The sequence below is a fragment of the Vicia villosa genome, linkage group LG2, assembly GCF_029867415.1.
Source record: "Vicia villosa cultivar HV-30 ecotype Madison, WI linkage group LG2, Vvil1.0, whole genome shotgun sequence".
Classification (NCBI taxonomy): Eukaryota; Viridiplantae; Streptophyta; class Magnoliopsida; order Fabales; family Fabaceae; genus Vicia; species Vicia villosa.
In genome coordinates this window covers 53,684,014-53,756,102 of record NC_081181.1, presented here as the reverse complement: position 1 = coordinate 53,756,102, position 72,089 = coordinate 53,684,014, and the positions used below count along the sequence as shown (strand labels likewise).

General features: G+C 34.7%; 4 protein-coding genes across 5 annotated transcripts; 2 read left to right on the top strand and 2 right to left on the bottom strand.

Annotated features, from left to right (window-relative positions):
* The first annotated feature begins 12,633 nt into the window (after nucleotides 1-12,633).
* LOC131649063 (protein argonaute 8-like) lies at nucleotides 12,634-23,136 on the top strand. Its single transcript, XM_058918809.1, has 9 exons — nucleotides 12,634-12,746; nucleotides 12,836-12,869; nucleotides 12,948-13,063; nucleotides 13,344-13,480; nucleotides 13,575-13,672; nucleotides 13,769-13,866; nucleotides 14,020-14,185; nucleotides 14,302-14,415; nucleotides 22,858-23,136. Exons 1-9 carry the CDS (start codon nucleotides 12,634-12,636, stop codon nucleotides 23,134-23,136), a joined length of 1,155 nt encoding a protein of 384 aa, XP_058774792.1.
* A 15,711-nt stretch (nucleotides 23,137-38,847) lies between these two features.
* On the top strand, nucleotides 38,848-42,285 carry LOC131650647 (F-box protein At1g70590). Its single transcript, XM_058920353.1, has 4 exons — nucleotides 38,848-39,469; nucleotides 39,634-39,767; nucleotides 39,965-40,147; nucleotides 41,859-42,285. Exons 1-4 carry the CDS (start codon nucleotides 38,929-38,931, stop codon nucleotides 42,021-42,023), a joined length of 1,023 nt encoding a protein of 340 aa, XP_058776336.1. The 5' UTR covers nucleotides 38,848-38,928; the 3' UTR covers nucleotides 42,024-42,285.
* Nucleotides 42,286-56,095: 13,810 nt separating this feature from the next.
* On the bottom strand, nucleotides 56,096-58,562 carry LOC131650646 (uncharacterized). The gene has a single exon (XM_058920352.1). It carries the CDS (start codon nucleotides 58,521-58,523, stop codon nucleotides 56,556-56,558), a length of 1,968 nt encoding a protein of 655 aa, XP_058776335.1. The 5' UTR covers nucleotides 58,524-58,562; the 3' UTR covers nucleotides 56,096-56,555.
* A 7,533-nt stretch (nucleotides 58,563-66,095) lies between these two features.
* Nucleotides 66,096-70,974, bottom strand: LOC131650645 (amine oxidase [copper-containing] zeta, peroxisomal-like). 2 transcript variants are annotated; one of them, XM_058920351.1, is made up of 12 exons: nucleotides 70,016-70,274; nucleotides 69,752-69,861; nucleotides 69,305-69,613; nucleotides 69,094-69,206; nucleotides 68,683-69,013; nucleotides 68,206-68,421; nucleotides 67,867-68,103; nucleotides 67,558-67,743; nucleotides 67,339-67,479; nucleotides 66,973-67,241; nucleotides 66,797-66,878; nucleotides 66,096-66,517 (listed from the first exon to the last, which is right to left on the bottom strand). In XM_058920351.1, exons 2-12 carry the CDS (start codon nucleotides 69,848-69,850, stop codon nucleotides 66,404-66,406), a joined length of 2,097 nt encoding a protein of 698 aa, XP_058776334.1. In that variant the 5' UTR covers nucleotides 69,851-69,861; nucleotides 70,016-70,274; the 3' UTR covers nucleotides 66,096-66,403. The 2 variants fall into 2 exon arrangements, with proteins under 2 accessions (XP_058776334.1, XP_058776333.1); XM_058920350.1 differs by lacking the exon at nucleotides 70,016-70,274 and adding an exon at nucleotides 70,637-70,974 and having other exon boundaries at nucleotides 66,097-66,517.
* Between the last annotated feature and the right edge of the window lie 1,115 nt (nucleotides 70,975-72,089).

Here is a 72,089-nt window from a genome sequence, read left to right as displayed (position 1 = left end):
ATCGTAATAGAAAAACATATTTCTCCTACTTATACGCTAACATTATATACCGTGATCTAGTGTACAAAAAAAAATCTCTTTTTGCAAAAGTGTTTTATCCACGTGCAAATAATTTTCATGAACCTACCAATTGATAGGTCAATTTTTTAATTTTAATATCTTATTCTAATATAAAAACAATAATCGATAAAACTTAGTATTAACAAAAAGGGTCAATATTTTTATTTAATTTATAACTTTTAATCATGAAAAAGTCGTTACATGAGTGGGCCCACACACATGCACGCATTGCATTGCGAGTTTTTTTTTTTTGCTGAACAATCATAACTTTCCCCGCGCTGGTGTTGTATTGTTTTGATAGAGTTTATATTGAACAATACAAGCATGACTTTCAATCTGAACTTCATGTATCTTTTCTTGATTTTAACTTTGACTCTAATGTAATTTCGTAAGATCAATCTGTTCACATTTTGGTAATTCTGTTTTTGCAGTTTTTCATTTAACTTCATTGTGATTTTCTTGATGTGTATTTTGAGTCTAACGTAGTTTTGTAAGATTGATATGTTTCGGTTATGCGTCGTTGATCATTTTTTGTCAATTCTATTTTTGTTGTTGTTGATTTAACTTCAATTTGCTTTTCTTGATGATAATTTCGAGTTTTAGTAATTTTGTAAGATCAATTTGTTCACATTTTGGTAATTCTGTTTTTGCAATTCTTCATTTAACTTCATTGTGATTTTCTTGATGTGTGCTTTGAGCCTAGCGTAGTTTTGTAAGATTGATCTGTTTCGGTTATGCGTCGTCGATCATTTTTTGTCAATTCTATTTTTGGTGTTGTTGATTTAACTTCAATTTGCTTTTCTTGATGATAATTTCGAGTCTAAGTAATTTCGTAAGATCAATCTGTTCATATTTTGGTAATTCTGTTTTTGCAGTTCTTCATTTAACTTCATTGCGATTTTCTTGATGTGTATTTTGAGTCTAACGTAGTTTTGTAAGATTGATCTGTTTCGGTTATGCGTGGTCGATCATTTTTTGTCAATTCTATTTTTGCTGTTGTTGATTTAACTTCAATTTTCTTTTCTTGATGATAATTTTGAGTCTAAGTAATTTCGTAAGATCGATTTGTTTTGGTTATATATGTTGTCGATAATTTTTTTTTGTTAATTTTGGTTATCTGATTTTGGTTATATGTTTTTGCTGTCATGTCAGGACATGGATACACAAGAAAATAAAAAGCTGACACCCATGGCTAGGAGTGAATTAGGGTCAACCACAATTAAACTGAATTTGTTGATCAATCACTTTAAAATGAATTTAACAAACCCGGTGACATTACTAAATATTTCACACAATACAGTGTATGTGTATATACTTTTCTTCGTAAGTATTAATATTTCTTCTACTCTATTAATATTTATGATCGTGTATGTGTATTATATTTTTGTAGGTTGATATTTCTTATCCTGGTCAAGGGTATAGAAGTATATTGAACAACCTGGGAAAGGATACTCGTAGAGACATACTGAATAAACTTTACCGAACTCATTTGTTTTGATCAGTTGAATGATAAAGATTTTGCATACGATGGTTCAAAAGCATTACTCACTCTTAGCTCTCTATCTCAGAAAGACGAGCTTGAGTTTGATGTTGTTCTCAAAGATGTAGCATCAAACAGGTTAAAATATGTGAATGTTGGTTTTTGAATGTGAGTTTTTCTTGGTCAGTGTTGTTTATGATATTTAAGTTTTTCATTCTATAGGAATAATTGTAACCAGATTACTGCTGTAAGTAGATCGACGAGATATAAAGTTACAATCAAATTTGTCTCCAGTTTCCGTCTGCACTCTAATAGTGAGAATTCTAGATAAGCAATCATGGGGCTTGATATTATACTGAGGCATCATGCTGGCATGTGCATTGTCTAACTTTATTTAATTATGTAATATCTATCGCAGAGGTGGTTTTCGTCTAGGCCGCAATTACTTCCCCAATGATGATAGACGTCTCGATCGTATGAAAGATGACATGTTTCGTGCCTTAGGGAAATTTGCAAGCTTTAGAACAACACAAACCGACCTTTATCTCAATATAGGTAGGTTGTGCAAAAGCTGGCACATAAACATATACATCCCTAAATATATGTTTGTTATTATGATGTTGATTCCTTACTTATAATATTTGTTTAGATATGTCAACAACGATTGTCTTTCCTCCGACAGTTCTCGGTTTCTTGGCTTTTAATCAAAATACTACTGCTAGTGGTCTCTCTATTGACTGGAAAAAGGTAACCAAGTGATATGAACCCTTCTTAATTTTTCATTTAATTGTTTGTTGTTATTGTTATATCAAGACCTGGTCCTTTGTATATTTTAATGTATAGGCTACAGAGAGACTCTACAAAATTTAAGAATACAAGCCACTCACTCAAACAGAGAGTATGTGATTACTAGGCTTAGTGATCTCTTATGTGAAGATAAAATGTAAGTTTTTTATATAACAATATAGATTACTTTTGATGATATGGTATCCATTTATTAAGATAAAATAATAACACAACACACTCCTTCTCCTTAATAGGGACTTTTGTTTTCTAGTTTTTACTTTAATTATTAATGGAGAGGTGTGTTCTGTAGGTTTAGTATGAAGAAGAAAATGGACGGGATTGGAGAAGTCTATTTTAAAGAGATAAGTGTTTTTAAATATTTCACCGAGAGGAAGGCGATCTCGCTGACGTATTCTGATAAATATCCGTGTGTTAATGTTCGAAAGCCCAACAGACCAGTTTATCTACCAATTGAGGTAGATTAGTGGTTTTATATTTTGTTGTGTCTACCTGTATAGAAATAATTAATTTGAAACTCTAATTTCACTTTTTTTTTCTCCTGAAAATCTGACTAACATGGCTTTTTTCTAGCTTTGCATGCTTTCTCTTAAACGGTACATCGAAGATCTTCAGTGTTACCAACAAGCATCTTTTGTTATGCATTCGAGACTCTCGCCACAACGACGAAAGGCTGCTTTGTCTCATGTAAGTATAATTACTATATATATTGAATATTGGTTGTTATCTTTTTTTTTATAAGCGGTGAATTTTGTATTAAAATCAAGCACTAGGGTGCTTAACCCAAATACAACCCAGAAAACAATTTGAAATATAGACGAACCAACTTAAAACCTACATGAAGAGAGATAAAAGACTAGCAAACCACATATTCTTATCGATATTCAAAGAACCTAGTTGCCTAGCTTCAAAACTAGACAAAACTTGAACCATATCTGCCTTCCACATTGTTAAAACCCCTCCTGATCTGCCACAAGCCTTCTTCGAAAAATATAATAAAATTTGAACATACAGAAAATTGAGTTTTTTTCGGAAAAACAAAAAATCGAGTTTCTTCAACAAAAAATTAAATATCGATTTTTTATTTGAAAAAAACGAAAAAATAGAGCTTTTTTGGAAAAACAAAAAATCGAGCTTTTCGGATGCAATCAAGCTTCTAATTGAACACAATTTTGCCGAATTCCTGCTCCCTCTTATGTTATAGGATAAACCATTCATTTAGAACCTGATTTGTAAGCTTCCTTCTGCTGAGTCGATATGTGCACCTTTTTACCCTAGGACTCTAAACGTCTAATATCAGCTATATAATGTTTATCATCATTGCTTCCTCGGATGGCCAATTTTGAACTTTTTTTCCAGATTTTTGATGCCACCAAAACTTGCTTCTTCTTCCAAAACCTATGCTAAGTTAAATGTGTGTATTATTTGATTTTATTTTTACAGAAGTGAAGGGGAGAGGTTTGCATGCACCACAGTTATGTATATTTCATCATTGCTTAAAGAATCACAATTAAAACTCTTTTTATTAAGTTAACTTCATTTATATAATTTACCAATTTATATTTATTTCAGTTGATGTTTGGAGATTTTCAATGTTTCTCTCCCAATAATGGGAAATGGAGTTTCCGTAGCAAGGTATTCAACTCAGTTTTATTTTTTATTATTTTAATACTACCACTTGTTTCTGATGTTAAATAATGTTACAGACATTTGTGCAAATTGATAAAATATCAAATTGCGCTGTGGTTGATTTTATTGCCTGCGCTATTGATCCTATGCGACATTTTGTGACTAACTCATTGAGTTGGAAGATATAAAGGAATTGTAAGTTCACTTACAATTTGTTTAATTACATTCTTAAAAAATGTAACTCATTCTCACTTGTGGAAAAACAAAAAATCGAGTTATTCCGAAAAACCGAAAGAAAACAATTTTTTTGGAAAAACTGAAAATCGAGTTTATTTTAGAAAAAAGAAAAAAAATTGAGTACTTTCTGAAAAATGGAAAAACCGAGTATTTTCTGAAAACGCGAAATCGAGTTTTTTTCCGAAAAATCGAGTTTTTTTCAGAAAAACAAAAAAGCTAGGTTTTTCGAAAAAACAAAAAAAAATCAAGTTTTTTCTGAAACACGAAAAAACTCGAATTTTTTCAGAAAAACAAAAAAAGTCGAGTTTTTTTCGGAAAATCGAAAAATCGTGTGTTTTTCGGAAAAACGAAAAGTCCAATTTTTTTTTGGAAAAACGAAAAGTCGAGTTTTTTTTTGGAAAAACAAAAAAATCGAGTTTTTTCGAAATAAATGAAAAAATCTAGGTTTTACGAAAATTTTAGTTTTTTCGGAAAAACGAAATAATTGAGGTTTTTAGAAAAAACAAAAAATCGAGTTTTTCCGGAAAAACCAAAATATTGAGTTTTTTCTGAAAACAAAAAAGTCGAGTTTTTTCGAAAAATCGAGATTTTTTTGGAAAAACGAAACATTGTGGTTTTTTGGAAAAATGAAATATCGAGTTTTTTTGGAAAAACAAAAAATAGGGTTTTTTCTGAAAAAAAGAATCTAGGTTTTACTAAAAATCGAGTTTTTTCGGAAAAATAAAGAAATCAAGATTTTTCGAAAAAACCAAAAAGCGAGTTTTTTTCGGAAAAATGAAATATCAAGTTTTTTTGGAAAAACGAAAAAATCGAGTTTTTCGGAAAAAACGAAGCATCTTGGTTTTTCGAAAAATCTCTTGTTTTCTGTATTGCCGAATCTATGTCTTGCTCAACTTCATGTATCTTTTCTTGATTTTAACTTTGATTCTAATGTAATTTCGTAAGATCAATCTTTTCACATTTTGGTAATTCTGTTTTTGCAGTTTTTCATTTAACTTCACTGTGATTTTCTTGATGTGTATTTTGAGTCTAACGTAGTTTTGTAAGATTGATATGTTTCGGTTATGCGTCGTTGATCATTTTTTGTCAATTCTATTTTTGTTGTTGTTGATTTAACTTCAATTTGCTTTTCTTGATGATAATTTCGAGTCTTAGTAATTTCGTAAGATCAATTTGTTCATATTTTGGTAATTCTGTTTTTGCAATTCTTCATTTAACTTCATTGTGATTTTCTTGATGTGTGCTTTGAGCCTAACGTAGTTTTGTAAGATTGATCTGTTTCGGTTATGCGTCGTCGATCATTTTTTTGTCAATTCTATTTTTTGTGTTGTTGATTTAACTTCAATTTGCTTTTCTTGATGATAATTTCGAGTCTAAGTAATTTCGTAAGATCAATCTGTTCATATTTTGGTAATTTTGTTTTTGCAGTTCTTCATTTAACTTCATTGCGATTTTCTTGATGTGTATTTTGAGTCAAACGTAGTTTTGTAAGATTGATCTGTTTCGGTTATGCGTGGTTGATCATTTTTTGTCAATTCTATTTTTGCTGTTGTTGATTTAACTTCAATTTGCTTTTCTTGATGATAATTTCGAGTCTAAGTAATTTCGTAAGATCGATTTGTTTTTTTGGTTATCTGATTTTGGTTATATGTTTTTGCTGTCATGTCAGGACATGGATACACAAGAAAATAAAAAGCTGACACCCATGGCTAGGAGTGAATTAGGGTCAACCACAATTAAACTGAATTTGTTGATCAATCACTTTAAAATGAATTTAACAAACCCGGTGACATTACTAAATATTTCACACAATACAGTGTATGTGTATATACTTTTCTTCGTAAGTATTAATATTTCTTCTACTCTATTAATATTTCTGATCGTGTATGTGTATTATATTTTTGTAGGTTGATATTTCTTATCCTGGTCAAGGGTATAGAAGTATATTGAACAACCTGGGAAAGGATACTCGTAGAGACATACTGAATAAACTTTACCGAACTCATTTGTTTTGATCAGTTGAATGATAAAGATTTTGCATACGATGGTTCAAAAGCATTACTCACTCTTGGCTCTCTATCTCAGAAAGACGAGCTTGAGTTTGATGTTGTTCTCAAAGATGTAGCATCAAACAGGTTAAAATATGTGAATGTTGGTTTTTGAATGTGAGTTTTTCTTGGTCAGTGTTGTTTATGATATTTAAGTTTTTCATTCTATAGGAATAATTGTAACCAGATTACTGCTGTAAGTAGATCGACGAGATATAAAGTTACAATCAAATTTGTCTCCAGTTTCCGTCTGCACTCTAATAGTGAGAATTCTAGATAAGCAATCATGGGGCTTGATATTATACTGAGGCATCATGCTGGCATGTGCGTTGTCTAACTTTATTTAATTATGTAATATCTATCGCAGAGGTGGTTTTCGTCTAGGCCGCAATTACTTCCCCAATGATGATAGACGTCTCGATCGTATGAAAGATGACATGTTTCGTGCCTTAGGGATAATATGGAGATGAATTTGAAAAGATTCATTTTAAGTCCCACATTTGAGGGAACACAAATATTAGTAGTGTATATATATTCCAATTTGAACAATTGTTGTTGGGCCCAAGGGCACCTACAATTTTATAAAGGAGTGAGGACACACCAATGTGCCGCCGTCCGGCTCGGTCCGGTCTACATGAATCTCTCTACTCACCTTCATCTAAGGTACGGATCCATCTTTCGTGAACCAAATCTTTGGGATAATTCTCCAAAGGATTAACGTATACACTTATACCAGAAGAAAGATTTAGCTCAAAAATCTGAGGAGCACCAATTAACTGGGAACATAAGAGAAGAAGTAAGATTTATCATATGTGATGATTTTAGAAGAGTACGGATAGAGTCCAAAGTTAGAGAGACTTAAATTAGGTTTAAGTAATACATTATTCATTAAGCATTAAATTACATAAAACTGATTATCTTTAATGAAAATTTAATCAAGAAGAAATGTGAAAGAAAACAAAAAAATTAGAATACATCCCTTCACATTTTACTACCGATCTAACTGTATAATACAACAAACACGTGGGGTGAACCATAAACCAATGTTCTCAAGTTCACTAAACATGGATTTTAATAGAAGAACTATTTCTGAACATTGAAATTTCTTTATTCTCAAATTGAATATCTGATTTTACATAGAGCTCCAAATAAAAATATTGTTATTGCCGTAGTAATATTTCATAAAGCAACAATAGTTTAATAATAAATACTGTTTCTCAAAGATAAAGGCACAAAAAAATATCTGTTCCTAAAATCAGATATATCATCCCAATTTTTTTAACAGAAATGCAAATATGAAAACATCCACCATCTGGCATAGTTTATTTGAAGCATAAATGAGACATATCATACATTAAATGCAAACAAAAACATTACAAGAAAAACAACATTTAAAACAAAAAAAGGAAAATGAAATGCATGGTTTAAAAAACTTGATAAAAGTCTAACTTAAGAACCTGGACGAAGAGATTCTTTTCAGTTTGACCAGGTTGTTGATACTACTCAATCTTCCAAATATTCTCTTTAGAAAGTTCAAGTTTGAACTTCTCATCCTTATGGCGCATAGAAAATCGCACTTTGCTCATTCCAATCCTAAAAACGACACCAACATCCACATTTTTCCAGAAAACGAAGAGTTTTTTCTTTGAGATCGGACAACCAAAATACAGTTTCAGATGATTCAAACTGCATTCAATAGAACTTGACTTCGGATCAATATCTCTTTCCATTTCCCGGAGCTCACGTACAGCAAATAATTTTTACCCTAGGACTCTAAACGTCTAATATCAGCTATATAATGTTTATCATCATTGCTTCCTCGGATGGCCAATTTTGAACTTTTTTTCCAGATTTTTGATGCCACCAAAACTTGCTTCTTCTTCCAAAACCTATGCTAAGTTAAATGTGTGTATTATTTGATTTTATTTTTACAGAAGTGAAGGGGAGAGGTTTGCATGCACCACAGTTATGTATATTTCATCATTGCTTAAAGAATCACAATTAAAACTCTTTTTATTAAGTTAACTTCATTTATATAATTTACCAATTTATATTTATTTCAGTTGATGTTTGGAGATTTTCAATGTTTCTCTCCCAATAATGGGAAATGGAGTTTCCGTAGCAAGGTATTCAACTCAGTTTTATTTTTTATTATTTTAATACTACCACTTGTTTCTGATGTTAAATAATGTTACAGACATTTGTGCAAATTGATAAAATATCAAACTGCGCTGTGGTTGATTTTATTGCCTGCGCTATTGATCCTATGCGACATTTTGTGACTAAACTCATTGAGTTGGAAGATATAAAGGAATTGTAAGTTCACTTACAATTTGTTTAATTACATTCTTAAAAAATGTAACTCATTCTCACTTGTGGAAAAACAAAAAATCGAGTTATTCCGAAATACCGAAAAAAAACAATTTTTTTGGAAAAACTAAAAATCGAGTTTATTTTAGAAAAAAGAAAAAAAAATTGAGTATTTTCTGAAAAACGGAAAAACCGAGTATTTTCTGAAAACGTGAAATCGAGTTTTTTTCCGAAAAATCGAGTTTTTTTCAGAAAAACAAAAAAGCTAGGTTTTTCGAAAAAACAAAAAAAAATCAAGTTTTTTCTGAAACACGGAAAAACTCGAATTTTTTCAGAAAAACGAAAAAAGTCGAGTTTTTTTTCGGAAAATCGAAAAATCGTGTGTTTTTCGGAAAAACGAAAAGTCCAATTTTTTTTGGAAAAACGAAAAAAATTGAGTTTTTTTGGAAAAACGAAAAGTCGAGTTTTTTTTGGAAAAACAAAAAAATCGAGTTTTTTCGAAATAAATGAAAAAATCTAGGTTTTACGAAAATTTTAGTTTTTTCGAAAAAACGAAATAATCGAGGTTTTTAGAAAAAACAAAAAATCGAGTTTTTCCGGAAAAACCAAAATATTGAGTTTTTTCTGAAAACAAAAAAGTCGAGTTTTTTCGAAAAATCGAGATTTTTTTGGAAAAACGAAACATTGTGGTTTTTTGGAAAAATGAAATATCGAGTTTTTTTGGAAAAACAAAAAATAGGGTTTTTTCTGAAAAAAAAGAATCTAGGTTTTACTAAAAATCGAGTTTTTTCGGAAAAACAAAGAAATCAAGATTTTTCGAAAAAACCAAAAAGCGAGTATTTTTCGGAAAAATGAAATATCAAGTTTTTTTGGAAAAACGAAAAAAATCGAGTTTTTCGGAAAAAAACGAAGCATCTTGGTTTTTCGAAAAATCTCTTGTTTTCTGTATTGCCGAATCTATGTCTTGCTCAACTTCATGTATCTTTTCTTGATTTTAACTTGGGTTAAATATGTTTTTGGTCCCTATAAATAAGTCAAAATCCAGTTTTAGTCCCTATAAAATTTTCTTTTAAAGAATGGTCCTCTTAAATTTTTCCGTCCCCATTTTTAGTCCTTGCCGTCTATTTGCTCTAACGGAAGCAGACGTGGCACGCCACGTGTTACGCCACGTCACTAAAAGTCAACACTGTAAAAAATATGTTAGATTGCGGGGGTTTTAAACCTCCCTAAATTTGATTTTTTTTAAAGAACTTTAACTTATTTGCCAAATAATACTAGAAAATATTTATTTCACATTGTATAATATGTCATGAATAATACTATACAAGTGTTAATTTTGGTATTGTTACGATATAAATTCTTTTACATATTCGTTGGTCTGGACTCGACTTGGTGAGCATATTAAGTTCTTAAAATAGATGGAGTACTACAACACTTTGCTTGTAATTGACATGATAGAATTTCATTTAACTTAGTTCTTCAATAATACCCTGTTTCTGTCAAAACACAAACTAGAAACAAACTTTGTCTTCAGGTGAGACATGATTTCATCATGAAGCTTGATAAATTCACACTATGAAACACATGAAGACTATAATGAAATTTATGAGAACGTTGATACCAATACCAGTGGTTTCTCGGAGGAAATAGTTGCTGGTATGAACTTTTTCTCTTGCATTAAGATGATATTTAGATGCTGGTGTATTATAATGTAATAATGTATTATAAATTGTCTTTGTTGCGGCATTTTACGATGATGTATCTAAAAGGGATCATGTTCACCTTGTAAGAGAATTGTTTTTCCACATAAGTTTTTATTTTAAGCTTTGTTGTTGATCAAGACAATTTAGTTTTTGGTATTTAGTTTGTATTTAGTTTTTGGTAAAGAAATTAATGTCTTGCTAATTCAAAAGATCGGAGTTTTAACTATGATCCACATTTCTTTCATTCATCTTATTGAAGATTAAAACATTCTATCTGGGAGGAATTCTTTCTAGGAGTTGGTATCAAGGCACATTATTCTTGCCATTAAATTATTATGTTGTTTTAGCTGTGTTGTTTCAAATTTTCTCCATTTGGTGTTGTCATGTCATGTTTCTATTTGCGTTTCAGATCATTTGTTCATCTAGTTTATCAATAGGTAGCACGTGTTAAAACAAGTTTCTGGCAAGGTAAATGTTAGAATCCAGGTTCATCTGTGCTTGAAATGGTTGATGCATTTGAGAAAGCTTCTGGCAAGGTAATCATTTATCTTTCTGATATACAAGTATATTTATATGCAGTAATGCAGAAAATAATATAAAGCATGAAGGGTTCTCTTGTTTACATTGGTTATTATATCTTCAGAAAATTGCTTTGAAATTGTGTCCAAGAAGGCCAGGAGATGCTACAGAGGTTTATGCATCTACAGAGAAAGCTGAGAAAGAACTCGGTTGGAAGTAAGTACTTGATTTCAGCTTTTTTAAGTCGGAACCAATCATGCTTCATTATACTTCATATCCGATACACAACCTTTGATTTTATACTGTAATTCTTGTTTGGTTATTAATAATTTGGACCTTTTCTTCAGGGCGAAATATGGTGTAGAGGAAATGTGCAGGGACCAATGGAATTGGGCAAAGAACAACCCTCTGGGTTACTCAGGGAAGCCTTGAATCAGCATACACTACACATCTACCAATATTTTCTATACAAATAGGCCTACGATTGTTAAAGAATACTTGATGCTTGTTTAGGCAACTATTGATCTGGAGAATAAAGTTGTCTGCTTTTTCAAAAATAACAAAAGGCTAGACATTCGATCATGAAAGAATAATGATAATCTTGTTTACATACATATGTACAAAAGAAATAATAACATCTAGCTTGAGAGACAAATGAAACTTAAAAAATATTACCTTGAATATGAATATGATGATTTGTTTCCTTTTGAAGTTGAAGATAAATTTGAAAGCATGTATAATTTAATAATAACTAAATGAAATAAATATTTTCTAGTATTATTTGGCAAATAAGTTAAAGTTCTTTAAAAAAAATATCAAATTTAGGGAGGTTTAAAACCCCCGCAATCTAACATATTTTTTTACAGTGTTGACTTTTAGTGACGTGGCGTAACACGTGGCATGCCACGTCTGCTTCCGTTAGAGCAAATAGACGGTAAGGACTAAAAATGGGGACGGAAAAATTTAAGAGGACCATTCTTTGAATGAAAATTTTATAGGGACTAAAACTGGATTGTGACTTATTTATAGGGACCAAAAACATATTTAGCCCTTTTAACTTTGATTCTAATGTAATTTCGTAAGATCAATCTTTTCACATTTTGGTAATTCTGTTTTTGCAGTTTTTCATTTAACTTCATTGTGATTTTCTTGATGTGTATTTTGAGTCTAACGTAGTTTTGTAAGATTGATATGTTTCGGTTATGTGTCGTTGATCATTTTTTGTCAATTCTATTTTTGTTGTTGTTGATTTAACTTCAATTTGCTTTTCTTGATGATAATTTCGAGTCTTAGTAATTTCGTAAGATCAATTTGTTCATATTTTGGTAATTCTGTTTTTGCAATTCTTCATTTAACTTCATTGTGATTTTCTTGATGTGTGCTTTGAGCCTAACGTAGTTTTGTAAGATTGATCTGTTTCGGTTATGCGTCGTCGATCATTTTTTTGTCAATTCTATTTTTTGTGTTGTTGATTTAACTTCAATTTGCTTTTCTTGATGATAATTTCGAGTCTAAGTAATTTCGTAAGATCAATCTGTTCATATTTTGGTAATTTTGTTTTTGCAGTTCTTCATTTAACTTCATTGCGATTTTCTTGATGTGTATTTTGAGTCAAACGTAGTTTTGTAAGATTGATCTGTTTCGGTTATGCGTGGTTGATCATTTTTTGTCAATTCTATTTTTGCTGTTGTTGATTTAACTTCAATTTGCTTTTCTTGATGATAATTTCGAGTCTAAGTAATTTCGTAAGATCGATTTGTTTTTTTGGTTATCTGATTTTGGTTATATGTTTTTGCTGTCATGTCAGGACATGGATACACAAGAAAATAAAAAGCTGACACCCATGGCTAGGAGTGAATTAGGGTCAACCACAATTAAACTGAATTTGTTGATCAATCACTTTAAAATGAATTTAACAAACCCGGTGACATTACTAAATATTTCACACAATACAGTGTATGTGTATATACTTTTCTTCGTAAGTATTAATATTTCTTCTACTCTATTAATATTTCTGATCGTGTATGTGTATTATATTTTTGTAGGTTGATATTTCTTATCCTGGTCAAGGGTATAGAAGTATATTGAACAACCTGGGAAAGGATACTCGTAGAGACATACTGAATAAACTTTACCGAACTCATTTGTTTTGATCAGTTGAATGATAAAGATTTTGCATACGATGGTTCAAAAGCATTACTCACTCTTGGCTCTCTATCTCAGAAAGACGAGCTTGAGTTTGATGTTGTTCTCAAAGATGTAGCATCAAACAGGTTAAAATATGTGAATGTTGGTTTTTGAATGTGAGTTTTTCTTGGTCAGTGTTGTTTATGATATTTAAGTTTTTCATTCTATAGGAATAATTGTAACCAGATTACTGCTGTAAGTAGATCGACGAGATATAAAGTTACAATCAAATTTGTCTCCAGTTTCCGTCTGCACTCTAATAGTGAGAATTCTAGATAAGCAATCATGGGGCTTGATATTATACTGAGGCATCATGCTGGCATGTGCGTTGTCTAACTTTATTTAATTATGTAATATCTATCGCAGAGGTGGTTTTCGTCTAGGCCGCAATTACTTCCCCAATGATGATAGACGTCTCGATCGTATGAAAGATGACATGTTTCGTGCCTTAGGGAAATTTGCAAGCTTTAGAACAACACAAACCGACCTTTATCTCAATATAGGTAGGTTGTGCAAAAGCTGGCACATAAACATATACATCCCTAAATATATGTTTGTTATTATGATGTTGATTCCTTACTTATAATATTTGTTTAGATATGTCAACAACGATTGTCTTTCCTCCGACAGTTCTCGATTTCTTGGCTTTTAATCAAAATACTACTGCTAGTGGTCTCTCTATTGACTGGAAAAAGGTAACCAAGTGATATGAACCCTTCTTAATTTTTCATTTAATTGTTTGTTGTTATTGTTATATCAAGACCTGGTCCTTTGTATATTTTAATGTATAGGCTACAGAGACTCTACAAAATTTAAGAATACAAGCCACTCACTCAAAGAGAGAGTATGTGATTACTAGGCTTAGTGATCTCTTATGTGAAGATAAAATGTAAGTTTTTTATATAACAATATAGATTACTTTTGATGATATGGTATCCATTTATTAAGATAAAATAATAACACAACACACTCCTTCTCCTTAATAGGGACTTTTGTTTTCTAGTTTTTACTTTAATTATTAATGGAGAGGTGTGTTCTGTAGGTTTAGTATGAAGAAGAAAATGGACGGGATTGGAGAAGTCTATTTTAAAGAGATAAGTGTTTTTAAATATTTCACCGAGAGGAAGGCGATCTCGCTGACGTATTCTGATAAATATCCGTGTGTTAATGTTCGAAAGCCCAACATACTAGTTTATCTACCAATTGAGGTAGATTAGTGGTTTTATATTTTGTTGTGTCTACCTGTATAGAAATAATTAATTTGAAACTCTAATTTCACTTTTTTTTCTCTCCTGAAAATCTGACTAACATGGCTTTTTTCTAGCTTTGCATGCTTTCTCTTAAACGGTACATCGAAGATCTTCAGTGTTACCAACAAGCATCTTTTGTTATGCATTCGAGACTCTCGCCACAACGACGAAAGGCTGCTTTGTCTCATGTAAGTATAATTACTATATATATTGAATATTGGTTGTTATCTTTTTTTTTTATAAGCGGTGAATTTTGTATCAAAATCAAGCACTAGGGTGCTTAACCCAAATACAACCCAGAAAACAATTTGAAATATAGACGAACCAACTTAAAACCTACATGAAGAGAGATAAAAGACTAGCAAACCACATATTCTTATCGATATTCAAAGAACCTAGTTGCCTAGCTTCAAAACTAGACAAAACTTGAACCACATCCGCCTTCCACATTGTTAAAACCCCTCCTGATCTGCCACAAGCCTTCTTCGAAAAATATAATAAAATTTGAAAATACAGAAAATTGAGTTTTTTTCGGAAAAACAAAAAATCGAGTTTCTTCAAGAAAAAATTAAATATCGATTTTTTATTTGAAAAAAACGAAAAAAATAGAGCTTTTTTGGAAAAACAAAAAACCGAGCTTTTCGGATGCAATCAAGCTTCTAATTGAACACAATTTTGCCGAATTCCTGCTCCCTCTTATGTTATAGGATAAACCATTCATTTAGAACCTGATTTGTAAGCTTCCTTCTGCTGAGTCGATATGTGCACCTTTTTACCCTAGGACTCTAAACGTCTAATATCAGCTATATAATGTTTATCATCATTGCTTCCTCGGATGGCCAATTTTGAACTTTTTTTCCAGATTTTTGATGCCACCAAAACTTGCTTCTTCTTCCAAAACCTATGCTAAGTTAAATGTGTGTATTATTTGATTTTATTTTTACAGAAGTGAAGGGGAGAGGTTTGCATGCACCACAGTTATGTATATTTCATCATTGCTTAAAGAATCACAATTAAAACTCTTTTTAATAAGTTAACTTCATTTATATAATTTACCGTTTTATTTTTATTTCAGTTGATGTTTAGAGATTTTCAATGTTTCTCTCCCAATAATGGGAAATGGAGTTTCCGTAGCAAGGTATTCAACTCAGTTTTATTTTTTATTATTTTAATACTACCACTTGTTTCTGATGTTAAATAATGTTACAGACATTTGTGCAAATTGATAAAATATCAAACTGCGCTGTGGTTGATTTTTTGCCTGCGCTATTGATCCTCTGCGACATTTTGTGACTAAACTCATTGAGTTGGAAGATATAAAGGAATTGTAAGTTCACTTACAATTTGTTTAATTACATTCTTAAAAAATGTAACTCATTCTCACTTGTGGAAAAACAAAAAATCGAGTTATTCTGAAAAAACGAAAAAAAATATTTTTTTTGGAAAAGCTATAAATCGAGTTTTTTTTCAGAAAAACGAAAAACTCGAGTATTTTCTGAAAACGCGAAAATCGAGTTTTTTTCAAGAAAACAAAAAAATCAAGTTTTTTCTGAAACACGAAAAAACTCAAGTTTTTTTCGGAAAAACAAAATAAACGAGTTTTTCAGAAAAACGAAAAAAAGTCGAATTTTTTTTAGAAAAAGGAAAAAGTCGAGTTTTTTTCGGAAAAACGAAAAATCAAGTGTTTTTCGGAAAAACGAAAAGTCCAATTTTTTTTGGAAAAACGAAAAAAACGAGTTTTATTCGGAAAAATGAAAAGCCGAGTTTTTTTTCAGAAAAACAAAAAAATCGAGTTTTTTCGGAAAAATGAAAAAATCTAGGTTTTTCGATAATTTTAGTTTTTTCGGAAAAACAAAATAATCGAAGTTTTTAGAAAAAACAAAAAATCGAGTTTTTCAGAAAAACCAAAATATCTAGTTTTTTCTGAAAACAAAAAAGTCGAGTTTTTCGGAAAAACGAAAAAAATCGAGATTTTTTTGGAAAAACGAAACATCGTGTTTTTTTGGAAAAATGAAATATCGAGTTTTTTTGGAAAAAAAATCGGGTTTTTTCGGGGGGGAAAAAATATAGGTTTTACTAAAAATAGAGTTTTTTCGAAAAAAAACAAAAAAATCGAGGTTTTTCAAAAAACCAAAAAAGCGAGTTTTTTCGAAAAAATGAAATATCAAGTTTTTTTGGAAAAACTAAAAAATCGAGTATTTTCGGAAAAACGAAACATCTTGGTTTTTCGAAAAATCTATTGTTTTCGGAAAAACGAAAAAAAATCGAGGTTTTTCAAATAAATCAAGTTTTTCGGAAAAAGGAAAAATCACGTTTTTCCGGAAAAAAAACAAAAAATCGAGTTTTTTCGAAAAAATCAAATTTTTTTGGGAAAACCAAAATGTCAAGTTTTTTTTCAGAAAATTGAAAAGTCGAGTTTTTATTGGAAAAACGATAAATCTAGTTTTATCGAAAAAATGAAAAAGTCGAGTTTGTTTTCCAGAAAAACAAAAAATTCAATTTTTTTCATAAGAACGAAAAAAATATTTTAAAATATTTAATTTTTTTTATGAAATTTAAAAAAATAATTAAGAATTTTTTAATTATTTTTTAAATGGATGGATTGGATGGATTTTATTCTTTAATGGATGGATTGGATTGGATTTTTATAAAGAGAGTTTAGTGGATTGGTATTGGATTAATGGATTGGTTTGGTCCATCCATTAACCATCCAATCGATCCATTTTGCCATACACAAAGAGCCAGCTTATAGTAGTTGTTGACCTCCTGTCATTCGTGTACTGCACATGTTTAATGTAATTGGTACAACTCATACTGAGCTGTCAAAGTTTCTGCTATGTATCCTTCCTGAAGGGAATTCAGATCTTTATGGTTGGTTGTTTGATTTATTTACAAGCCCTTCGGTGTTACTAATGCGCCGGGAGTATTCATGGAGTACATGAACCGTATTTTCCATACTTACTTGAATCGGTTCGTGGTGGTATTCATTAATGACATTCTTATTTACTCTAAATCCGAAGAAGAGCATGAAGAGCATATGAGAATTGTGTTGTAAGTTCTGAAAGAGAAGCAGTTGTATGCCAAGTTGTCTAAGTGTGAATTTTGGTTGCATGAAGTTAGTTTCCTTGGTCCTATCATTTCTGGCAGTGGCATTGTTATGGATCCTTCTAAAGCTGGTGTTGTGTTACAATGGGTGACTCCGAAGTCAGCTACTAAGAGTATAAGCTTCTTGGGTTTAGCCGGTTACTATAGACGGTTTATCGAAGGATTTTCTAAGTTGGCACTTCCGTTGACAAGATTGAGTTGCAAAGGGAAGGCTTTTGTGTGGGATATTCAATGTGAAGAAAGTTTCAATGATTTGAAGAAGAGGTTGACGTCGGCTCCGATTTTGACTTTGCCTAATTCAGGAGAGCCTTTTGTTGTGTACTGTGATGCTTGCCTGATGGGGTTAGGTGGTGTGCTTATGCAGAATGGTAAAGTGGTTGCTTATGCGTCTAGGCAGTTGAGGACCCATGAAAAGAATTATCCTATGCATGATCTTAAGTTGGTTGCAATGGTCTTTGTGTTAAAAATTTGGAGACATTATCTTTATGGTTCTAGATTTGAAGTGTTTAGCGATCATAAGAGTTTGAAGTACCTTTTCGATCAGAAAGAGTTGAATATGAGGCAACGAAGGTGGCTTGAATTGTTGAAGGAGTATGATTTCGATTTGAACTATCATCCCGGAAAAGCTAATGTTTTGGCCGATGCTTTAAGCCGAAAGACTTTGCATATGTCGGCTATGATGGTTAAAGAGTTGGAGTTGATTGAGCAGTTCTGAGACTTGAGTTTGGTTTGCGAAGTGACACCGCATAGTGTTATGTTAGGAATGTTAAAGATTAACAATGACTTTCTTGACAATATCAGAGAGGCTCAGAAGTTTGATGTGAAGCTGGTGGATTTGATGGTAGGAACCGATCGACTTAAGAATGATGATTTCAAGTTAGATGCACGTGGTGTGTTGAGATTCCGAGATCGTATTTTCATTCCTAATGATGAAGATATTAAGAAAGCGATTCTTGAAGAGAGTCATAGAAGCAATTTGAGTATTCATCCAGGATCTACAAAGATGTATCAAGACTTGAAGGGTTTGTTTTGGTGGCCTGGTATGAAACGTGATGTGGCGCAGTTTATGTATGCTTGTTTGACTTGTCAGAAGTCAAAGATCGAACATCAGAAGCGTGCAGGATTGATGCAACTGTTAGAAGTTCCATAATGGAAATGGGAGAGCATTTCGATGGACTTTGTAACGGGATTACCTAATACCTTGAGAGGATTTGATTCGATTTGGGTGATTGTTGATAGGCTTACGAAGTCGGCACACTTTATACCTATTAACATCACATTTCTGATTGCGAAGTTAGCATAAATATATGTCAGGGTGATTGTGAAGTTGCATGGTGTACCTTTATGTATTGTGTCGGTGTAACTCGGTGGGAGAACTGACTTTTTTGAAATGTTGCGGATAGCAAGAGTCGCCACCGACTTTTATTTTATCCAATTAGGAAAGGCTAAAAGAACAAGAAAGACCTTTGAAAGATTTTGAGTTCGGGGGATAGGTTATACAAAGGGAAGGTGTAAGCACCCTTTGTATCCATGATTATCTCTGGGCTCTTAATTGCTTAGCTCACTTGTTTGTTTGAATTGTTTGAAAGAGTGTCATGTGTGAATTGAAAAGATTTGAATAAGGACTTTAGCTTGTAAATAAGCGTGACCTTTTTGAATTGATTTGAAAAAGGGGTGTGAAAAGCAATATGAGTTTGAATAGTGAGTAAGCAGTTAAAAACACCTACCCTAAGTTTAATGTCTTTCTGTTCTTTAAGATTTTCGTTTGAAAGGGCTATCCATACCATAAGGAGGGTAGGTAGTCTTTTCATTGGATGTATCGGGTTATCGAGGGTCATCGTTTGCCATAAGTCTATCCATACCATAAGAAGGGCAGGAAGTCTTAGGAAAGGACGAATAGTCATTTTTAGGCAACCAGTAAAGATACCTTGGCATTCGAAGGGACGATCATCATTTATCGAGGCAACATCGAGGGACAAGATCATTTTTAATCGTGGGCAACTCGAAGGGACTATGATCTTTTATGATGATTTTTCATAGGCAGCAAGCTAAGGTATCCCTACGCTCGAAGGGACTTGACTATTATTCAAAGGAAGCATAAGAGGAGTTACCCTAAAGGTGAGTGTGTGAACAGTAAAATGAGTGTGTTGGATTCAAATATTTTATCTTAGAATTAGCGGGCTAACGGTTCAATTAATTGTTGTGTCACTCCCTATTTTACTAACCACGCAGTTAATAGCAGTTATAATGTGCAAAAATTAAAATGCGGAAAGATAAATCCTAAGCTATTACAAGGCTTCGAGGGGGGGGGGAGACACATAGCCAAAAACCCGGGGAAAAGCGAAAAAGTAAAGTGCGGAAAATAAATCCTAATTACTATTACATCAAAAATAGCTTACGACCTATACATGTTCTAGAATTTAAATGGCGGAAATTAAATAATTCAATAAATATACATGCGACATTCAAGTGATTTTGAGATGAGAAGAGAATTGCGAGAAATAGGTTTAGTAAAAGATTTAGGTCAGTAATTAATTGAAACCTAATTACTAATTTTTGTTAAATTAACCTAATTCTATGTTAATTAACCTAATTAAATTAAAGCCTAATTTTAATAAATCAAAACTTATTTTAATCAATTTATCTAACTAAATTAATTATATGTAAAATAGAAATTAACCTAAACGTATTTTACCTAAGATTGAATCCTAATTACTAACTAATTGATTATTAAATCAACTAATTAACCTAACTAATTAAATAGGAAACCTAATTATACTAAATTAAAATTAAGTGGGAAAATTAACTAATCAAAACCTAAGTCTAAGTGGTTGGTTAATTAGTAAATTGGTAAAAAGAAAAATAAAAAAAAAGTTAGTAAGGAAAACAAACAAAATTAACCTAGGAAAAGAAGAGACCAAAGAGCTGCATGCGCTGGGATTCCATATGGACAGCTTCTGAGGGTGTGTTGTGGGGAGCTTTCCTGGGGCGTCGGATTTGGTCGCTGGGGAGATCTAACAGGAGGTGCGTCATGAACCTGCGCTAATTGGCTGTGTTGGATCTGTAGGCAGACATAACAAATAAATCATCAAAAAGAACTGTCTCGCGTGGGGTTCGAACCCCCGTCCTTGTGGTTATAACGCTTTTGCCTTTGCCACTTGTACCAGATTTATTAACTAATAATATAATGCTTACAAAAACATAAATAAAAACAAAACAAGGAAATTAAACGCTGGTCAGAGCGGGTCCCACAGTGGCATGCGTTATCAAATCAGACGTGGAGAGAAAGAGATTTGGATTTTGACCAGCCAATTAGGGAAGGAGAGAGGAAAGGGAAATTTGACTGGCCAATCATGGGTAGCCCACGAGTCAACAACACTATTCACTATCTTCTTCAATTTTTCCCACGAGTTAGCTGCGAATTTTCCTTTAGAATTTGCTGCGACTTTTCTTGCGACATTCCATGGCTGTTCCTACAAAAATTCAAACTCAAAAAGGACACGTTAATCAAGATCAAAGAGCACCCAGATCCCCTAATTAAGGTTCTCTGAGTCCATTGGTGGTGGTGTTTTGATCCAAAACCGCCTGCAAAAGGGGAGACCGAAAGTATCTTCTCTTGAGCCCTAATAATGGTGGTTTACACCATAGCCCTTAAAGCTTCGTCTTGAACGTTCTAACCTGGTCTAAACAACGTCACAGACACGTTAACATCACCATATCACATTAAAACACAACAAAATATGATACACGAAAATTTGAAAGATGAATACAAGAGATGCACATAGTGTACGCGTTTAGCACATGCATGAGCCTTACCAACTACCTGGGCTTACCATTTGGGCACTCAGTAACGTATTGGAATGGATGTGATGCATTGAAAGTTGCTGACAAATTCTTTGTATCGTGCCCTATCTTCTTGAATTTTTGGAAGTCTTATTAGGGTTTCTTTTGCTCAGATTTTTCGCCCTCTAATCATCTGAACATATTTAGTATATATAGGAGCATGAATTAGGTCAAATATTTGACTTGGACTTTAAGTTTTTTGATGACTTGGAAATATGAAAAGATTTGATTGAATTTTGATTGGAAACTTTCTATTTTTGGCTTCAATTTTGATTCAATCTTTCTCACTCAGTCTCACATGATTTATAGGTCAATATTTGATTGAGAAATTTATCAATACCATATCTTTTATATTTATCATTATTTCTTCATTAAATTTTGAATTAAAATGAATATAATTCAAAATAAAAATAAATAATAATGCTAATAATAAAAAAGATGGCGTGGTGGGATCTTAGATACTTCATGAATATATTTAAAACCCAAAACTTTGGCCCATTAAGTGAAAAATTCAAATTTGCTCACTATGACCTTCATGCACTTTCTCAAAATTTGTCAACTTCAATAAGTCATAACTCCCTCAATTTTTATTGTATGGAGGTGTTCTAGTACTTTTTGGAAAGCCCAAGATGTCCTCTACAAGCCACTTTGGAACATTTTTTGCATTTGAGGATTTTATCTTGAAGATATGGCTCCTGAAAAAAAAGCTTTTTGCGAGCTTCTAGAAGGACCTGTAATGTTTTTGCTGATATCTCTCAAATGGTGTATTTCTTGGTCTTGTGCCCAACATCAAAGTTGTAGATAATCCAATTTCCGTGAGAATGAGCTTTGGTTGAGGAATTTCTGATAAAGTATGAGAGACTTATGGCCAGACAAAGTTGGGTTGACTTTTAGTCCAAAACCCTAATTTAGCAACTTCTACTTTGGTGGATTTATGATCTTTCCTTGATGAATCATGATCAAACCTTGATAAAATGATGAATGTAACTTCATATTCTTGATGTTGACCAAAAATCTCGACTTTTGACTGTACTTTGACCATAGTTGACTTTTATGTTGAAATAGTCGTTTATTGATCAATTGAGCAGTTGAAAGGGCATTCTTATGAATCAGAGCTTGAAATATAGTGGGAAAGTTTTGGGGTATGACATTCGGATAGAGATCCTAGGTTTACTTTCGATTTCTGGAAAGGTTTGCAAGAGGCGTTGGGTTCTAAGTTGAGGTTGAGTACGACGTATCATCCACAGACAGATGGTCAGATCGAAAGGACTATTCAGTCATTAGAGGATTTGTTGAGAGCATGTGTTCTTGAGCAGGGAGGTTCATGGGATACTTATCTTCTGTTGATTGAGTTCACTTACAATAACAGTTACCATTCTAGTATTGGGATGGCACCTTTTAAGGCATTGTATGGTCAGAGGTGTAGGACTCTATTGTGTTGGCATGAATCGGGTGAGAGTGTGGTACTTGGGCCTAATATTGTTAGGGAGACTACGGAGAAAGTGAAGCTTATTCAAGATAAGATGAAAGCTTCTCAAAGTAGGCAGAAAAGTTACCATGACAAGAGAAGAAAAGATTTGGAATTCCAAGCTGGTGATCATTTGTTTTTGAGGGTCACACCTGTGATTGGTGTCGGGCGAGCTCTGAAGTCTAAGAAGCTCACTCCTCGCTTTATTGGTTAGTATCAGATATCGGATCGGGTTGGGAAGGTTGTTTATCGTGTGGCGTTACCGTCAAATCTTGCTAATTTGCACGATGTGTTTCATGTGTCACAACTCCGAAAGTATGTTTCAGATCCGTCTCATGTGATTCAGATAGACGATGTGCAAGTGCGTGATAATCTCACAGTGGAGATGATGCCTGTGCGAATTGTGGATCGTGAGATGAAGGTTCTTAGAGGTAAGGAGTTTGCGTTGGTGAAAGTTGTCTGGTTAGGAGCTGCTGGCGAAAGCTCGGCCTGAGAATTGGAGAACAAGATGCGAGACTCCTATCCCAAATTGTTTGAATCAGGTAAATTTCTATTTTCGAGGACGAAAATAATTCAAGTGGGGGAGAGTTGTAACGCCTGATTATTTGATTATTTATTTAATTAAATATTATTATATTAATATTAGTATTTTTGTTATTATCGATCGATAATAATTTTATTTGTGGTGAATTAATCTATTTTACCGGTAGAATATCGTTAAAAATAGTATTTTAATTCATTTTTGAGTTAATGAGCTTATTGGGCCTATTTTGGCTAAGTGAAGATTAGTGAAGGGGGTGTTAACTCTTAGGCCCAATGTTATAGAAAGAATAGGTTTAGTGTTAGTGATAGATTGAGGGAAGGTAGAGAAACCAGAAAAAGAGAAAAATCATTTGGAAGAGAGGAGGCTAGGTCTTGAAGAGGAGAAGCAAGCTTAGAGAGATTCCAATCCAAGTGCTAGGATTTGTAGAGTTTTCTTTAATCCAAACAAGGTAAGGGTGGGATTCTCTTCCTATAATGGGGCTTATGAATAATTGTATGTTAGGGATTAGGGTATAGTTTGTCGTTAATTTTGCTTTCTGTTACCGCTGAAATTGCTGTTGATGTATTGAATTTGAAAAGAGAAATGACGCTAAGAAATTGAATGGGCCTTTGACGACAGGCACCGTCCCCATGTGACAACCAGCACGTCAAGCTTATGACGACCGGCACGGCCCTTGGAGGCCTTTGACGACCGGCAGAGTGCCATATTAATTTTCTTTTCATTTCTACTTCATGACGTGCTGGTTCTATTCCCTTTCCGTCATTTTGTGTTCTTGCTATTTCATATACATATGCTATTTAGTTTCATTGTTCCCTATTATTACTTAAGATATATATAGATATATATATATATATATATATATGATAATTGCGTTTTATACTATTGCTGGGGGTGCTGTTTATTTTGTTTTATGTTCTGTTTTCTTACATGCGCCTTGATAGTCTCCTATTTGTATAACGTTAGTTACTTGATATATATATATATATATATATATATATATATATATATATATATATATATATATATATATATGTGTGTGTGTGTGTGTGTGTGTGTGTGTGTGTGTGTGTGTGTGTGTGTGTGTGTGTGTGTGTAATGGTATAATATGATGGATATTGATCAAAATTTATGAAATGATATATATGATGAAAAAAGTAGGATAAATCAATTGTGAACAGAAGCATGAGTAGAACGAAATGCACTGTACAGTAGGATGTTAGAATTTGGAAATGGAATAGAAATAAAAATGAATTGAAATTAATATAGGGTAATGCTAATTGGTTGATTAATTTATAGTTGAATTAATTGCAATGAGTCTATTTTTTTGGAATATACCTGGACTTGGATCAATTATTCGATTTGTCGGTAGATAACGGTATATTGAGAATTTGACCATAATTGTGGTTTGTTGTGAAAATCTTTGTGATTATTTTGCTAATGGTATCGACAGTTGATTAGGTGAATTGTCGGAATTGTTCCGTTGTTATATGAAGTTGTTGTATTGTGTGTGAAGTGTTAGTACCTTTTGTGTGTGGGGGACGAACGCGTTGATTTACATGTTTTGGATTATTATGTCTTGACAAATACTTGAGTTGTCTTTTGAGTTTGTCACTTTAAATTATGTTAATTGTTGAATTAAGATGCTATGAATCCTTGAACTAGTTGTTGAGTTTCCGTTGCACTTCTATGGAAGTTGATTCATGTTAAAGACTATTATTTGATGTTATCGATTCTTCCGTATTTTGTGAATGCTATGTATCCACTTTATGCGACGAGGTGATTTGTATTTGAGAATGAATATGTGATACCTCAATTGTTTCATTTGTGAATTTTATACTCTGATTTTATTTAAATTTCGTGGGTAGAATTGGGGTGTTACATATACAACTTACATAATATTCAACTTCGTACTTATAAACACAATACAACTTATCAACATTGACCATAGGGTCTACAACAATAGCAACAACTCACCACATTAACAACAAACATCACATTACACAAATCAAGCAACATCATAACACGTTATACTCAACTTCTTAATAACAACTTATTCATTATTAATTCATCACAAGGCATCATTATCAGCTCATACATCTCAATACGTACAAATAATTGCATATAGCATACGACATCATTATCAATTCATACATATCAAACACATACAAAAAGTATAAATCATATTAAACAATCTTATAATGGTTCTCAATCCATTTTTATAGGATAGGAATTTATTTTAGCTTTCCAATGGTCCAAACGGCGCATCAAACAGACTTACGGATCAAAAGATATGAATTTTCAAAGTTTTGGAAAAATCTGCCAACACATTGATATAACGGGTTACATGATTCATGTAACCGGTTACAGCAGGTCCAATAGCGAAATTACACCATTTTTCTTCAATGTAACCGGTTACCTCAACCATGTACCCAGTTACATCACCCAAAATTGCCCAAAAACTGCATTTTCCCCCATTTCTTTACACATGTAACTGGTTACCTCAACCATGTAATCGGTTACATCACTGAAGAAGTGTAAAAATCTTTATTTTCCTTCAGCTACGGGATTTTCCCTTTAAACCCCAAACACTCAATTTGCACATATCAAAACATCATTCCAAATCATAAATTTTCAGGTCTAATATCAGTATCAAATGGCTATTCAAATACTCATATCAATTGCATCAATTACACAATAATTCCAACACCAATTTCAACATTCATCAACAACATCAAAATTGCAATTGACATTCAAACATGGATATAACATTATGAAAATCTAACCTCTACCATACCCATCATCATGCCAACCCTTAGAGAGTAAGAACCCCACCCTTACCTTAGGTTTTGGATGAAGACAACTCTAGCTTCAATGGGATTTTGCCCTAGCTCCTTTTCTTTTCTCTTCTCTCTTTCTTTCTCTTCTTTCTCCAAAATGACTCTTCTCCTTTTCTATTCTTCCAATTCTCTTGTTTTGATATCTCTTACTAACTTCTCATCATAACTAATGGGATTAAATTAACACCTCCCAATTGCTACTACTATCTCTAAGTTAGGCCCAATACTAATAATCTTGTAATCATCAAATAAATCAAAAAACACACCATAAAATAATTAAATAGTCACATAACATAAAAAATATTATTTCCAATAATATTCCACAACTACAATTGATTCATAACTTAAATAATACCAATTCGCAAATCTGTATTTCTCCGACTAATCTGACTAATTAATCCGACCGTAAACTTAACTGCTCAAATCAACATATTAATCCAATTACGCTTATAAAATAATACCGATAAATTCCGACTTCGACTAATTCCAACGAATAAATCCTTGATTAATTTAATTAAATAATTAATTAAATTCAGGGCGTTACACTTTTCAATCGTGGATTTATCATTATCTTGTGTCTTTTCAAGATCACTTTCAATCAAATTCACCTTTTCTATTCTCTTTTTCGGGGATTTTTGTCTTTGGATCCTATAGGTCGGCAACGTTTCAAGTGTGCCTTAGATGTACTTGCTACTTTATTTTGATTTGAAATATCAATCCTAGCTAGGACATTTATAGCTGGTGCATGTGACTTTGTTACTCTTTTCAAATCAGTAAAAGAATTTGGCAATTGATTTGCTAAATCTTGTAAGTGGACTATTTTCGTTACATTTTCTTCTCACGATCTATTATATTGGTCCAAATGTAATAAATGAGGTACATACCATGTTATGTTATTTTCCAGTTTTTATTCTCTCCCCTTAGTGTTGGAAATGTTGTTTCGTCAAAATGACAATCAACAAATCTTGCCTAAAAAATATCACATGTTAAAGGTTCAAGATATCTAATAATAGATGGTGATTCATACCCCACATATATTCCTAACCTCCTTTGAGGTCCCATCTTTGTTCTTTGTGGTGGATATATTGGGAGATATAATGCACAACCAAATATCTTTAAATTATAAATATTTGGTTCCTTACCAATTATAAGTTGATATGGGGTATGTTTTATGATCAGCACTTGGCCTTAGAAGGATGAGAACTGCAGCATGTAAAACTGCATGACCCCAAATAGTAACTGGTAGTTTATTTTTCATTATCAATGGTCTAGAAATATATTGAAGACATTTGATTAATGACTCAGCTAAACCATTTTGTGTATGTACATGAGGAACAAAATGTTCAACAGTAATTTCAATTGACATAAAATAAGTATTAAATGATTAAGATGTAAATGCACATGCATTGTTAAGTCTAATTTTCTTTATAGTATAATCAGAAAATTGAGCTATAAGTTTAACTATTTGTGCAAGAAATTTTGCAAATGCCATATCACGACTTGACAATAAGCATACATATGACCATCTACTAGATACATCAATCAATACCATAAAATACCTGAATGGTCCTGATGATGGATAGATAGATCCACATATATCTCCTTGAATTATTTCAAGAAATGCAGGTGATTCTGACTGAATCTTGCCTAGTGAATGCTTTGTTACCAGTTTGCCAAGAGATCAAGCTTCACATGGTCTATCTTCTTTTGTAAGTTTTGAAGGAGTGAAAAACACTTAGAAAGGGGGGATTGAATAAGGGTTATTTCTTTTTGGGAAATAAAAATAATGAACACAATTATTTTTATCCTGGTTCGTTTGAACTCAAACTACCTCCAGTCCACCCTCACAGGTGATTTACCTCCACTGAGGATTTAATCCACTAATAAAAAATGATTACAATGGTTCTCCACTTATATCAACCTCTAATTCTTCTTGAGTCTACAGATCACAATTTGACCACTCAAGGAATTTTGGTTTACAAAGATATAATCAAATACAAGAGATTAATGTTGCTTCTAATAAAGTTGTAATCACCAAGTGATTTTTCTCTTAAGCTTAAGTTCTAAATCTCACTAAGTATACAAAAGTATGTGAGCTTGAAGATGAAGATTGATTCTTTGTTTTTGAGCTTTTAGCGTGAGAAAGGTTCAGAGTCAGATGATGAGTATATGAAAAATGAACGTATGCTTTTCTAACATTTTTCCTTGCTGACATCTTCCTTTTATAGGCATGAGAATATGACCGTTGAACAGTTCTGCATTTAATGCTTTGCATGTACAGTACAACGTTGCATTTAATGTTTCAGACTTTTGTCAACTACCTCGAGCCTTGCAATAACTGTTACTTCTGACTTTGCTTTTTGTAGCTATACTTCCAACGTTCCTTTTGTCAGACACATAGACTAGTCTATTTAGTCTTTTCATCATTTGCTTTCTTCTAGATTCAGACTTTGCAAGTCTTCTTTGAATCTCAAAGTTTCCAGCATTTGGTGCAGTGTTAGAACTTCAGCTTTTGGAAGTTCTTCAGAGCGTGATACCTTTAGAGCTTCAGAACTTGCTTCTGCTTGTCATGATCTAAAAACTTCAAGACCATCTTCTGGTGTCTTCAAGATCATGTTCTGATGATGTCATCCAGAACTTCTGAGTCAGAGCATTTAAAAGCTAATGTAGTGTGTACTTTTTTATACTTTCCCTGAAATGGAAAACGCAATTTATTGGAGTACCACATTGTCTTATACAAAATTCATTCCTAATGTTATCATCAAAACTAGAAAATATGATCAGAACATTTCATGTTCTAACAAGTTTTAAACTTTTCAATGGATGACCATGTGCACTTTTAACTATTTTACGCATCATTGTTGAACGAGGGTGACCTAAAAGGTCATGCCATAAAGTCACAATTTTGGGATCTTCTTTTACTACTAAATTGCATTCAATTTCATGTATATATGTGTAACGTAATCTAGAAGGCAATTTTGGTAGTTTCTCAAAAGTTTTCTTCTTTCCCAAAACATTAGAAGTAATATTAATGTATTTCATATTGCCTTCAGTTGCAATTTCAGTATCATATCCTTGACAATATATGTCATTAAAACTCAACAAATTTCTTTTTGATTTTGGAGAGTATAAAGCATTATTAATAACAAATGTTATCCCATTAGGTAATATGAACATATCATTACCTGTTCCTTCAATCAAATCTGCAGGACATGAGATCGTATTTATTACACCTTTATTGGGATTTATTTCAGTAAAATATATTTTACTTTTGAGGATTGTGTGTGTAGTTCCACTGTTCGGAATGCAAATGTCTTTGACATGTTCCATGTCTAACCTTCTTAAAATAAAAATAAGATTAAATATAGTAAATTAACAACATATTTAACATTATTATTTCATGAAAACATAAGATACACCTATACAACATACAAATTCCTAAGTTGATACATATTTCAAATATAAAATTAATACAAGCACACCAAACATTATTCAAATACATAATTTTAAATAGTTACCTAATCTGTTTCATCTCCAACAAAATCAACAATCTGAAAATAGATATTATCATTTCTGGGTTCAATCTTATTAAAACTCACTTCTTTTCCCTTTTCCTCTACATATGTCATTTGTCTTTTACACAAATGTTTTGGTATTCTACACACCTTAGACCCGTGGCCTTTCTTTCCACATCTATAGCATTCTTCCTCATCAAAGCTTGCAAACCACAAGACCAGGTTATCTTTGGGTTTGTAGAAGCTGTAAGTACGAAGTGTGCGCCTAAGAGGGGGTGAATTAGGACCTTGAAATTTTATTCGGTTTTAGAAACAAGTTGTTCTTATTTTTCTGGTTTGGTGCAAGAGTTTGGAAATGTGTTACTTTCTTTTCTGGTTATGATTTGTGAAAGCGGTAAATGCGGAAATGTAAAGAACACAATGATGTATACTGGTCCCCCTCACAGTCCGAGAGTACTCCAGTCCCCTTTCAACATGAAAGAGATTTTACTATTGTTTGTGACTTACACGAGACAAACCAAACACCAAGAATAATCCTCTTAGATTTTCACTAAGTACACTAAGAGAACAATCCTCCCTTAATGACTCACTTGTTTCCAACAATCCTGGACAACAAGATTTCAACCACCAAGAATAATCCTCTTGGATTTAATAAATTGATTATGAGAACAATCCTCTCACTAATAAAAAACCCTTGCTTCCAACAATCCTGGATAGCAAGTCAATAATAACCAAATATATTTGAGTAGTAATGTTGATGAACATATATCAATCACTAGGATTGATCTTCTCTTCCAAACAAGCAATTTATGATGAAAATATAGTGCTCAAGTGTTTATGAGAATGATATGAATTTTCTAGAATGTTATGAACATACATGTAGAAAATTCTTTATGAAATATTAAGAACAAAAACACTTGTTTGAAAATTTGAGTGAAAAATATGATGTTAAATTGCAATGGAAGAGGTGATTTTTAATTTGAAATTTCATGTATTTATAAGTGCATAACACCTCTATGAAACATGGTAAGTTTTGAGACATTTTCATGAAGGTTTGCAATAGTTTAAAATAACAATGGTTCATGAAAAAACATAATTTTAAATTCTGTACAGCACTTCTTAAGTCAGTTAAAACGGTCACTTGACTTAACAAGTTTGCAACATTTTTCAAATTTCAAATTAAAAAAATACTGTTTCAAAACGGTGTAAATTGTGGCGGTTTTTGTGCTGTTATGGCTGCTAAAAAGGCCATAATTTACCAAAAACTGCATGTTTGAAAAAATTAAAATATTTAAAGAATTGTCTAATTATTAGAACCAACCTAATGCAACATTTATTGATTTATTCAAGTCAATATATTATATTTGAAAGTGATTTAATATGGTTCAAACATGATAAAAAAATTATATTTAAAAGAGAATTAACATGGTTCAAATATGATTAAAAAAAATATTTGAAAGTGATTTTGAACACAAATGACCAATGCATGCAAGTGATTTTTTGGAGAATAATTTGAGCACTAAAATTATCAATATAATGACATGCTTGTACCTCTATCAATCAAGATCCATGCTTAGTCTTCAACTTTAATCTTGAATAATTTGGTGCTAGCTTTTGCTCATGATAAGACTTGGACACTTGAATTGATACATTGTTCTTGAAGCTTTTTCCATACTTTTTGATATGATTATTTGACATTCATTTTGTCTTCATTAAAACAAAATAGACGGAGTGTCTTGACTTCACATTCTCCCCCTTTTTGATGATGACAAACCATTGAAATTTGAAGTGCTTGGATATCTTGAAAAACTTGAATCTCTTATGTGAATGCTCCCCCTATCTTTGATAACTCCCCCTTGATCAAAACTCTCCCTTGATTCATACAGATTTTGTATATTTCTTTTGGGCTGCAATAGTTAGAGACAAGCATACACACACACACACACACACACACACACACACACATATATATATATATATATATATATATATATATATATATATATATATATATATATATAAATCTTCTCCCCCTTTGTCATTAGCAAAGAGGATGGGAAAAGACTTTTTTTTAAAAATGTAGAGAAATTTACGAAAATAAAAATAATTCTTACCTATGAGTTTTGCCTCATGAATGACTTCATCAAAACATTCATCTTTGGTGAATATGATTTTGAAGCCTTTGTCACAAAGTTGGCTTTTGCTTAGAAGATTTTTCTTTAGTCTTTCAACATCAAGTACATCTTCAAATGGATGTGAAAGTTAGTACTTCAATTTTGCCAATGCCAAGAATTCTTCCTTTAAGGTACTCTCCGTATGAAATAATCCTTGGACTTTTAGAACTAGATTTGAAAGTTAGTTTATGTCTCTCATCAAATGCTTAGAACCACCACTTACCAAAAAACACCATAGATTTTAAGTGGTCCTTAAGCAAACCTACAAAACAAATTAAGTTTGATTTGGTACCCAATGTGCTTTGGATCCATCATAGTTAGTTCCTTTCTTAACCCACACATAATGACCACTTGCCACACTAAAATTTCTAACATAGCAAGCATTAGGTGTATGGCCACTTATACCACAATAAAAACATGTAGGAACAAAATTACTTCTATATCTAGGAACATAAGGTTTCTTTTTAGGAAATATTTTCTTAGGATGGTGATGAAACACTTTAGGCTTGTTAACTTTCTCTTGGGATGTTTGGTCACTAGCCTTAACATAAACAGTTTTGTTAGAACTTGGTTTTGAGAACTTTGAATAACCAAGCCCACTTTTATCATTAGAATATCTTTGTTGACTAAGGACACCCTCTAAACCAATTTGTCATTTTTTCATATCTTTCTAGGACTCTCTTTAATTGGACAATTTGAAAAGAAATAGATTCACAATTATTACATGTAGATTTTTGTTTTTCTTTATCAACATATTGTTTCTTTTCAATCTCGAAATCTTTTTGCATAGTATCAATTTTCTCTTCAAGAGATTTGATTTATTTCTCTTGTGTTGATATGGTTCTATATAGCATTTCGCATTCATTTAATAGTTCGTTTATGGAACCTTGTGCATCATGATCATAAATGGAAAGTTTATTACTAACCTCGTGGTTTTCATCATCTGAATGGTGTGAAGCCATGAATGCTAGATTTGCATATTCTTTGCTTTTGGAATCGGAAGATGAACTTACTTCATTATATTCCCATGCTATATATGATTTCTTTGAGTTTTTATCCTTATTTCTCTTGAAGTATTTATTCTTCTTTTCAAGTGTAGAACATTCAATTTTGACATGTCCTTTTTCTCCACATTCAAAACATTTAACCTTCCTTGTTGGTGCTTCCCCTTTAATGATCTCCTTTTTCCTTTCTTTTCTTAGAAACTTTTCAAATTTCTTGATAAAATCATCATCTTCTTCACTAGTGGACTCTTCTTGATTGCTATCATGATGTTTGATTCTCGTCTTTAAGGCAATGTCTTTTGAATCTTTTACTTGAATTTCATGCGTTTCAAGTCTTCTGAGTTCCATTTCATATTCTTGAAGTTTTCCGAACAATGTTACGGAAGTCATTCTAGATAGATTCTTCTTCTAGGATATCGCCGTTACTTTTGGTTGCCATTCTCTTGTTAAGAATCTAAGCACCTTTAGATTTTGTTCCTCGGTAGAGACTTTCTTTCCAAGAGCACTTAAATGATTTATTAAGTGAACGAATCTTTTTTGTAAATCAAGGATGGATTCTCCGGGCGGCATTCTAAATAACTCATATTCTTGACTCAAATTATTTAATCGAGATCTCTTAACTTCAACGGTTCCTTCATGAGTTTCTACTAATGTATCCCATATTTGTTTAGCCGTTGTACATGCCGAAACACGAAAGAACTCGTCCATACTAAGTGCTCCTTGAAGAAGATTGATAGCCTTTTTGTCAGCAAGAACCTTATTTCTATCGTTATCATCCCATGAAGCTTTAGGCTTATCTGATCCAACACCATTGACGACAGTTACAGGAACAAAAGGACCTTATATGACAGCCTCCCATACTTCATCTTCTTGTGCTTCTAAGTGAGCCTTCATACGAATTTTCCAAAAGTCGAAGTATTGTCCATAGAACAATTGAGGTTTGTTATTGCTACCACCATCTCTAAAAACTGGATTTTGATTTGCAGCAGCAGTGGGTTTGAAAGATTCGCCAGTCGGTCGCAGACCAATGATGGTTGCAATGTCGAACAATATGGGCGTAAGCATGTTTCATGGAAGGTGGAAGCTGTTGGTTGAACCTTCCTAGAAGTAGAGGGAGGAGACCAAAAAGTTGGAACAGTAGGTGGGGCCAACCCTAGAGAGTTTAATCACGTCGAAGATACACTGTTGCTTCCAAGTGTCACCTTTCACTTTCTCAATCTTGTTTAACCAGGCAATAAAGTCCTGTTTAACAATAGGAGCAGAACGAAAAATCCTGATAGTTTTGTAGAGAGGGCTGAGATCAAGGGGTTTCTTAATGAAGACAGGGGGTCTAGTTCGAGAATGAATGGGAAAACATTTCTTTAGTTTCTTAACATCTCTCACTTCATCAAGAACAGGACCTAGAAGGGCGTGACCATTGTTCTTAAGGAGAAAAGAGAGTAAAACCTGCGAGCAGAAGATACTCATTTTGCCTTCATGTGTAAGAGGAGGTTCTAGCACAAATGGCTGTTGAAAGTGTAGGAAAACATTACCCATGACATAAACCAAGGGAGTAGTGTGAGGATGTTGGAGTTGTTCAACGATTTGGTTAGAGCCAGCCATTGAGAGTTACGAAGGTTTGAGAAGGAAAGTAGCAAAAACGTTGAGTGCTTTGTGAAGTTCTAAAATGAAGGCTTAAGGATACAAAGAAAGCGTAAAAAGGAAACTGAAGAAATGAAGAGTGTATTTATACTACTAAAGAACTCAAACGTTTGGAAAGAAAGTGGGAAAAGTGTGGGTACATGGTGAACACGTGCCAGGTGTGGAGCCGGGGGCCACGTTTGTCCTAGGAAGTTGAAGCTAAAAGGTAGGGAAGTGGTTGCATGCTTGCATACGTGACGTCTAAGGGAAAAGTCATGATTAAGATGACGTCAGTACGCATTAAGAAAGAAAGGCTAAAAATGTCTGTTTCTCCCATTTCAGTCGAAAAGGACATTTTGTGGGGCAATTTGTTGGCTGGGATTTTCGACAAAGACTAAAATCCAGCCAAGAGAAAGGAATCCAAAGGGTTCGACTTTGAGAGAGAAGTACCCAAGTTGACCATAGTTCTAGTCGACCAAGAAAGACTCCATCTATAGTCAATTGGGTCTGAAAGCGCCCAAAATTCCAAGACTAAGTAAACAACACAGATCATGACAGTTAGGGTTTTTGGAGGGAAAGGAAATACGAATGAAGAACGTGGGTCTTCAGGGGGGAGTTAGAAAGAAGAACGTGGAGTTCTAGTAGGTCGAAAATCACCATAAAGTAGTTATTTTTCTGTATTATAAATAAAGAACTTTGTACATAGTTTTAGGGGTTCAAACTTGCAAACGCCTATACGCTAAACACTCAGAGTACCCAAGCGGACGAGCGAAATGAGTCCAACAAGGGCTATGTATGTTTGAATCACCTACTATTAATACAAATTTTAATGTTATGCCATTTACATTCAAGCTTTGTCATTTTCTTTACGTGCTTATGTTTAACTTTTCGTTTTGATCTTTCACAACCATTTGCAAAAACATCAATTTCGATGTTGAGAGTGTTTGGCGCCGTGTCAAGCACCTCCTTTCAAACAAAAATATTTGAAAACTCTTTCAAAAACTCTTTGAATCAAATGCGCTGTTCTAAGATTCCCTAGTCGATCTCGCAAAGTAACCTTTAAAAGGAAACTAGCGTTGTTTACCAATTTCCAAGGCAAACACCTATATACGCGAGACCATTTCAGATAAAAGGGTTTCAAACACAATTTGGACACTCTTTCATCATTCACATGGTGAATTGAGCGTTAGAGTTCTAACCTTGCAGGTACACCCTTCCGCTCTGTCGCATAAAAAGATCGCCTCCACCATAGCTTTTGTGACTCCACATATTCTTGGTTCCGATACGGAACAAAAACAAATACCACTATTGTTGTATTTTCTCAAGGATCAACTGAAACACTGTATGAAACATGGGAAAGATAAAATTTTATGCTGAGAAGATGTCCTAATCTTGATTATGATAATCTTTTAGAAATTCACATCTTGTGTAACATACTACAACAATTGGAGGCAACTGCAAATGGCCCATTAATGTCCATGAGTTCTAAAGACACAATAGCTATTATCTAAAAAATGATACTAAATGACCATCAAGGTCAGTATAATAGAAATCCTTCACATAGAAAAATTGAGATTATTGAACTGAATAAAAATTATGTAATTCTAGCTTAGAACAAGTTATTGACTCAAACTGTGAATGAACTAACAAAGCAAATGCCAAAACTTCCACAACAACTCAAAAAGATGCAAAAGGTGCCTAAAGATAGACAAGTTTCTTATTGTTAGTTGTGCAATGAAGATCATCTCACAAGTTATTGTCCTCCGTCAAAGGAAGAAGTGAAGTTTTTGGGAAACCAACAAAGACAAGAGAAATATCAAAACAACAATTTCCAAAAGGGAAACAAACAACATTTGATGCCAAATCATCATTAACAATCAAGGTTAATGACAAGATGTATGACCATCCAACAGACAACAACCGTACTAAAGTTACAACAAAAATGCTCCTATCCAAGACATAACTTCGAAATTGGAGGACACTCTGAATTGGTTTATGTAGTTTTCTATAGCAAACCAAAAGAACATTGATGTTTCAATCAAAAATCTCGAAACTCATATAGTCAAGCAACTGTCTTACCAACAAAAATGAGCATTTAATGCCAACACTAAAACTAACCCAAAGGATAATTGCAGCTAAAAATAGAAAAGTGAGTGGAAACAATGAAAATGTGGAGCTTGAAAAGTTGTTATGAGTCGAGAGAAAATAAGAGAAAGAAGAAGGTGAAAAAGAAACATAAGAAGATAATAAAAGAATTGAGAAAAAAAAGTTGGAGAAAAAAAAGTGAAAAGACAAAAAAAAGTCAAAAAACAAGGGATGCGAAAAGTAATTAGAAGAATCCACCTACTCAAAATTTACGTTATCCACACGCTCCAACCAAGAAAGTGAAGGATAGAAAAACACTTAGAAAGGGGGGTTTGAATAAGTGTGACTTTAAAAACTCTTAAGATAAAAACAATTGCACAATGATTTTTATCATGGTTCGTTGTTAACGAAACTACTCCAGTCCACCCCCTTAGAGTGATTTACCTCACCTGAGGATTTAATCCACTAATCAACCTTGATTACAATGGTTTTCCACTTAGATACCTTCTAAGTCTTCTAGAGTATTCTGATCACACCTTGATCACTCTAGGAACCTTTTACAAATTAATGTAAACAAATTCTTACAAGAGTATTACAATGCTTCTTAATAAGCTATATCACAACTGTGATATTTCTCTTAAGTTCTAAGCTTAAATCTCACTAAGATATTACAACAGTAATGTGAGGTTGAAGATGAAGTTTGATAGCTTTTGAGTTCAGCAGAGTTTTAGCAAGTTTGAAAGTGTTGTTCGCAAATTGGTAACCTTGCTTCTGATCAGAACTTCACTATTTATAGGCGTTTTGAGAAGATGACTGTTGGGAGCATTTAATGCGTTGCGTGATCCGTACAGCATTGCATTTAATGTTTCACTCTTTTGTCAACTACCTCGAGCCTTGCTTTTCCTGCTTTAACTGACTTTGCCTTTAATAGCTTCTAACGTTCCTTTTGTCAGTCAGCGTAGCCTGCCATCTTGTGCTTGCTTCTGATCTAATCTTTGTAGATACAAAGTTTGAATTAATCAGAGTCAAACAGCTTGGTGCAGAGCATCTTCTTGTCTTCTGACTTTGAAGTGCTTCTAGCGTAATACCATAAGAACTTCAGTGCTTATGCTTCTGATCTCAAGTTCTTCTGATGCTTCAATAGACCATGTTCTGATTCTGCTTGACCATCTTCTGATGTCTTGCGAGAGCATGTTCTGATGTTGCATACTGAACCTTCTGAGTCAGTGCTTCTTAGCGCTGAATTGTGCATACTCATCATATATTTCCTGAAATGGAAAATGCATAGGATTAGAGTACCAAATTGTCTTATACAAAATTCATATACATTGTTATCATCAAAACTAAGAATATTGATCAGAACAATTCTTGTTCTAACAGAAAGATGAAAAAATGCAGCATGCAAGGTTTTTAGATATTTTCAAAAGATTACATATCAATATACCATCATCTAAGGCATTAGAGAAAATGCCTACCTATTCTAAATTCATGAAAATTCTGACAAAGAAAAGCAAGTATATTTTTTAGAAACAATTTAGTTGGAAGAAAGCTGTAACACTATCATTCAAAGAATTCTACCTAAGAAGGCAAATGATTCAGGAAGGATTACATTACTTGTCACTATAGACAATATAAATAAGAATTTTACTTCAGAAGGCAAATGATCTGGGAAGGATTATATTGCCCATCACTATAGATAATGTAAATGTGGAAAAAACACATTGATTTAGGCGCAAACCTAAATCTTATACCTTTTATCAATTATAAAAAAGTTAATAATTCCAATATAAAACAGACAAATCAATCAAACGTTCATCTAAAGTAGTTTAAAATATCCTTTAAAGATGATAAATTCCTCTTTCTAATAGATTTTATTATGATGGACATTGAATAGGATAGTTTGAAATATTAGTATTAGTCCAAAAATTATCCCACTTGTTCTTAAAGGATCTTGATCCTCTCCTGCTTGAGGTCTCCTTCCCCATTCAACTGCAATTTACACCCTTAAATTAATCTAATCAGAAGAGAGAGAAAAAGGTATAAGAAAATTTAGCCATTAGATTTAAATTTAATGGCCAGATTTTACATAGGAGAGATGGCATCATAGAGAAGCAAATTGTGATATAGAAAAATCACACGTTCATTTAATTAAGAATAGTTTTTGGAAAAAAAAAATAGTTTGAAAGCGACCGAGAGGATTGACCCAGTGAGAGGGAGTTTGGGTCTCAAGGGTTTGCTCCTCTTGAGGTTCTGAGTTTGAAAGAGCATAGGATCAATTTTCGGAGACTACGTGAAACAGTAACTCTCTCGGGTGAAGTAGTCTGTACGCAAGGAAGAAGACCACTCTGTAAAAGAAAATTAAAATTGACTAAGGAAGTACAGTGGTTGAAAGCTGCTATAATTAATAATATTTGTTTTTATTAATATCTGCAATGAAACGAATAACACTGCTTTCATCCATCTCGAAAGTCTCAACTGTTCCTTCAAACCTTCAACCACTACACAGATGAAGAAATTCCAAACCTGGCCGTGTATCTCCTCTTCCTCCCGCTTCACCTCTCTCCCTCTTCCAAACCTAACCGCTCCCGAATCATCCGCCGCATACTCCTCCCGTTCCGTCCGTCTCTGTTCCCGTCCACCGCCCTCTAAACCTTCTCCATCCACCGCCGAACAAACCGATTTCTCCTCCCTCCCGTACGACGTTCTAACCAAAATCGCAGCCTCCTTCGACCAGCCGAACCTCCAAGCAGCGTCGCTCGTATGTCGGTCATGGTGCGAGGCCTTACAGCCGTTGAGAGAGGCGATGGTGATGCTTATGTGGGGGAAACGGTTCAAACACGGAAAGCGAGGAGTTTGTCGGAATACGGAGAAGGCGCTTGATATGTTCACGAAAGCCGCTGCTCGTGGCTCCGCTCTTGCGATGGTGGATGCTGGTCTTATTTATTGGGAGAGAGGAGAGAAGATTAAGGCTCTTGATTTGTATCTCATGGCTGCTCACCTTGGAAATCCTTCTGCACAGTGTAATTTGGGGATTTCATATCTTCAAGGTTTTCTATTTTCCATTTTGTACCTAATTTTTGCTCTTTCTGTTATTTATATCCAAAATCATCTTGTATCATTTGTGAGTTTTGATCAGTTTTGGTGTATTCTTAGAATGGCAAAGGAAATTTTGATGATAATTCATGTCTGACTAAGGTATATTGCTATGTAGTTGAACCTCCAAACACTGAGCAAGCTTTGAAATGGTTATATAAAGCTTCCAAAGGTGGGAATGTGCGTGCCCAATACCAGCTTGCTCTTTGTCTTCATCGAGATGGTGGAAGTAGAAGCAATATAAGAGAAGCTGTTGGTGCTCTATCTCTATTCATTTTATCTACTGCAATTTTTAATTACAAATAATCAGGGAGGGATTGAGGAATCTGCATGGATATCTATGTTTGAAAATTGACATATTATATTGCATATATATTGTTCTTTTATTATCATAGATTCATAATATTATATTCCGATTTTTGCTTTTAACAAGTTTTCCCTTGGATTAGGTTAAGTGGTATATGAAAGCTGCAGAAGGTGGGTATGTGCGTGCTATGTACAATACATCCTTATGTTACTCTTTAGGGGAAGGCCTGACGCGCAATCATCAATTAGCAAGAAAGTGGATGAAGCGGGCTGCCGATCGTGGTCATAGTAAAGCTCAGTTTGAGCATGGACTTGCTCTTTATTCTGTAAGTATTTATCCCTTTTTGCTATACCTAATACCTCTACTTTTATTATGTGCCAAAATCAATTTGAGCATGGCACCTTTTTTAAATATGTAATCTTTGCCTCTTATTTGTTTTTTAAACTTGTTAATTAGAAATTGTAGGCAGTCATTTGATACATTTTTTTGTATGACTTTTCTCATCTATTTTGGTTCCACTCAATGTTTTTTGTTTACATTGAGCTCTATGTTCCATATCTCTGTTAAGAGATATAGGCATTCACACTGACTCTTGCAAAATATGTTTTTAACTTGTATTGCTTATTTACTTTAGGTGATTTTTCTTTTCAACTTCTGTCATTCCATGTTTTTCTATGTGTTTCTGCATATTTGCTATTGGTTGAATTTATTCAGACAATCTTATCGGGAATCAATTTATATTATTGGAATAGCTGTTGGCAATAACTAAAAGTTATGGTATTTTGGCAATGATTATTAACAACTAAAATGTTCTAATGTGGCCTGTTCATGGTTTGGTTCAGGGAGAAAACTGAACCGAATTGAACTGAACTGCCACAAAAGTTCAGAAAAAGTGAACCAAACTGTTATGGTAAATTGGCAATGATTATTAACAACTAAAATGTTCTAATTAGGCCTGTTCATGGTTTGGTTCAGGGGAAAAACTGAACCGAATTGAACCAAACTACCACAACAGTCCACAAAATCGAACCAAACCGTTAAATATTTGTTGCCCTGAACCGAACTAAATTGTCATAACAGTTCGGTGAGCCGGTTCTGTATTTTCTACCCAAACCAAACCAAACCAAAACCATATCAGAACAGAAGAATGAGCTCACCAACTGTAGAACGAGATCACAACCTACCTCAGTTTTTCTATTTAGATCTATCATTTCATTCCCAAAAAAGAATTCACAACTGTTTTCCTTTTAATTGTTTCTTCTATTCTATATCTAAAACAATTTTCTGCATATTCCTCAAATCTGCCTCCTCTAAAGCTCAATTTAGATATAATTATTAAAGAAGAAAATTTTGCAGTTGATTAATTGTGAAAGAAGAAAAGGATAGATCTAAGAAGGAGAAATTTTAGACAGGTTCCCTAACAATTATATTTGGTGCATGATTATCATTTCCTTTTGTTATGATTTTATTCCAAAATCCACACACAAAACATCCAATTGATACCACAAATAGTTACATAAAGTAAGAAACGAGGTAGATCTGAAAACTAAGAAAATGACCCGTTCTAAAAAGAATACATGAGGTAGTAGTGGACAAAGAACAAAGTCACAAACCCACCTCACAAGACTTCTGTAAATTAATAGAATACAAACCAGATCCAAACTAAAATGAGACAATGAGCTGAAAAATAGTGAGCTGAAGATGGTGGACTCAATTTTATGGTTCGTGAGATTTTAGGACTCCTTGTGTAACGAGATTGGATTTGAAAATGAACTTGAAAGTAAGTCGTGTTTGGACAGTTCGGTTATTGCAGTTTAGGTTCGGTTATTTAGGTTTAGTTCCAATTAGCTAACTGTTTGTAAATCACAGTTTTGGTTCTTGAACCCAAATAATGGATTGGTTCATTTAAGTGCGATTCAGTTCACAGTTCTTGTTGGTTTTCCAGTTTTTTTGAACATCCCTTGTTCTAAATATTCACTATACAATGTTAGATTATACTGTCTCTCTAAATGAGGTATTAAACTATATCTGTACAGGATGGAGACATGATAAAGGCTTTGGTGTACTTGGAACTTGCTAACCGTGCTGGTGAAAAGGGTGCTGCTCATGTCAAGAATGTAATTGTTCACCGCCTTTCTGCTGCTTCACAAAATCATGCCATGCATCTAGCTAATAGTTGGCGGGCTTTGCCATCAAATTGAACTAAATCTTGTATAATTTGTGAGCAAGCAGTAACATTACTTTGGCCATGCATCATACCGGTGAAGTCGAGAAAGATTTCCTAAAACAGAAGGACAGGGAAAGCTGGAGTTGACCAAGCAACTACTTATGTATTATACTGGTCCTGATTATAGTGGTCTTCCCGCATCTAATGTCTTAACTATTTGTGCTTTGTTTAACAAAACAAATCAAAGTGTATCTCTAGATATGTTTCCTTCAAAAAAAAAGGCTAGATTCAGATCACCTTAGAAGAGTGCAGAGTAGAATATAACCATTGGCATGTCCATCGTGTAGCGCTTAAGTATACGATTCACCTGATCCAGACACGCCAATAGGGGGCTTTGAAGATAGTAAGTAAGAGTAGTGGCATTCTCATCAAAAGGATAAGTAAGTTCGCAATCCAGTGATAAAGTGAAAAAAGGTGCTTTTTTCTGCGCATATTCCCTGGTTAGGATATGCATATAATATTATAGGTTACAGTTTATAATCTATAGTAGCTTGGTTCATGATTGAGGTAGATATGTGAATATGCTATAAGTTTTAGATTTCTGTTCTGCAAATATTTTATTCATCTATGAATAGTCTTCTTTGGAGGTGAGGGTTACACATTTATAATATTATTTAAGATATGAATGAAGAAGATTGTAATAAATCCAATATAAAATATATTCAGGCATTCAGCCCTATATGTTTGTACCTATAACGAACAATGAAATCCTTAGTTTGTTTGTTGTTCAGCAGAGACGTAGCTTGGGCCAAGGATATGGTGGTTTCGGTGCTATCGCCTTGCCTCCTCCAGCACTTCTATTCTTATGTTATGCCTTCATATACTTCATTGCAACAAAACCAAAGTTTAGACTATTCTCTTACTGTTTTTTGTGTGGCCAAGTGAACTTATTCGCCTCCATTGTTGAGATTTTCAAACGACAAGAAAGGTCATCTAAGGAAAAGGTGGTTAGGGTTAGGCAGACCGAAATTGTCTGCAGAAATTGTCCAATAGATGAGGCATTACAGGAAATAGAGAATTATAAACAGCCAACAGAAATTGTCCAATAGATGAGGCATTACAGGAAATAGAGAATTATAAACAGCCAACAGTTGCAGTAATTAATTGCAGACGAAATTTGTTGGGCATCTTTAAATCATACCAGGAACACAATAAATCATTCATACTAACAATATAACATCGCAACCGTGTCATAGGACAAAAATTAAAGACAATGTTGTTCTATGGCTTGGATCTATATATAGGGAGTTGTTTTACTATGACTAATTCACTTATGCCTTCTCCAATTGCATGATAATTTAGGGGTATGAGAAGACTTGAATATAATCTGCAAAAAGAGTTGAGTTATATTTTGAATCAAGAAAAACTCATGTGGCATCAAAGATCTAGAACTAAATGGCTTGTGGATGGGGACCGAAACACCAAGTTTTATCATATGCAAACTGTTTCTAGAAGGAAAAGGAATAGGATTCTTATGTTGAAGAATGATAGTGGGGAGTGGATATCTGATCAGGAGGCATTGAAGCAGCATTGTACCGAGTTCTACAAGAAGCTTTTTGCGAGTCCAGACCATTGGTGCAATTGGTACCAAACTCATGTGAGCTATCCAGAGTTACGTGTGGAAGATTTGACTCAGTTAAATAAGAAGATAGATATGGAGGAAGTTAAGAAAGCTTTGTTCTCGATGAAGCCGTGGAAAGCTCCAGGTCCGGATGGGTTTCCTGCTGGATTCTATCAAAAGGCTTGGGATGTTGTAGGTGTTGATCTTTATGACTTTGTTATAAAGACTTGGCAGAACCCTAGCAGCTTACCTAATATTAACAAAACGGATATTTGTTTGATTCCGAAAGTTGATCACTCCCAGAGAATTGCTCAATTCCGACCTATTTCCCTTTGTAATACTCTTTATAAGATTGTAACCAAGGTCTTAGTTGGTAGATTGAAGTCGTACATGTCAGGGTTGGTGTCTCCTTATCAGACGATATTTGTGCCAGGTAGATCTATTCATAAGAATATAATCATTGCCAATAAAGTTATCCATAGTATGAGTAAGAAGAAAGGTAAGAAGGGTTTTTTCGCGTTGAAAATTGATTTGGCTAAAACTTATGATAAACTCAACTGGGAGTTCATCTGGAGAACCTTACAAGAAATCAAGCTGCCAGAGAATATGAATAACTTGATAATGTATGGCATTACGAGTATGGAAACTAATGTGAATTGGAATGGCAATAGGAATGAGTTTTTTCGGCCTAGGCAGGGAATTCGCCAAGGAGATCCTATCTCTCCTTATTTGTTTGTTCTATGCATGGATAAGTTATCTCACTTGATTGAGCATGAGGTGGTTAGCAAGAGGAAGGAAGCCATTTCGTGTAGGAGTGCATGGTGTTGATATTACTCATCTAATGTTTGCTGATGATTTACTTCTTTTTGGGGAGGCTACGGAGGTTCATTTGGATCGCGTGAAGCATACATTAAACAAATTCTGTGCTATGTCTGGTCAGGAGATTAGTATGGATAAATCTAGTATTTTGTTCTCGAACAATGTTTCCCGAGGTTACGTGCCAATTTGTGCCATAGATTTGGGTTTAAGGAAACCAACTGTTTTGGCAAATACCTAGGGGTTCCCTTAAAAGGGAAAGCTTTGAGAAAAGGAGATTTTAACTATGTTATTGAGCAAATTTCGAGGAACCTTTCTAACTGAAAAACTAGACTTCTTTCTTTTGCAGGTAATGTAACTCTTTCTAAGAGTGTCATGGAAGCCATTCCGATATACCCAATGATGACGAATATTCTCCCGAAGGCTTGTGTTAAGGAGGTTCAAAAAACGCAAAGAGCCTTTATTTGGGGTGATTCTGATCTTAAAAGGAAGCACCATGCTATTAGTTGGGATAAGATCACCTCGAGTAAATGTGATGGTGGGCTAGGGCTGCGTGATCTCGAAATTATGAACCGGGTATGCATTATGAAGCTAGGAGGAAGAATTATGAATGGGGATGAGGATTTGTGGTGTAGAGTGTTAAGAGGAAAATATAATGTAGTGGATGTTACTAAAGACTTTAAGGCTAGAAATATGGATTCTAATCTTTGGAAGGCCATAGTGAATACTTCTCCAATTTTGCTGGAAGTGGGAAAGTGGAACATTGGCAATGGTGTGAGTGTTAATCCTTGGAGGGATAGCTTGGTGAGTAGAGGGTGTAGCATTATAGAGAATAATGTTTATATTCTTATCAAAACTGGCTAGCACTAGGAAGAAGGGCGGAAATAAATCTGTAATCCTAGAGCTCCTGCCCAGACCCAGCATTGAGACACCAGCCGCGACGATAGACGTAAACGCAATCGGAGACTCCACCTGTTGGATGACCCTGGTGTACAACTACCTAATGAACGAACTCCTGCCGGACGAACCAAAGGAGGCCGTCATAGTCAGAAGAAGGGCTTGCTCGTATGTCCTGGTCGAGGGCCGATTATACCGCAGAGGTTTCTCCATTCCCCTCCTAAAATGCATCGATGAGAGCAAGATCCCACACGTCCTGTAGGAGATACACGAGGAAATAAACTCCCAGCACCTGGGGGGAAGATCACTCGCTCGAAAGGCTCTACGGGCTAGATACTACTGGCCCACCATTCAGTAGGACGCCAAGGAATACGTGAAGAGATTAATAAATGTTAGCATTTCGGAGACATGCATATAGCCCCCCCGAACAAACTCAAATCCCTTTCATCCCCATGGCCATTCGCCTGGTGGTGCATGGACCTTTTCAGACCCTTCGTCATCGGGACCAACCAAAACAAATACCTCATAGTGGTTGTCGATTACTTCACCAAGATAACATCTCAGAACGTGTTGCGTTTCTACAAGAGGAACATACTCGCTCGGTTTGGGGTACCCCTGGCCAACGTCACGGACAACGGCACCCAATTCACCGACAAACACTTCCAAGACTTTGTCACAAATCTGAGAACAAAACAACACTTCGCTTCAATCGAACACCCCCAGACAAACGGGCAAGCATAAGCTGCCAATAGAGTAATCCTGAGAGGCCTCAAGAGAAGGCTGGACGAAATCAAAAGAAGGTGGGTCAAGGAGCTCCACACCATCCTCTGGGCCTACCGGACTACGCCCCATTCTACCACCGGGGAGACCCCCTTTCGGCTCACATACGGGACAGAGGCCGTGGTTCCCATTGAGGTATACCAGCCCACCAGACGAACCGTGGAGCCCCTCGATGAGGAGATGAACGGGGATGCCGTTCGAGAAGAACTCGATCTAGTCGAAGAGGTCCGATCGGGCGTAGCTCTACGCGAAGCGTCACTCAAGCAAAAAATTGCTCTGAGATACGACACAAAGGTCATTAAACGAGAGTTCGAAGTAGGCAGCTTGGTACTCAAAAGGAACCACAAGGACTCTCGCGAAGGAAAACTGACCGCAAACTGGGAAGGCCCCTATCGCGTCTGTGCAAGGACCGAGAACGGGGCATACTACTTAGAGAACTTACAGGGAGAAGAACTTGCTCGACCTTGGAACGCTGAAAAACTCAAGCAGTATTACAGCTAAAAGTCGAACGAGACCCACCGGGAGCAAACACAGGTGCGACCTAGGTACACGTCCAACACCTTATGTTGAAACGAAACGACAAAAACCCGCTCTTTTAATCGAGCAGACTTTTAGTCCTTCGAGGGGCACGCATGCTGAGCACCCCGTCGTAGCGGTACCATGATGGTAGAACGCCCTGCTCGCGAAGGGACCGTTCACACCATGAGACTCAGACCCCAACACAATGAGGCCCGAGACTCACCACAGCCAGGCACATGTCCCCGGCAGTCGACCAAAGTTCCCCCACACTAGGCGACTACACAACAAAACCGAGCAAGTCCCTACCCTAGACTACGAACAAACAAACTTGAAAAGCGGCAATAAAAATATTTTTTCATTTATTGGGCGGAATACAAGAGCAAAACGAAACAAAACGAGAATACATGATCATTCATCTCGGCGCTTGAATTCCTTCGAGTGGAGATACTAAAACCAGTCTTCGTCCCACTCCGAATCAAAGTCACCTCCCTTGGCAACCTTTTGTGCCTCCAAGGACGGAGGCCGAGCTTTCACGCTACGATCTCCACGAGAACGAGAGTCATGGACATAATTGAAAAGAAAAGAGAAAAGGCCCTCAAAATGTGCCCGACTCATAGCCATTACGGCCGAGCCGGTAATTATCCTTACATAACCAAAAAGGGGGGCATACCCCCCGAAAAGAAAATAAAAATAAACACTAAAACGACACGCGGGCCAAACTGTTGGAAAAATAACACAAAAACTATCAAGTACCCTCCTCCATACACGTCTCCTGGGTCCCTTGATCGGGTGACTCCTCGAGGCCACTCCCAACCTCAAATCCTAGGGACACGATTCGGCCGTCCTCTACACGGTGGAGTGGGCCCGTACCCTCAGTCACCAGCTCTACCCCTGAATTCTTCAATTTCAGTTGGGCGATAGTAGAGTCATAGGTGTCCTGGACAGTACCCACACCGTCATCCCCCAAGACTTGGATGTAGTTGATGAGGTCCGCCCGGGACAGGAGGGCCCTCTTCTCGTCAATTTCGTCCTCGGCAAGTGCCACCGACCAACGAAGAGCAGCCTCCTTCACCGATGAAGACAACATCACCCTATAGAGAGTCCGGACGAGTAGGGCATGTTGTGACCTTAAACCCCGCAGAGCATCTTCCTTCTTAGCCAAGCTGGCCCGCGCTGTAGTTAGATCCTTATCCTGGGCAGCCAGCACCTCACTCTGACCCTTCTCCAGAGCAGTCACCTTGCTCTTATAGTCATCAGCAATCCTCTACAACGTTTCCGCAGAATGAGGTGCCGACCGGGCATACAGAACAGCTAGCTCAAGGATCCTCATAACAGCAACAACATTCTGGGTCAGGAACCTTTGGCGGACGGAAGCTTCCAGACCCTCCACATGAAGGGACTCCGCTCGAGGAATGGTTAGCAAAGGCCCACCCACAAAGAATCTGGGCTTAACAAAGCAGGAGGGAAGAGTAAAGATGTCGGGCGTCTCCTCTCGAGTCAAGTCCACACCATCCACCCTCGGTCTCTTGTGCCGAACCAGGGTGTCCAAATCAGGTTGTTGACGAGGAGGCGAAGGATGAACAATGGTCGACATGAGCGGATCCTGCTGATCGACGGCCCGGAGAGGCGAACCAACACCTGTCAAGGAAGAAGACTAAGTCCCTGAACCTGTGGCCGGAGTAGATTGCACGTTGTCCAGTCGACTACCAGCACCTTTCTTGACCACTTTGGCCTTGTTCTAGGCATGCTTGAGAATCCTATCTTGCTAAGAAGCCATCGATCCTGCAAAATAAACAGACAAAGAATCAATCCACAAATCGAGCAAAGACTTAGAAGCACGTAATGAAAAAACCAAAAGAAAAACGGATACCCAAAAGAGCCATAGCGCTCTCATCCGAGCCACCCTCCAACAACTCCCTGACATTGATATAATGAGGCTCTAATACAGGTTCCCAATCTTATCAACCACCGGCCTCCCCGCACCATCCAACTTCGGGGCAGGAGGAAAACTGTTCGCAAACTCGTACAGAACCTTAAAGTCAGACCGACCTTCATCATTCAGCTCACTAACCTTGGTGATAAACTGGCCAGTGCCATACGCAAAGTAATCGCGCGGCCAAAAGAACCGGAACTTCCTCCTCCTCCTCCTCGTCATAGGTTCCCCAATTTCATTCAGAACCGGACGACCGTGCACGTCCAACGTTGGCACCCGGTAAAAAATTGAGTCTCGGGCGAAGACCGTTTGGGGGCGGATAAGGAAGTAGCGCGTCTTGAAGTTTTTGAGAGAGTCGGAGAAAGGCTTGAATAACTTCTTTGATTGCTTCAGCGAGATCCAACCAAACCGGCCATGGGCCATCTTAGGCTTAACACTAAAGCAATAAAAGAATAGCGATATAGTGGCCGCTATCCTAAAGTGCCTACAGGTCAGCTCGAACGCCCGGATAAAAGCAATTGAATTCGGGTGAAGCTGGCTGGGCGCAAGCTCCAGATGATTAAACACTGATATCTGAAAGTTCGTGAAGGGCACACGGAACCCCATCTCCCGAAAGACGATCTCATACATAGGGATCAGATCAGGAGTATAAACACCACAGACATGCTCATCTGGCCTGGGGACAGAAACCGACCAGACATTTCTGTTTATATCTCCCTCCGGATCCATGAATCCCCTGATAGTTGTATATACGCCGGAGATGTCAGTAGAAAAGTAGCTCTCAGACTCAAGCACTTCTTCCTGAACCCACTCTTCTGGAGCAGGCTTCCGTACATTGGGCGGAGTCTCCGACGACGACCCCGAGGCTGAAGGTGACTCTTTCCCACCACTTGGTTCGGCCATAACCACCTAAAAAGCAGAGGAAACAAGTGAATTCGACAGCGCAATCATATCCACCCTTCCACCGCTAATCAAGTGAATGGGAATATTGTTGATCCGGGGATCAAGAACCCTCAATCATGCCCCTCCTCGAAGAATCGGTCACCTACAGGGACTACCTTTCGGGAAACACAACGCACCGATTGGGTGCCTCTGGGCAAAACAAAAACATTATCCTGAGGACAAAAACCTAGGCTCCGATTGAAAACTCCACCAGGAAATGCATAGCAACACGCATGCAAACTTGAAATTCCAATTGAAGTCCAACCAGAATCTGGGTTCAACAAAACCTAACATACTGTTCCTACGCTTAACAACCTTCGACGGTGGCAAAAACCAGTCTTCACCACCGTCAACCACCAACAATCTACCGGTACTTAATCACCTAGCTACCCTAATCGTACCCTAACCACATGATGCTGGAAGTTGAGGATGAAAAAGCAAAAAGTCACGGCGGTGCTGACGGCGGGCGGAGGTCGAAAGAAACAGAGAAGAGAGCTGAGAAAGTACTTGTAAAATTTCAAAGTGAGGGTTTTTTTAAGTATTTATAGGCACTCAAAGACCTCACGTGCCCCGCACGCTTCACTCTGGAAAAAGGGAAGTCATCATTAAACCCTAAACCATAGGGCTAGACTAGCCATCATGGCGCATTAAATGCAACACGAGGCTCAATGCTGAGACACGCACGCCATCTCTCCAGCTCAAAGCAAACCGTTCCTCTCCCCGTCCACCTCCATCAGCCCGGTAGACGCCAAAAACCTCTCCTCGGCAAAACTCCATTGCCCGTTCACAGCTACCTTAAGTCGTCACTTCCACGGCCGAAAGCAACAACTTGGGGGGCTCTTGTTCCGGACTGGCCCATTTATCCTAAATTGACCCAATCCAACCTTCGGCCCAATAAGAATTGGCCCAAACACGTAAGAGCCATTCTTGTCCTGATCCGGGCACGCTCAAGAGCTAACCGAGCACGCTGAAGCATCGTGCTCGGCAACAGCTACATCTTCCATTTTCTAGGTCGGTTCTCACGCTTAGGCCCACAAAAGAAGGGATCCACTCCAAAGAGCACCCCTATAAATAGCCCTCTAGTCCTAGGGGGCAAGGTAATTCAAACTCACCCAAAAAAAATCTCACACTTTCTATTGTACCTTGTTGTTCCCATACTTACTTTGGCATCGGAGTGTCTTGCAGGTACAATCCCCTTTTTTCTCACAACCTTCACCGAAGATTAAGTCAACCATTGCTGACCATCTGTTCCGCTCGTTGTGAACAATTTATGTATTATAATTTATATTATAGTATAAAAAGTGCATGCCTATCAATTAAAAAAATATATCGTTAGTAAACTATTACATATTTTAATATATATTACTCCCTCCGTTCCTTTTTAAGTGTCGTTTTAGAAGAATTTTTTTGTTTCTATTTAAGTGTCGTTTTATAATTTAATGTTATAATTTGCCATTTATACCCTTATTTTCTCAATAACTCCACCTCAAATTTTTCAATTAGTTATTGGAAAAAGAGAGTGTATGATTGAATTTATTTGGAAAGAGAAAAATAAATAAGGGTATAATAGGAAAAGTAACTATAACAATCCACTATCTTGATTGAAGAGCTTTTTGCTAAAACGACACTTAAAAAGGAACGAAGGGAGTACTTATTATTGTTTGTTTGTCATAATTCACCAATAAAATTTTAAAAAACTATTTCATTATTAAAATTGATAGTGATATGATATTTTATAAATGATCAATTTAATTTTACCATAAATGTGGGTAACGAGTGCTTATATGAATACTTAGGTATCCATAAAGTACATACATGTATGGATATAAATGTTGGTGCTCACTCAGGTATGAGTTCATTGACATTCCTAAAAGGAATTGACAAGAAAGTCAAAATGCAAGATGGATAAAAATATAGAGGCTTAAATATAAGAAGATGGACTTCAAGAACTAGAGGTCAAGATCCAAGTCCAAAGATGAAATGAAAATGATGTGTTTTGTCTGTAGGAGTGGGGACCATCTTAAGAAATAATACTTTAATGGGTATCAGTACCTGCGCTCGTACCCATTTATTTTAATGAGTAATTACTCGTGTTCGTACTCATTTTACGAATTTTTATCCTATTTGTTGCAGGTAATTTTTGTGGGTGCTGAGTATGTACAATTTCCATCCCTACTCATATCCTGTATAAATGTCTAAAACAGTTTTTTAACATAAGCACTTTCAAATGATACTTATCTCATAAAGAAAAGTCCTTCCAAAGCCATTGGCAAGAAGACACTTTGAGAGTTACGGTCTGGGCATCCTCCTTAAAGGGAAACACGATTAAAATATGAAGTGGAAAACAAAAAGAAAACAAAATCTAAGTTAATCCTAACGAATGAACATGATCAAGGATATAGTGGTTACCTCTTATAGTGATTAACCATTGATGCTGAATATAGAGATAATCAGAAGTGCCGAACGAACAAATTTTTTTTACTTTGTCCACGCGAACAAAGTGCCTTCAATCTCCGTAGTAGTAATTCTGAATGAAGAATTTGAGAGAGAGAGAGAGAGAGAGAGAGAGAGAGAGAGAGAGAGAGAGAGAGAATGTGACTAAAATTTACAAACTGAGTTGCATCAAGTGTGAATACTTCAACACAAGCGTTCTATTCATAGAAGTGCTTGTGTCGACAGCAAATTGAATAAGCTCATTTAAGTGCATTGTACCATACTATATTCTACATTCCACTGAAGTGCATTGTATCATACGATGTATTATTTAAGATTTCGAGTATCGTTTGTTTCTAATTAGGAGTCTTAGCTGAAGTGTAGTAAAATTGTAGAAAATTAACTTTTTTTTAATAGTTTGTTGGTTACTTTAGTGTTGTAGACGATTTAGTTCTCTTTAAAAGTTAATTGAGTAGTTTGGACTTATGTGTTAGTTTTAGTAAAATATGAGATATTAAGCATCCAGCTTGCACACATATAAATAGGTTTTACACACTATTGCATAGGGGTGTTCGCGGTGCGGTTTGAGCGGATTTGACGCTAAAAACATCCGAACCGCAAGAGAAAAAAATGTGCAGTTCGATTTGATTCGGTTAACTTTTAAAAATAAAACCGAACTAAACTAATGCGGTTTGGATTGGTTTGGTTGGTTCGGTTTTTTATAAAAAAATTATTGAGTCATAAATACACAAATAGAGGAAAATACAATTTTATGTTTTATCATTCATACATTTCTATAAAAAAAAGTTTATAATTTCAAAATAAGTTTAAAATTTGATACATAAAATTGTGTCTTACACATTTATCTTGAGTCTAAAAAATGATATACATGAAATTGCAATCTTAAATAAATATTATATAAACAATACGATAAAATATATCTTGTCAAAATAATATTTATAAATGAATAATATTTTTTTTATATATAAACTAAAATAAATATCATACAAAAAAATATGATAAAATATACATACAATATTTGTTGATTTCTTTAAGGAATTAAAAAATATATATTAGTTAGTAAGATTTTGTAACGTAATGCGGTTTGGTTTGATTTGGTTTGGTTCCGTTTGCAAAATACAAATCACAAACCGAATCGAACCGTGCGGTTCTATTAGAAAATGACTCAAACACATCCGAATCAAATGCGGTATTTTGTAGTTTCGGTTGGTTCGGTTTTACAGTTTTCTATTGGGTCGGTTTGGATTTGACCCCTACTATGTATTGTAATTAAATTTTTTTCATAATAGAGTTTACATGTTTCATACTTGTGTGTGAGGTGCAAAATTCCCTCACATGGTTCAAGATTGAATCATTGGAAATCTTATCATGGGTTTTTTAAAATCTCTTGTGACGATTGCATTTTTTGAATTTTTTTTTCATGAAAGTAACTATCATTCATCTCCATCTCATCTTTCAGTCTAATTTATATTTTGTAAGCTCTTAATTTATTTACTTTTAATCTTGTTTGTGTTTTAGTATAGTTCTTGAATAATTATTGAATTCAATCATGAAAAAAATCCTAATTCTTGAACCTTCATCTTCCGTTCACATCAATTGATATTAGAGTATGATTTTTGTGTCACAAAATATAAAAACTTTTAAACACCCTAAGTGTCTGTGGACCAGAGCGGGCCAACATGGTAAGAGGCAACCCGATCAAAATTTATGCTGAATCCACCATGGAGTAAAGCCTCATTAAATTCTACGCCAACAGCCGCAGATGCTCAGCGAGTGACCCCTTCACTTGAGGTTTTTCAAGCCAAAGACCATGCCTAGAATTCCTTCACCAATGGGTCGTGACGATCCTAGATCATCCTCTGTAGTAATCCAGTCAGATGAATCTCAGAATTCCACCTATGTCAGAGTAGGGAACCCATGTTGCCGGAATCCTTCCGGAGGCCAAAATATTTGTAACACTGACAAGGGAAGGGATAACCCGGAGAGTCCTCATTAGTTGCATCGTTTTTTCACATCGCATCTTATCTTCAAGGAAAAACATATAGGTTATAGAGGAAATCATCAAAAAACATTCCACCAATTTGCTCACCAAAAATGATCTTCCTGGCCTTTTTTGAGTTGAATTCCACCAGCAGATACATTTCTATGAACTCAGATTAGGCATACTAATAAGATGATTTCTAACATCCGAGATACAAGAAACTCACTCTCCAAAAATCCTAACAAATAAGGAAGAGAAAACAAGAAAAAAAGGTATTGACTTTACCTCAAAAGAGATGGGTTGATCTCCCCTACATCTTAGATACCACTGAACAAGAATTACTGATGAACTTAACTAGGAAATCAACGCATAAAAGCTTACAAGAAAGAGCAAAGTTGGTGAGTCGAAGAAGAAGAGATTTTACAATTCGCAAATTGAAAAAAGTGAATTTTGAATCCATAAAATTCTTTCAGCCGAGAATTGTGAATTTTGTTATTGCACCAGGTTGTAGATATTGTTTAGAAAGTATGTAGCTCTCTAGACTCCGATATTTTCCTACAATAGATGAAGAGTTGGGAACACTTCCTATCCAAGTACGACATGTAGAGGAGAAGGCCGGTGTGATGGTTTGCCTTGGTGAAGCTGTTGTATAGATATGGAGAACGGAAGAGCTGTTGTAAATGTTCTGAAGGAGATGCCACAAAAACCGAATCGTCTTCTATCGGAGGAAGTGGCAGAGCTCTAGCAACTTCAACATATGCAACAATAGCTTTCTGCAGAACGAAAAATGACTTTTGGTGTCACCATGTTTGGTGAACTTGGTGATAGGTATATAGAAAGACGAGGTTGGAACTTCAAGGAAAAAGACCGTTGAAACTTAAAGAAAAGGAAATCTATCACTATGTTTGGCTCCACTTCTACAAGACTCAAAATCAATTATAGAGATATAGAATTGATTCTAGGTGATTTTTAAGTGTTTGATTTTTTAGAAGTAGAATTGATTCTACTTAAAGTTAGAATTTGTAGCTTCTGCCTCCAGAATTGATTCTGGGTAATTTTTACTATTAAATTTATTTTTCAACTCACTTTTACATAAATGTATCCAAACATAAACTAATTATGCTAAACTCAATTCTATTAAAATCAATTCTACCAAACTCAATTCGGCTAAAATCAATTATGTCAACCGCTAATCCAAACATACCTTATATCTTTGATGGAGAGACAATAGTTTTTTGTGGAATTAGCGGGAATAAGAAGTCAATTTCCACAGACAACGTTATTATTTGATTAGGAACTTGAAACGAATAGTGAGGTAGGGAAGTTGTGTCATGCTACGATCAATCTATACTTATGATGCGTTAGAGAAAGAAATGACCTCCAAAGTTAGTACTCAAACGTTTAAGTCCGTGAGAAAAATCAAAAGAAATGTGTGAATCAAAATGATTTTGAATACCTAAAATGGAGCACTTTACCCTTGTAGACTAAAAGAGGTTGAAACTACTCGGATGTGATGTGATGGAAAATGTTGTACAGACAACGTCATATTGGATCGAACGGTAATTCATGTCCTAAAGGACATAATTATATGCTTCTTTTTATAATGAATGTCTACTTGTTTAATGTGCCTTTTTGCTCGAAGTTTCATCTTAGACCTTTTTTATGGGCCTTGCGAACAGTCCAGAAAAAATTTAAACATGGATGTTCAAATCTGAATGTTCAAATACTCATTATTCTGACTCAAAATTATCATTTTATAATTTATTTCACACACATATTAATGTGATTATTAATTTCTCTCTCTTGATGAATCCAATGGTTGATATTTGTTCCTCTCATCTTTCAACACTAGCGCATCACACAGGTCAGAATCTAGTATCTCATTAAAACAAACCGATAGAATGTCCAGGTCAGCTGCAAACTACCTCCTTCATTTCTGGCCTTCCCCAAGTTCACTCTGCGTAAAATACAACGAGATATATCACAATACAAGTAGGAATAAAGGGAAATGACCAGTTCCTGCTTTTGTATAAGAAGTTTATCCCACAATGATCATATCCTCCTCATCATCTTCTTCAGCATTGGTCATCAAGCTATTACCAAGGGGTGAGCTTTATCGGTCAACATACAGTTCCAAACACTGATGAACAAAACACATTTCAGTTAACAAAAAAACACAGTTGATGTGTTGCCCATTAATAAAAGACGAGATCAGAAGCAGTAAACTGGTAAAAATACATCAAATGGAAAAGTCGCGCTGCACATTCTACAACATAATACATCCTCAAACAATTCTATCCTAACATAAAAATTTGCACTATCAAGGTGTGATGTAGAGAACAAAATAAGTACACAGCCAAATTTGAATCACCAAGAGAGTAAATTATCCATTATAAATAATCTCTGCACAACCACCACCCCTTAACTAGTTTCATAGGGAAAAAGGGACAAAAACCAGCCCAAGCTGAAAAACTAAAGTATTTTCTTGAACTATGCTTTGTTTCTTTTCTACATAATAATAAAACCCCCACAATCCCTGACGAGTAGGCAAGATGCAACCAATTCAATAGTATAACCGATGAACCTCTTAAAACAAAGGTCCGCAAACTAGATGAATTTGTGCTCAAGGCATATATGACAATGGTTGAGAATTCCTTCCAGCATGATACAAATTGAGGTGTACAATTGCTTTGGATACCAAATCCCTTATATGCTGAGGAAGAATTGTTTTATCTGCACCCTCTAGAGCCAACAACACCCTTGCTTGTTCCAAGGACTCACTACTCCCAGCATGTAGTGCAAGGTAGCAAAGGAGAGTTAGACCATGATACATCTGGTTAACATCGTTATTCCTCAGGAGCTTCATCACTGCTGGGACTGCATTGAATTCGATTATTTTCTTAGAATGCTCAATATATAAGAAATTATCTGGACAAGCAAACTTGGTAAGAGCAATGGCTGCTTCATCTGCTACATTCATGTCTCTATTACTCAGCTGTGCTACAAGGGGTTCAATTACTCGAGTCTCTCTAGCAGGAAACGTTCTAGCCAACGAACCAATAGACTTTATCGCCGGAATTTGCATTGATGGACTGTCAACCTCTTTAATTATCCTTAAGAGCTGTTCCACAACAGCTTTAGCAGGAGGTGAGTTGGTCTTAAACGCAGCACGTCGAAGGTCAGCATTGGACTCAGCCGCAGCTGTTATCTCCATTATAGTCATCAAACAATTCTGCTGCAACTCTCCCTGTTCCTTCTCGATAATCTTAGCCAAACAAAGCATCCCTTTCGTCTCCGTTATCTTCCTACTATTCGACACACTCCCCGCCGCAAGCATCCACAAAGCCTCGGCACAGCTAATTTTAAGCTGAAGCTTCACAACAGGATCCACATTTTCCCTCTCCTTCCTATGATTCCCTCCACGGCCACTCCCCTCGCTAAAATAATAGGAATTGGAATACGAATTCGCAAACTGTCTACTACTACTATTACCATTACCAGACATATAATCAGTCTTCTTCCCTAACTCCTTATTAATCTGAAAAATAGAATGAATACTCTGCCTACCATTATTACCCGGCTGCTCATCCACAGTAGTATCCATCGATAAAAGCGTAACAAGCGGCCTAATCGCGTTCTCCCTCGCGAAATCCTCCTGAGCAACAGGATCATGTCGAGCCATCCTAGCAACTAAATTAGAAGCTAGGGTTTGAACCCTAATCGGCGAATCAGCAAGAACCTGAACAACAGCAGGAACTCCAACTTCATTCACAATAACCCTAACCCTCTCCAAATCATTAGCCAAATGACACAAACAAGTTGCAGCTGCAATTTGAGCAGCAGGTGAAGCAGCTTCCTTAAGAAGCTTCAAAAGAGGAGGAACACCTTGTTCCTCAACAATAATCTTTTGATACCTATCATTATCTTGTGCTAATGAAGCGAGTTCATTCGCCGCTTCGATTTTATCATTCAATTGACCCATTTGAATCGAAGCAATAAAAGACCATACCCAAGAAAGAATAGGATCATTACTCGCAATCGGAGGAAGTGCCAAATTTACTCCACCTTCGCCGTCGAGGATGCTCAAAAGCCACTTCATATCTCCGACGGAGGCGTCGAGGTGGCTTAGAACCTTCCGAAAATCGGCGACACCGACGATGGTAACGACACGGTGGAGGATGCTACGACGCTTACACTTTCTGACCAAAGTCAAAGCGCGTTCTAGATTCTTCGCCGTGTCAGCCGTTACTCGACGGACGGGACGCTCGTAAAGCGGCGAGGTGGCGGCGATTCGGACAACCGTTCGGAGCATTTGGAGGAGGCGTTCGACTTGTTTCCAGACTTCGGAGCACTCGAGTTTGAACGAGTCGGTTTCTTCAATCGCTGAGCGAACTCGTTCCGCGACGAGAATTGGGTAGGATAACTCTTCTTCTAACCGTTTTCCCTCCGGTGACGACATGTTCGCCGGGAAGGGTTTTGGGATTTTGGTGAGGGGACGAGTCAACTGAGTGAGCGCTGAGTCAGGTAGAATCCGAGTTGGAAATGGAATATGAGTTTTTATTCCTCTGACTGGACTACGCATGTTTTTCATTTTTATGTTTCTTTGTCTGAAAATGTAAACGTCATCTACGTTAAGTAACCTCTTTCAATAAATATTTGATTAAAGATTCAATTAATATCTCACAATATCAAATTTATTCTCACTAAAAAATAATATTCATTTTTTTAGGTCGGTATAATATTTAAATTGTTTTTTTTAGAGGTAAAATTCATTTATTTTAAAGGATATTTTGGGTTAAAATACTAGAATGAATGAGTTATAACTTATAACCACTTTCAAAAGTATATAAGTAAGATTAATGAAATATGTTGTCTTATTGTTATTTATTCAATTTATTTCATATATTACTATATGAAATGTAGGCTACATAGATTTATTTATTTGCTTATATAGAAGTAGTATAATATGATAGCATCTTTAGTTTTGATTAGTAAATTAAAATAATTAAAGTAGTTTTTAGAAAAAGCAAAAAATATTTTTTAATATATGTTTTATTATAAACATCGGTTGCATATTTAAATATATTAAGAAATGTAATATCGAAATTGATGTATATATTTTAGATATAAATCATACTAAATTATCATTTAATGTTGGTCTTTTGTATTCTAATATAATTAAGAATAATGCTAACGAGTGTCCGGAACCACTCGTTAATAGTTTAAAAAATGTTTGTTCTTGTTTAAAAATATTTATATTCAATGTATTAAAAATTAAAATGAATGATTTTTTTAAACAATAAAAGATACATTTTTTTTAAAGACTTATATTCAATACAATATTTTTTTTATTTGAAATCTTTAAAGAGTGTTTTTGAAAGATATAATAAGTGTAAATAATCTAGTATTTTGAAACTATGCTTATATTTATGTATATTTATTTACTTTTTTTAAAATGATGTTTATAATTAGGGAAGAATTTTTTTACATGAGAAAGTTTAACTCATATAATTAATAATAAAATATTAAATATATATTAATTCATCAATAAAATTGTAAAAAATAATAAATAAATAAAAATGAGCAATCTCAATATTAACATGTTTTGTAACAAACTTAACAAGAGAGTTTATGAAATGAAGTGCTAACAAATGTCTACACTAAGTGATAATAGCATCGAAATTTGGGAAATCTAGTTGTTGACTATTTATATCATCGAATACTTTATATGAATCGAGCTCAAATTCCACCTCATTAAGGTTGAGGTCATGTAATAATTTGATGGTTGAAAAAGACCTAAGGCTTTCTTGAACATTTGTTGTAAGAGAAAACCATCTGGTTGAGCTAATACAAATTGTCCTTCTTCATCTAGTTTTAGTGGAAGTCTCTTGCAAGGTTGCTTGATCAAAAGAAGTCTTTGTTAGGTTGCTTGAGCAAAAGTCTCTTTCTAGGTTGATTGAGCAAAAGAAGTCTCTGGCTAGTTTGCTTGAGTAGGTTGTAATTAGTTTTTGATTATAGTGAAGATCTCTTATTGGACAAGGGGACTGGACTACTCTCTTTTGTGGGAGGAACCAAGATAACATTGTTTGTGTTTTTACTTATTGCTTTTGCACTTTATATCATTCTGCTACTATCAACTCTGAAATCAGATTATGAACTTTATCTGTTTCTAAAGTTGTTTTTAAGAAGCAAAAAGAATTCATCATATGCAATTCAACTTGTCATACCCCAAAATTTTACCTCCTAACTTCACTTTTATCTGGCTTGTGGATCAATGTACATGGTAAAGATCAGGGTTTCATTAGATTAGGGCTTCCTTATCCACAAGAGTTGTTTCTAACCAAGGTCCCTCAGAGCTATAGACTTGGGGTTTGCATCAAGTGCAAGTGATCACTATTGAAGGCTAAGGTTTTGGTTACTATTTGGATCACCATATTACTTTGAGGTTTCATTGGATTCATGTCATAAGTCAAGATTGATTCATCTGGATATTTATGTCACAAGTCAATACCTTTGGTTTTAAGCAAGGATTTAGGTATTACATGTTATTTTATTATTCATTCAAAGTGGGAAGGCATCTAATGAAACTTTGACTTTTGGTCAAAGTCAACCATGGAAGGTTGACTCTTGGGCCAAAATCAATATTAGATTATTTTGGGCTTTCATCTTATCGTATGGATATTCATTCAAGATTGCAAGAGATTGGAAGTGTTGTGAAGATTTGAAGTTGAAGCAAAATGGAGGGAAGAGATAAAGTTCAAGTTTTATTTGATAAAAAGGAAACCATTTGCATTACATTTTCAAAATACCAATTACATTACATTACATCATCAAAAAATCTGTTACACGTAAAATTCTATTTTTGACCAAAGTCAACAAACTTCCTAGACTTATCACCTCTTAACTCCAACTCCATCTCATCTTCATTTTGACCTCCATACTATAGATGGTTGAGATTTCATCAAAGATTGTTCAAAGTTCCCGAGTGCCCCAAAGCAAAGGAAGTATCATTACTGACTAGGATATGGACACACATCAAAGACTCCCTGTAAAACATTATCTATGACAAGAAATATATTTAATGCACATTATCCCAATGATAGTAACATCATATCAAGGCTTTTCATCTACTTCAGCCAAGCAATTAGGCTAGGGAGCACACGGTAAACCCTCGTCCTATAAAGCAGAAACAAAGGATTAGGGATAATTTTATGGGCCGTTTGCAAGGCCCAAGAGCACCGCCAAATGGTAAATCGCATAAAGAAGGTGAACCCTCATTCATCCAAGAATAGTCAATTCTCCCCTCCTGGCACACCTATCACCGTCTAACTAGATTGAATGGCTACCCACACAACGTGTCTATCCTCACGTGGAAAATTTTAACCACCCTCATTATATAAAAAGAAAATTGTATCCGTTCGGGTATAAAAATCTACTCTCAATCTCACATTACTTCTCAATTTTAAAAAACTTCAGTTATATTTTAGTATTGAAAGAGAAACCATTATATGGAGAGTTGTGTAATCTGCTACTACAATTCTGATTAATTTTGTAAAACCGAGAGAGATTTATCCTCTTGAACTCTAATAAACCCAAGAAAGGTTTCAATTAGAACCTGTGATAAAAGCTTATTGTAAAGGTTAGGTTTGAAGTTGTGTTAACAACTTAGTTGATAGTGGAAAATCTCAAGGTGCTATCTTTGGGTATTGGGCGTCGGTCTCGTGATTTTGGGCAAAACTAGGATAAATATAGCGTGTTCCTTCCTTATTTATTTATTTTATCGTATATGTTTATATGTATTTCTCTTCTTCTTATGCCTTATTCTAAAAACATGTTTAAAATTATGGTTTTATCCATAGGTTTTTTAAAATCTTTTTTAATCATAATTCACCATCTCTCTTATGTTTCGAGTATTTTGGTGAATAAGTGGAATCATAGTCTAACTCTTATTTAAAGACTAAACATCTCAATATGACGGATGGTTTCAAATGATTCATCAAACAAAACTTTATCTATCAATGATAAAGTGTATGATTATTTGAAAGAGAAAATACAGTTTTTTATTGAAGGGTTGTATTGCAATATTTGGAGCATTGTTAAAAATGATATGTTTTTATCCTTTAATCAATTTAATGATGTAGTTGTGGATAAACCTATAAATCTATTGAGAAAATTCTAATATGAACATATCAATCCATGAGTAGGAGTTATTTAGAATGAAACTTGGAGAAAATATTCATGATATGCAAAAACATCTCATTCATATAGTAAATCACTTAAAAACTCTGAGAATTTGTTTTCAAAATGAGGATTTGGTTAGTAAAGTTCTTAGATGCTGGAACTGCGGTTGTTAATCTAAAGTCAATGCGATTTCCGAATATAAAGACTTGTCTATGATGGATTTGGATACTCTGTTTGGTAAGTTTTAGGAACATGAAAATGAGCTAAATTGTCTTGCTGAAAGCATAGAAAAAGATAAGAAAAAGAAGGGACTTACACTAAAAGTTGTAGAGCTCAAAGACAAGGAGTGACACGTAGGCCTCATGGATGCGGAGTGAACCAGGATAAAATATGTTTGTTCCTTCCTTATCTCTTATCTCTTTATTTTATTGTATCTAATTATCGCTATTTCTCCTTTTCTTCTACCATATTCTTAAAATGTGTTTAAAAAAAACCAATTTTTATTCTTAAGTTTATTTTTGTTACTCTTGTGATTGAAGTCACTTGGTGAAAAAATCAAGTGAGTGTAAATACGCTGATTTCATGAAAAGGAAGAAAAAAATGGGCTTGATAATGATGTGCCTCATCATGAGTAATATTTTAAGCATCGTGTGAGGAAAAGATCTTAACAAACACATCTTCTTAAGGTATTGCAGATGGATAAACTTGCAGGCCAAGGAATATAAGTCGATGCAAACTTGTGGGAGTAAAATCAAGTATTGGTTTGCCAACAAGGTTTAAAACTAAAAAAGACTAATATAAACTAAAATTAATGTGGTTTAAATCTAACATGATTTGGGGAAAAGATTTGTGAGTAATAATGACTCTCAAGGAAAATTTTCCTTTTGGAACGAGGATTACTTTAGTGGAAAACCAAAGAAAATAGGTTCAACCAGTTAGACATGGTTTCTACGATTATTCAAAATCAAAAAGAGCGACTGAGAAAGATAAATTATCAATAAAAATGAATTATGGTGGCCAGTGTATCAGTGAGGGCACCAAATGAGTGGAAAATGAAAACTCCAACACCTCAAATAACTTCCAAGTGAAAAGAAAAGTTAAAGAGTATGATAAGCAACCATAAAAAAATAATAAGAATCTAATTTATTAATCCTGACTAAAGTTCCAAAATGAAGTATTGGAAAGAAATCACCTCTTTCCCTGAAGAACAAGTGGCTTTTAGGATTAAGGAAAATATAGGAATTAGTGAGTGACAAAACTAAATAAATGGACATAAAATTTAAACCTTGGTGCTTCTTCAAAGATTCATAAGTAATACGAAGACGTCATAAAAAATTCAAATGAACCAAGTGACCAACTTGAAATTTGGAACAAAATAACCTTTGATAAGAATGTCAACTTGGATGATGGTCTGGATAATATCATCATGGAAACATGGGGCGCTTTTTACGACTCAATGGGAGATTCTCTTAAGTATTATGGAAGAATCGGTATCCTCACTTGGGTAGGAGAATGATTTGATGAAATATTTAGAACAAATTTTAAAAGACAAAGACATTCAAATAATCAAAATACATATAAAATATATTAGCACAATACATGTAGAAGGATCGAATACCACAATTTATTTTTATTTTTTAATTTAATTAAAATACACTGACGGTGTAAAGAAGTTTTACACTGACAGTGAATCTCAACCGTTGATTTGTTAAAATTATTTGATTTTTATTTTAATTTTTATTAAAATAACTTATTTGAATGGTGATGATGCGTTGATGATGTAAAAAAAAATTAGATTCACAGTGCATATCAAATAATCTCTTTATCTTTTTCACCAAGACAAAGCATGATTTTGATATTATATATTGAAGTGTTGGAGAAAACCTCACTAATAACAAAGAGCCCATGTTCCAAAATCACAAGAAATGAAAGAAAGATAAATAAAACAAAATATAGTCCTCCAATTGAAATATGTGAGTTTTTTTCTTTGTAATATATTTTTTTCCAAAATGGGAAAATTGAAAAAAGATATTAAATAATTATAGAGAAAAGGGGATGTGCCCTGACAGTGTAAAATATTTTTACACTGTCAACCAATCACAACCATGTATCCAATTAAAACACAATTTTTATTTTAAAAAACTAATATGACATGGCAAGTGTAAGGATTTTGATTGGTTATATGTGTAAAGTTAGTTTACACTGTCAGTGCACTATCTTCAAATTCATAATTATAAAGGGTTTAGATCAATTCTTTAAGTGCATGTTAACAAATGTCCTTTTGTAACTCTTTTAAATATCATCAAAAATGTTTTTTTTTTTGTTGAAAATGATATTTTGTATTTGTAAAGAATTGATTTTATAATTCTTATTTTTGTTAACTAAATTATATTTTATTCTTTAGACTCAATTCATAGTGTCGTATTATTTTTCAAAATTAAAAATATAAGTTCAAAAGATTTATTAGGATATACATTAACAAAAAGAAAAACATCAGGACATTGGTCGACAACCTGAGACAAATCGAGTGTAACAAAATGGACAAAGATTAGGGACATAAACACAGCACAACTGGTGACTCGGATTGATAGATTGGGACAGAGAACAGAACAACGCACACTCATGCCAGATCACTCATTGCCATCATATGCAACTCTAGACACTTTTGTTTTATGCCAAAACAGAAATAGATTCTCTTTCAAGTATATATAAAACATTTTCTTTTTATTTAAATTTTTTAAGTGTTCTCCTATGTGTCCAAACTAACCATGTGTACAATAAATATTTTGTGTGGAGGGGAGGACATTGATGTTGGCAGCAACTTCTATTAGCTCTGCTGCACACAAACAACAGTTCTATGCAGCCAAGTATTGTAGTGATATCACATCAAACACTATAGGACAATCATAATCCAATCTCAATTTGATTCAACAAACCTTGGAAGTTTTCTGAGTTTCTAACCACTTGGTCTTCCTATTAAAAAAAATAGTACCATTGCAGTGCCGCGGAGATCATCTAATTAAATTAGGCAAATTTATTTTGCTTCTAACTGACTTAAACTATACGTATGTTCCTAATTCAACTACCTTTTGAGCCATCATAATCAATCCAACTCACAATTTGTAGTTATGTTAGTGGTTTTCCGTTTATGGACCATCATTGAAAGGGCTAAGAGATGTAAAATTACTAAAATTTTGGACAATTTTTTTTCTCATCCTTGTACCTTCTCCAACATCCTTAAAAACTCAAAAATGTCCTCAAAAACTTTAAGAGAGAATTCTTTTAGATGCATCTTAAATCACCTAATCCTTTATAAATCAAACAGCCATCTTATTTTTGATAGAAATTGGGTCGAATATGCATCTTCAAATTTTTTTAGGATGAATTTGGAGTAACATCTCTAAAAACATCCATAACCCCAATTATTACACTTTTTCCTTTAAAATTGACACCGTTATCGAAGATTCTGTCGATTTTAACCAACATTAAAGTCACATGAATTGTATCGTTGCGTTATGATCCTCGCGTTCCTACATTTCTACCTTTTACGCGACCTAGCATAAAATTTTGATTTTCAGAAAAATCTACTATGAATTCCAAATTTCTTGTTTTTCTATTTTCTTTAAATATTTATTTTTCATTTTCACTTTTTCGAAAAAATAAAAAAATTGTAGACAAACACTTAATTGATTTGTCGTGATAATTTTACATTTTTCTAATTTTTATTTTAATTATTTTTCTATTTTTTAATTTCTCAAAATAAATGGAGGATTCTATTTAGAAAAATAAGTACAAAAAAGTTATAAAAACAAGTCTCACATGAAATGTTGGGACCCTCGTATATTTTATCGAATAAAAGAGGTTTTGGAAATAAAATGTCTAGAGAAATGTTATTAACACTACTAAAAAACTATCCAAAACAAGATATTATTCCGCATTTCTATAACAAGAACATCACATCAAATTGCATAAACTTTTTTGTTTTTGGTAAATCCGATTTGGAGGAACCTAGTAAGTATTTTCATTTTCCAATTACCTCATATACATCAATAAAGCTTAACTTTGAGATTTGAGAGTCACACATTCAATGAGATATGATCTAAGAATATATATATATATATATATATATATATATATATATATATATATATATATATATATATATATATATATAAGTGAAATACTATTCACCTTACAAATCGGTTTCTTAGGGTTGAATCAGACCGAACCAAATTTTATTAATAATTAGATAAACATAAACATAACACCAAGTGTCTAGTTTTGGTTCATTCAGAGCTTTGCAATCAGCTCATTCTGAATAGGCTTACCAATTTCCTTATCATCCAAATCACCTGCACTTGGGGGAACATCTATAGCCGGGGAGCAATTGAAAAACCCTTGCGGCTGCATCATGAATAGCATTACTAAATTAATTCCAACTCAACTTTGACACATACTACTCTGGTCATTGTTATAAGCAAATTTTTTTTCCAAGTTCATTGAATAATTAATGTATCTGATATATATCTATATCAGATACGTAAGTTATTCAATAAATCTGAAAATGGAATCTTTGCTTATAATGATCATACACACTTGTTTTCAAAGTATTTCAATTTGAATCTCATTTGAAATCTGTGCAGAAAGAATGAAAATGAAATAAGCTAAAGGTGAGTTGAATACCATAAGCGTAAAACCAACGCGTTCAACCGGCATAACTGGCCAATCTTCTAACCGTGGAATGAATGTCACTCCAAATACATACCTGCAACGTTTCACAATGCCTAGATATTAGACTCTACTAGAGAACATGTAAAATTTATATTGACCCTCGCAGAAACAAAATATAGTAAACTTACCAAAGAACAATATCAGCTTCTTCCAACGATCTATTTTCCTTAACCCAAGTAGCCAAACCTTCTCCAACACGCGGATTTTGATTAGGGAACTCTCCTCCAGGATGCATTTCATTATGAACATAAGGAGTGACCCAAAGATTGTGCTTCAAGAAAGCTGCCCTCCGTAGAAACATGGCTTCCGGACCAGCTAAAGGTAAACAATTTGAACCAGGTACTAGCCTGTAACCTGTTAACTGCCCGGTTCGGTTTACAGTCCGTGTGTTTCTAACCTGATACACAGAATCCACTTCAGAAACCGTGGAAGCAAGCTATTAAAGAGTTTTTCTAGTTTTTGTTTGTTTGTAAACAAGTGGAAGAAAAACATACAATCCAATGCCGGGCAGATAAAGGGTTGCAATCACGCATTGCTTCCAATTCTGATTTGAGCAGTTTTTCCTCGGCGTAGAATGCATTGTGATGAACATTATTCTGTCCTGGATCTTCAACTTTAACATCCACCTCAACAACCTGAGTAAAGAAAGGTAGGAAACTTCAACTACAAGTCAACCAAAATATTCCTTCTGAAAAATATAATTGCACACTGACCTGATTAAACGCTTCACCAGGCTTGCAATCAACAGCCATGTTCATACGAGCAACAAAAAAGTGTTGGTGGACAGGAGCATACAATCCAGGTGCAATTGTTGTGCCATATTTTCGAGTTTCACCTGGTTGCATCACTCCTAGGCTTAGAATTCCTGTGATCTTGACCTCGGATTCTATTTTCCCATCCTAAAAGAAGACAACCAATTAGTATGATTAAGTTTGAACATTGAAATTTGTTGGAATCAAACACATAAATATAAATATAACTTAGCTACAGAACCAGATAAGTGAATCCAGAATACAACTTGCCTGATAAAAGTACCAGAAAAATCCATATTCATAGTTTGCTACGGTGCATATAAACGACACTGTCAACCTTCTAGACCTTCGAACTTCAGCCAAACCAGTTCGCCAATCTTGATGCTTCCACAAAATACCATGATCCTCTTCATGCAAGCAAACACAATTCTCTATTGTTTCGACGCCTCCGGTAAAGTTTGTGAAGTGAGCATCAAAGTACTTGATATAGCCTAAACAATCACAACCCTGTAATAATTATATCATGCAAAAATAACTTTAATTTCATGTCAATTGTGAATGGAGAATAATAAGCTATGAAAGTTTGGATTAAAATAAAAATGCCTTGACCTTCTTGAGAGACTGAGCATTTTTACCGAGGCCATCTTCGCCAGCATCAAATGCATTCTTCCTATAGTGAGGATCGTTTGGATCTCCGTATGGGACAACCATCTCAACAAAACTCAACCTGTGTGCCACTGGCCTTCGCCCTTGACTTCCATCAATATAGGCTACTGAATAAATAACCAAACCTTCCCTAGGAGTGAAACCTATACGAAAGTTCCACTGCAAGAAAAAGTCATCCACTTTTACAAGTTTACAATATGCATTTTTCACATTCAAAGAAGTTAATATGAAATAAGTATTTAAGTTGGCTAATAGGTTATACCGCACTTTCAAAAAGGTCAGGTCAGACCTAAAACAAGCCTATGATGAGTAATAGAATAGGCTTGGACCTTGAATGTTTTGAATAGATCATGCATATTTATGCAAAGCCTAGTTTGGCTCAGCATATTCACACCTATGAATACAGATATAAACAACCACCTTCTGCCATTGAATGAAATGGCCGTTGACACGAAAGCTTGGACCTTCGGGCTGAATAATCTGTAAGGGTTTCACATCACTTCTATCCACTCCTCCCCGGGTTTCACCAGAAGTATAATTCCTAAGCGGATCAATAGGTGGGAGAGGGATTAGTTTACGGTCTTCAAACTCAAGAATAACCATATTTTGCATGTCAACGAGTACATAGATTCCTTCAACAGGACGAGCATAGCCATTTTCCATAGGGCAGTCACTCTCACATCTACAAAAGATTAGTGGTTTAGCTAGCCTGCGGTTCGGAGCATCAGCTTCACTGTGATATCCGACACACCTGCAAATTTCAGCATCTTACGTATTAGAGCGAATAATTCATTTATGAAATATTTCTCATAATTTCAAGCAAGCAACTACCAGGTATCCACCATTACAAGATCCATATCCTCAATCCCTCTTCTTTTCATTGCTTCTCGAAATGGAGGGAAGTCCTTCACAACAGCTTCACATTCAGCATACTCTACGGCGTCCTGCAAGTGTAGAGAAAATAACACATGCCTAAGATGATATGAAACTCATCAATGTAAAGACTAATGGATGTAAGAAAACACAAATTGTAAGTACTTACTATTGGTGGCTGAACATTTGGCACAACTTCAGAAGAAATGACTTTGCCTCTGTGTTGGCCACCTCGAGTTGCTGCATGAACTTCTCGAAGTTCAACAATCCATACGCTTGTCTCGTTTGACCTTTTATTGTAAACAACTAGCCGTGCTTTCCTATTGGGAAGTTTAGCAGGAATCACAGGTCCTCCTCCTTTGGTCCTAGGAAGCAACGATGGTTGAAAAGGAGGGAAGAAATATGCATCTGCCAACGCAACAACTTGCTTAACCGGTTCTACCAAGACTACTTCGACAAAACGCATGCTATCCCTCACCTAATAAGATACTCGAGTAATATCATCATACAAATACAAGGATTCAAAGAGATTGCCAATAAATTCAAGCAAAATTTGCGTTAAACAATCATAAATGTAAGCTTAATCTACTTCAAAAAACTCAATTGAGCTGTCTACCTCAGGGGTTGCCCCGGCTGCCCGAACAGATGAGACAGCTACTGATATTTCAGCGGCAGATAGAGGATCTAGAGGATGACAGGTCTGAGCTCTCATCATGACCGGGATACCTATGCCAGAAAGTAATCAAAACAAGATAATTTGACCGAAGAACATCAAAAAAATACTAACACGAATAAAAGGCCAACAAAAATACGATTAGAAGCAAAGTAGTTGTGCTTGAGATATTAAACCACCAATCATGTGCCTTAACCTAACACTAACAATTTAAGTTAAGCTGCTGAATCTCTCTATACTTCAAAGAAGTCAAAAAAACATGTCTCTATCCCACATCAAAATTTGAAGGAAAGACACCGTAAACACGAGAGGACAACATAAATTAAACATTGCCAAGTAGAAAGCTCATTATTTTCTTTTCTTTTCTTTTGTAATACAAGAAAGTTTATTACTTAGTCCTTCATACTGATAATAAGCAATAATAATAATAATCTGATTAGTCAAAAAATCTCAACTTTCCAATTCTTCTTTGTTGAATCAGTCAAAAGCAGAAATTGCAGTTTATTCAACCAAATTCTGATAAGTGACAAAGAAAAGAAAAAAGAAAAAAGAAAATACATGGATGAGTCAAACAAGAAAGATAATATATTTATGTTTTGTAGCCTAAAATAAGTGAAAATGACAATGAAACTTCATTAAAATTGTCTGAATCAGCGAATTAAGAGAGAGTAAGAACAAAATAGTAAATATTCCAAATAAAAAACAAAACTAAAATTGAGTAGTAGTTCAGCATGAAAAATTGTCATTCTTGAATACACCTATCTATCTATCTATCTATCGTAATGAAATGAATGAAGAAAAGTAATAGAAAGAGGGTAAAGGTGAAACCTTTGGTAGTAGAAGTGGTTGTGGGAGGGAATGAATCAAGGGAGGTTGTGTTTCGGGTCGGATCCTGAGATGGGTCAGGGGTTGTTTTGTTCTGAGGTGTGGCCATTCTAAAGGGTTAGCGAGCTCAAAGTAAAAAGCTCGGTTTGGTTATATCTGATTTCAACAATGGATTGAAAAAGGGTTGCTTTTCCGTGAAGATCGAAAGCTACGGAAAGTGGAGTGTTTGCTTTTTGTTTTCTTTTGTTATTCAAAGCTTTTGCTTTTTTTTGTCTACCGCATTTCTTTCACGTTTGTGAGAGAGAATAGCAGCAATTCTGCTGTTTGTGACATTGTTTTTGCTAATTAGGAACCATAATATGTTTTTATTTGTTACATATATTTTTTATTTATTAGTATTTATTATAAAATTAAATTAAATAATAAAACAAAGAAATAGAAAGAAGAGAATTTATTATATTATTTATATTCTGATATAAAATGAATCATATTTATAGGATATATGTAATAGATAATATTTATACGATATATGTAATAGATAGAGAATCAACATGAAATCTCTTAATTGATGGATATCTATAATCATACTATTTATAACACTCTTTTTGGATGTCCATAAAAAATATGTCTCTTAAAACCTTACTAGAATAAACTCTCATTACTAATTTATACAAATTATTACAAATAAAAAATAAAAGTATATGGAGACAACCATCTATTATTCATAACAGTCCCCTTAGATGTTTGCTCAAGATATCCTCGTTAAAATCTTACCAGAAAAAAACTCAATGGAAAAAAATCTAGTGAAGGAAAAATTCATTTTAAAAAAGATTCATTTTTCCCCCTCAGCTGGATGAATTCATTTCTCCCCCTCAGCTGAACGATTATTTCTTCGACGATAAAGACTACATACGAGATTTCTTCGTCCTTTTCTCGAGGCCTGAAAGAATCATCTGCACATCCCATGATCTAACATCATATAGGTAGACAACATACGATACTTTTCCATATAAGAACATTTTAACATTTTGCTATATACAAGATTTTCTCATATAGAAACGTTTTAACGTTTTTTTTCTATATAACCTTCTTGGGATATAAAAGTTTTATTGTTTACATGTTTATCTAATAAGGACTTTTTATTTCCTAAGTCCTCCCTCTCAAATAATTTCATTAAATAATTTATAGCTTTTGGAATCTCTTCGGGAGCTTCAACAATTTTATGTCATCTACATATACAACTATTATAGAAAATTATTTTCTAGGAATTTTCATATAAATACAAGGACTTATGGACTTATTTGTATATCTCTTCCTTAGCAAATATTTATTAAGAAAATTATATCACTTGTGTCCATATTGTTTTAGCCCAAAGAGATACTTGTTCAATTTTATGTCCTAATCAAGTGAACCATACAAGTAAGATGTTGCAACATCCATCATGTTCAAATCAAGC

Excerpts from the sequence above, each read along its gene's own strand:
- LOC131650645 (XM_058920350.1), bottom strand. The coding sequence starts at position 70,742 with ATGGCCACACCTCAGAACAAAACAACCCCTGACCCATCTCAGGATCCG. Across the intron at positions 69,862-70,636 it reads AACCACTTCTACTACCAAAG|GTATCCCGGTCATGATGAGA; the intron begins GTTTCACCTTTA and ends TTTCTGGCATAG. Across the intron at positions 68,104-68,205 it reads ATGCTCAGTCTCTCAAGAAG|GGTTGTGATTGTTTAGGCTA; the intron begins GTCAAGGCATTT and ends TAATTATTACAG.
- LOC131650647 (XM_058920353.1), top strand. The coding sequence starts at position 38,929 with ATGAAGAAATTCCAAACCTGGCCGTGTATCTCCTCTTCCTCCCGCTTC. Across the intron at positions 39,470-39,633 it reads GGGGATTTCATATCTTCAAG|TTGAACCTCCAAACACTGAG; the intron begins GTTTTCTATTTT and ends ATTGCTATGTAG. Across the intron at positions 40,148-41,858 it reads ATGGACTTGCTCTTTATTCT|GATGGAGACATGATAAAGGC; the intron begins GTAAGTATTTAT and ends ATATCTGTACAG.
- LOC131649063 (XM_058918809.1), top strand. The coding sequence starts at position 12,634 with ATGGCTAGGAGTGAATTAGGGTCAACCACAATTAAACTGAATTTGTTG. Across the intron at positions 13,481-13,574 it reads CGACCTTTATCTCAATATAG|ATATGTCAACAACGATTGTC; the intron begins GTAGGTTGTGCA and ends ATATTTGTTTAG. Across the intron at positions 13,673-13,768 it reads TCTCTATTGACTGGAAAAAG|GCTACAGAGACTCTACAAAA; the intron begins GTAACCAAGTGA and ends TTTAATGTATAG.
- LOC131650646 (XM_058920352.1), bottom strand. The coding sequence starts at position 58,523 with ATGAAAAACATGCGTAGTCCAGTCAGAGGAATAAAAACTCATATTCCA.